This window comes from Sorghum bicolor, chromosome 3 (assembly GCF_000003195.3).
Source record: "Sorghum bicolor cultivar BTx623 chromosome 3, Sorghum_bicolor_NCBIv3, whole genome shotgun sequence".
NCBI lineage: Eukaryota > Viridiplantae > Streptophyta > Magnoliopsida > Poales > Poaceae > Sorghum > Sorghum bicolor.
The window spans coordinates 12,039,339-12,109,537 of record NC_012872.2 but is presented as its reverse complement, the minus strand read 5'-3'; the positions used below and the strand labels follow the sequence as shown (position 1 = coordinate 12,109,537).

The following is a 70,199-nucleotide window of genomic DNA, read 5'->3' as shown; positions in this document are numbered from 1 at the left end:
CGCTGCAGTTATGTTGGCTGTCTTGTTGCAGTGCTTGGTGCCCTCAGGAAGACTTGGAACCTTGTAGGATGTCGTTAAACCATCCTTTTAAGCGTTGCTGGTTCTCTATGAGTTGTGCTGTCGTGCTTATTGTTTGCCCTGGTGGCTGTTTTCTGCTTGATTGTATGCAAGTGTGATATGTTTCAGTACTGGTTAAAGCTTGGGATTGAAAAATTGGAGTGAATGGCTTCAATTCGGCACTCCGGACTACTTGGGAGTTGAGGACCTGCTGGTTTGGCCTGCGCTAGCCTCAGTCTGGAATCTGTATGCAGGAGGAAGCCGCAAGCCAGTAGGTTAGTTTGAACGAGTGGAGGATTTCTGCTTTATTGCAATGCATGCCTAGTGTGGTATATGTTTCAGTTTTTGATCTTGCTTGAGGTTGCACACGTTGGCTACTTGGTCAAGGCTGTATTTATTTGGCACTCTGGGCTATTTGGGACTTGCTGATCAAATGATATGCAGTAGGTTGAGCGTTGGCAAGGGATGAAGCCGCGAGCTGTACCAGGCCGCACCTCTAATGGTTATACTGCTGGTTAGTATTTTATACGAGTTCTTTTTTGTAAAGTGTTTATACGGGTTGACCCTTTTTTTTTGTAAAGTATTTATTTGCTAACTTTATAAAAAAAAGTAACGACATCTATGATATAAATGGACATTTTATAAAAAAAGATTTTATGAAAAAAATTAATGATACTAATTTTATACTATAAATGAATTTTTTTAGAAATTTAATCAAAGTTTTAAAAGTTTGACTTATGATAATTCTAGTAACTGATTTTTTTCCTGGACTGAGTAGAAGGAACTAGGTTTGTAGTTGTAGGACAGGTAAGCAGCAATCTGTAAAATCGCGCGTTCTGAGCGCGGAGCGGGCACTGTAGCATTTTCGTTTGTTTGTGACAAATATTATTCAATCATGGACTAACTAGAATCAAAAGATTTGTCTCGTGATTTACAGCTAAACTGTGTAATTAACTTTTGTTTTCGTCTATATTTAATGTTTCATGCATGTGCCTCAAGATTCGATGTGACGGGGAATTTTAAAAACTTTTTGGTTTTCAGGATGAAGTAAACAAGGCCTAGTATCCACAAGAACCTACTGTATATCCAAACCACGTTGGATACATCTTGAAACGGGTAGAGGACAAGAATCTGTAATGCAAATCATCATCGTAGTAGAAGCATGGACAAGAACCTGTACTCGATATCGTGGCTCTTGCATCTTCTTCTGTATAAAAAGGTGCAAAAGAACCTATAATCAACATCGCCTTCTCCCTAATAATCACCGTCGCGTTTTTGCCAGCTTTCTTGCCATGCAAGATCGTCGTCGCTGCTTCCTCGAGATGCAATTGACATTCGATCGCGTACGCCCCTTGAGGACGAAGGGCTTAGGTCCGTTTATAAAGGACAAAGCATTGTTTAATTAAGGAAAGAACAAAGTCGCCTCCTGTCCATGCACGTGCACGTCAGCTTTTGCTCAGCTCTTTCCATAAATGTGTACAGTACTAAAGATGTACGCGTTCCATGTTTATGGAAAAAAAGAACAATCTTTTTCCTTGTCTAATAAATTCGATCCACTTTCAATTTGGTCTGACCGGATAGTAAACAAGGCGCACCTTTTTTTTTTAGGAATCGGTGGGGGAATTCCACCACCTATTTTTTTTTGGTATTAATATTGATGGTAAAAGATTACAGATGCACAAGCGGTGCATAAAAGAGCTTGCAGAGCTCAAAAAGAAAAGAAGGAAACATTAATGTATATTTCTCTAACCACATTTTTAGGCAACCTGAAAGGTTGGCTTCGGTCTTGATACAAATCAGGCCAATTTCATCCTTTTGAACAAAACTTTACCATCTGGCTAGATTGCATGGCAACAACCAACAAGCCACACTTTCGGAAAGCTAGCTCTCGAACAGGTTAGTAAGTTAACTCACGTGCATTCTGACCAGCCATAACACTTGCATTGTGTATGTAAACTCCTTTGTCTTAGAATACAAGGTACCGTAGAAATTTTAGAAATGTCGTAAAACCAAATGGCGCATGTAAGCCTTCTTGATTACCATATTTGGATTAGTAAATGAAATTAATAATAGATACCATGTGAATGTTGTCTCTTTAAACTAAGTTAGACGATTACTTTCCAAATTTGGTACAACTTTAATTAAGGCCTTGTTTAGTTGTGAAAAATTTTGGATTCCGACACTGTAGCACTTTTGTTTGTTTGTGGCAAATATTGTCCAATCATGGACATTGGCGGACGCACGAGGGGGGCTGGGGTGGCTGCAGCCCCCCTCGTGGACTCAAATTTTTTAAACAGGTTTTCTTTTTTATCAAAAGACTTCATGTATTTGGTATTTTTCTATACTTATTTTATGAATCTTTTCCTTTAAACACTTTGAATCTATATAGAATTATCAATTTTAGCTATATCTATTAGGCCTTGTTTAGTTCCCAAAATATTTTGCAAAATTTCTCAGATTTCTCATCACATCGAATCTTGCGGCACATGCATGAAGCACTAAATATAGATAAAAGAAATAACTAATTACACGGTCTACCTGTAATTTGCGAGACGAATCTCTTGAGCCTAGTTAGTCCATGATCGGACAATATTTGTCGAATACAAACGAAAATGCTACTATTCCTATTTTGCAAAAAAAATAGAACTAAACAAGACCTTAGTGTACTGAGCGAGTAAAAAAAATAGCTTATATTATTTAGCCCCCTTCTTGGTCCATTTCTAGATCCGCCACTGATCATGGACTAATTAGGATCAAAAGATTCGTCTCGTGATTTACAGACAAACTGTTCAATTAGTTTTTGTTTTCGTCTACATTTAGTATTTCATGCATGTGACGTAAGATTCAATGTGACGAGGAATCTTGAAAACTTTTTAGTTTTCGAGGTGAACTAAACAAGGCCTAAGTCTCTAAATATCATCATACTCTATTCTAGATTCCTTCTATTCTATTCTGATTTCTCACTAGCCAAAGATGAAGAATGAGGTAGAAGTTGCTGAAGTGTGCAAAGATATGGAGAGCAATTTCAATTAAAAATTAATTCTTCAAATGATGATTTAAAAAGTAGGTTTAAAAAAGATTCTTGGAGATGCTCTAAGCATAGTTGTTAAAAACATAGTGTGCTGTTTATGTTTCTAGCTTGGGATTTTGTCTCTTCATCAGTGCCATCGTCATGCAACTCTGTTTATGTTTCTCGCTTGGGATTTTTGAGGCAAACATTTTCTGGTCTTTGCCATTTTGGGCATAAAAAATGGGAAGATGGGGCAGGCCATAGTTTTTGGGCCTCCTTTCTTGTTACACATGCCAACCCAAACAAACAAATGGGCCGAGGTCTCAAGTTTCATGGGCTCTACCCGCTCAACAACGGGCCGAGGCTCCGTCCTTTTTCTATAGCGAGCATACCAGCAAAAGAGCGGCGTTGACTTCACCTGCTGCAGCCTACACGCGCAGTCAAATCTGGGCACGACACGGTTTTCAAATTGTGCCTGGTCACTACTCACTAGCTTGGTTCAAAATACAATCAAGTTGACCAACAGAAGCATCCGAGAAGGAGGAAATATACGGAGCTAGGATTCAATTACCAGGTCATTCAGTAAAGGGGTAAACTCCTTTTCTCCCTTTGCACAGGCAAATTGACTCCAGAATGGAAAAATTAATGGCGAAGCTCGGCTTTGACAAGCTTTGTACAGCTATGGTTCTTTCAACTACTCCCTCTGTTCAAAATTATAATTCATTTAACTTTTTCTACCCCGAGTTTGACCACTTATCTTATTCATAAAGTTTGTCCAAGCATAGTCAAATTTAAGTCAATGAAGAACTTTTGTTAATAAAGTAAGCTACAATAAAAAAAGTGATATTTTGCATAATTTTTTGAATAAGACGAGTGATCAAACTTGAGGTCTAAAAAGTCAAACAAATTATAATTTAAAACGAATTTAGTATTTGCTTATCTCCCCTTCAAATAAACCATGATATGTAGCAATGCATGTATATAATTCAAACTAATTAACCAATGTTATCTCTAGTCTCTAGTGGTACATAAAAGTAGTCACCACATTCACTTCAAGTTAGATGTATTTACCTTAAATGTTCACAAAGGCTAAGGCCCTACTCTGAACCTAAGATCCTCTTGTATGATGTATTCGTGTACCTAATCGTATTTTTTGAGCTCTTTGCTGCAAACAAATCTGTGAAAGTTAAGTGCATATTTCCTTTGGTAATGTACACCTAACCTAAACCTCCGGTGACCCACGACTTTCTTCAGTTTGACACATGCCACATACGTCATGCTCGGCCGTTTCCATGTGCTCGATTGCTGAAGCTGGAGGAACAGACAGACACACCACACATTAAAAATCAATCATCTTAACAAAAAACAAATGCTGAAGTACAATGACATCTGTCAACCAATCCTAAGCTTTCTGTATATTTGGCAAAACAAAAGACATGATAAACCACAACCAAGATATAAGAAAGATATCTAAGTTTCACAACATTAATGTATGAAACATAAATTACATAAAAACGATGCTATTTAAATCATTAATGAGAAACATTTGCAAAATGATCAAGTTTTTACCTGCAGGCTGGTCTGCCTCTGTTCTGGCTCAGAGAGGAATTAATACATCCAGGTTTTCTGTCATTTGCCATCCCTTTGGATATACAAGATGTTTATCTTCTAGATGAAGATTAACATTCATAATTTTTGAACAACCAGTTGGTATGCCCTCCATATAAGTTTCATCTTCTACAAGCTGTTCTACAAATGTTGTTGCCTGTATGTATCATTGTTTATCAATCAGATAGAGCACAGACATTACTAATGTGAATGTAGGTATAAATAGAATTTAATTTCACAATAAAATATACGGCGATGACATAGGAAGAATGTTTTTTGCTGCATTAATCTCAGTAGCTATGCGCATAATTGCTTTGTGCAGGGTAAAATCTTCCACAATATACAGCAGAGAGGGACTACATGCTGAAGAAAAAAAAAGCTTTGTATAGTTTCCTAGGATAATTACTTTTTGCGTTGATTGAAAAGGTATAAATATCTCTTGGTTCCATCTCCCTTTAACCGAGTACAATGACACAATGCAGACATTGCACCATGTGGATTCACTCTAAAAACTTGCCAGGTATAAGGTGGAGACGCATCAAGTGGTCAATCAAGTGTGCACAAATGAGATTAATCACTGAAGCTATTGAGAAGTAAGAGAGCCCAGAAGTCTCTGTATATTGAATTGAATCAATATACAGGTAATTGACAGGGTTAGAACAAATTTAGTATGATTCACACAAAATTTGGATGGACATGGCTTTGAGCACAGTAAATCTTATACAATCGTGCACATCCAAGGAAGGCCAAGCAATTCTGACTTTATGAGTTAGTAACTGCAAATATCAGGGAATGCAAAAATAGGAGCAATTCAATCAGGGCCTTGCCGAACGCGTAATCAAAGCAGGCAAAAACAAAATGCTCATCCCAATCTACTGCACTTGTCACCGAAAAATTGACCAGGCTATTTTATGAGCAACGCGTATACTCCTATTCTCAGAAATGGAACTTTTCGACGGGGACATGAGCAGGAGCCTTACCTGAAACCCATCTCTGACCGTGTCCAGCAGCCGGATGTAATTCCACGCCTGATGAGCCCTCTTGTCGGCATCCCAGAGCATACTGCTATTGAAAGCAAAGCCCGAAGTATTCACATGAAACCTTCGTTGCCTCTTGTCCCTCTCGTTCGTGTGCCATCCTACCACCTGGCTGCTGTCACAAACTGGCCCTTCCAGAAGTGTCTTGCTCTTGCCCACGCCCAGCATTGCGACTGGCCAGGTGCCAAAACTCCTAGGTAACGTAGAAAGATCACAATGAGTTTCAAATTCCAATACAGAATTGCTGTATAGCAACTCAATCGACTCTAATTTGAAATAAGATCGCGAATGCGTGTACGTAAGAGCGAGGGGGAAAAGGAAAACTAAGAGAAGCCTGATGTGCGTTACCTTATGCCGCGAAGCTGATGGAAGAGGTCAAGGGAATACACGTTGTCCTCGTCGGCGAAGTAGACGAGGCCGTGGATGCGGTGGTGCTCGATGTGGTCGAGCGCCGCGTTCCTCTGGCGCCGCTGCAGGCCGCGCTCCGCCGGGTGCTCATGGGTCGCCCCTCTCCGGCGAGCATCATCGGGCGCGTCGCCGCGGTGGGAGGAAGGGAGGTGGCGGTACATGAGGCCGCAGCCGCGGAGCAGGGCGGCGGTCTCGCGCGTGGCGGCGCCGCGGTCGACGACGAGCCAGAGCAGCGGCTGGGGCACGAGGCGGAGCGTGTGCGCGAGGCGGTGCAGGTAGTACGCCTGCAGCGGGCGCGCGCGGGTCGGCGTGACGACGATCAGGGTCGTCGTCGTCGGCGGCGGAGTCGGGGCCGCCTGGGTCGGCGCGGCAGGAGGAGGAGTAGGAGGAGGGTCCGGGACCGGGAGCGGGAGGTGGTGGAGGTCGAGGTGGAGGTGGCGGTGCGCGAAGGGGAAGAGGCCCGCGACGAAGCCGAGTAGGAAGCAGAGGATGAAGCACGGCGACGAGAAGGGCCGCCGCGGCGAGAAGGGCGGCAGAGCCGCCATGGTCCTGTTGCTGTGCTGCGGCGTCGCGCGCGTGCGGTGGTGTCCCTCCGGTGTGCCGCTGTGCTTGGGGCAGGAGGCAGGTGGGGAGTGGGGACTAGCTGGCAGGAGGTGGCATGGTTTTTGGCTTTTGGTGGGGGAAAGCCGGGGATGACGACGGAGCGCAGAGCAGAGGTGGACGGACACGGACTTGGTCGCGGGCTTTTTGTTTGCGCGGGCGGTGGCGGTGGCGTGGAGCCGTGGCGTAGTGACGTGGACTTGAGGGTGGACTGGACGGGGTCCGCGGCGCGTGGGCATCCTCTGCTCTTTGCTCGTCATCACTCGGTCCAGGCCTGTTTGTTTCCAAAAATTTCTCAAATTTTTTAAAGATTTTTCGTCATATAGAATTTTTAGACGTATATATATAGAGTATGAAATATAAATTAAAAAAATTAATTATATAGTTCGTGTATAATTTATACGATGAATTTTTTAAATCTAGCTAATCTATAATTAGATAATAATTATCAAATACAAATAAAAATATAACAATAATCAAATCTAAAAATTTTCAGCAGCTAAACAATGCCCCGGTTGTAGCGGTAGGCGGGCTTTGGTCAGGGCCACGGCCTGCCTACATACGCCACGAGAGTTCCCCTGTTTAATTTCAAAAATTTTAAAATTTTCTGTCATATTGAATCTTTAGATATATATATAAAATATTAAATATAAATAAAAAATAACTAATTATATAATTATCTATAATTTATGAGATGAATCTTTTCAACTTATAATTGGATAATAATTACCAAAACAAACAAAAAAATACTACAATAGCTAAATCTAATTTTTTTTTACAAACTAAACCAGACCTAAGAAAAAGACGAAAGTTCCATATCAAAACGATGATCAGCTAGAAATATGGTTTGCTAATCGCTAGATCCAAAGTCCCCATGTCCCCGTGTGGCGGCATAGGAATGTTAACAAAAACAAAAAAGATGAAGTTTTTCTATTTTTGCATAGCAGACCTCTCTTTGAGTTAGAGAAATGTTGATATTTAGCCCTCACACGCAAGACTCTCAACATTGTCCAATTCACAGGCTTTTCAATACTTATCATATCGTCGATGGCCACTTGCTGCCGGCAGCTGGTCGCCTCCGGCGACCCTTGCCTGGGCCGACCGTCCCTGCTCGCCCTCGCCAAGTTGAGGGCAGAGGGGCGTGCGAGTGCGTAATGTGTGTTCAGGTTTAGAGGTGGAGATATTTCGGTCTTTTTCCGTGTGTCGAGGAGTGAAAAGAGATAATTAAAAATAGAAAAGAGACGAGAAATCTCTCAAATCGAAAAATTTGTATGTCCAAAGTCAAATATTAAAAGGTCTGTGAATTGGATGTCAATATAGAGAGGCTCGTGAATGGAGGGTTAAATATTGAAATTTCTCGTTCCGGAAGAATTGAACGCAGCCTTAATGAAAGATTTTGTTATACATGAAGAGTATATACATTGGGCTGTCTCGGCAGCTTGCAGGAGCCAACTGCCCAACTTGAACTTCTTGGACTATGTTTTCGTCCGCATACGCACGTGCCTGTTCGCTTAAGTTTATCAACCAAATATGTCAGTCATTCAGTATTATTTTTCTCTCACAATAAATCAGCCAACAGTACTTTCTGTCATGACTTATCAGCCAAACAAACAAAATATGGTCAATTGGCTTAAACTTAAACATAATAGGCTCCATGTACAATAACACAATTACCATGAACGCGCCCTACCATTGAGCTAATAGCCCGTGCGGTCCTCCTTTCGAAATGGGTCGTTCCGGCATTCTATAAATTTACTCAAAAATAGTTAGGTTGAGATTCAATCTCCAATAACCGAGCAAAGCTAAGGGATTTGATTATATGATTCTAGTCAGTAGAGCATAAGTTTCTATGGCTTTTATGTTTATGATCTTATTATCTAGAGCTAGGGATGTAGGTTTTTATATTTTTTTTAAATCACTGACAAGACAAATATAGTAATAGAGAAGAGAAAAGTACTGAAGAACAAAATAAATCACTACAACAAAGACCCAAACGACGGGTTTATGCCCTCATAGAAAAGAGGCAAACAACCTAAGTCAAAAGAAAATGTTCTCTAAGACACTTGACTCCTGCACTACTCTATAGCTTAGCCTCTTCCTTAATCTTTGCAATTAGCACCATATGAGATTAGCGTTGATGCATGAAAATCGGTTGATGCATGAAAATCGGTGCGCTCTGCTTTCTCCATAACTCCCACATGATAAGAAGTGTCAACAATCTTACTGCTTTACTTGAAAACCTGTTGACATCCCCATCGAGTGCCACCACTACAATACCAAGCCCATGTACCCATCTGAGTTGAGAAATTTTCCATTGGTCCATGAATGTATTTGTTGGGTACCATAACTCAGGGTACCCAAAGCAGAGAGCCTAGAACCTAATTTTCCTTCTTCAAAACAAAATAATATAAGATAGAAAGGCCAAACAGTCACCCATCATTTCGCCCGAGACCTGATCTCCGAGCCTCGGAAAGTCAGACAACTTGGCCTACTAATTCCATCTCGCCCGAGACCCAATCAAGCCTCGAACGATACCATACTAATTCTGTCTCGCCCGAGACCCAACCAGGCCTCGGACGAGACCAGACAATCTTCGCCTCGCCTGAGCCCCAGGCTCGGGCACCTTGTTCCCGATGGAGCACTCAAGACTCCTTCGTGACGTCATCTACTTTAGGGCCGCAGTATGATAGATGGGACGCAAGTCATATCCCCACGCCCACACCCACTCCATCGCATGACGGATACTATGCGTATGGCCGAGCCCAGAGATAAGAACAAATGTCAATCCTGGTTCCTATAGCCATGAATCCGTCAGAACTCCAGAGTATGAACCACAAAGGAGAGGCCTTGGGGGTCAACACAGGACGATGAACAAAGGTTGATAGGGCTGCTATAGGTATGGACATCCCGTCCATAGTGTCGGTATGGCTCGACACGAACGCTGCAGGAGCAAGCGCGCCCATACAACAACCACGACCGACTACAACACAGGGAATGGAGAGCCACACCGTCATTGAAAACGCCATACTTCATCCCCTCCTCGAGCCAAAGCCATAGTACTAGGACACATACACATGTATCAAATGTCTCTCCTTGTGAACTATAAAAGGAGGAGGTAGGGTCCCATACACGGAGAGAGATCACCACAAATGACTAAGACCACAACACTCAAGCACACATCACATAGAGCCGAGACCTAGGATCCATTTCCTCTCTCGCATCCCGCTTGTAACCCCTACTACGAGCACCCCAATGCAGGATAATTCAAGTCTCCTCGTCACACTGGACGTAGGGCATTCTCGGTCTGAACCAGTATAAATCTCCTGTGTTCTTCATGCATCACCATTCGGATTAGGACATGCAGATACAAATTCACTTGTTAGTGTTGGGACCGCGAGTCCAAACACCGACAATATTGCATCCCATTTCCATTTTGATTATCTGCAATGGGCAAAAAGGTGGATGATCCATGAGCTGCCCAAAGTCGATTTTGTATCACTAACCATTCAAAGAATTTGCAAGTTGTAGGTGCATAAGTTTTCTAAATTACTTTGTTGAAGTTTGTTTTTATGGCATATATGGACTGTGCTAAGTATGCCAAGCAAGCTATGCATTCTCGAGATCCAATGAGCTTCTATGTAATTTGGTCATGGGTTGTCTAATTTTGATTCCACACTCTGGGCTCTTTGCCAAAGTTGAATAAATTGAGTGAAGTGGTACATGCTATTAAATTCTAAGAGATTAATGTCTCACACCTAATTATTTTTGCATAAAGCTTGTTGCACGGTTCTGTTTTTCATTTTACCAATTTTATTAAAATTAGGGTGCCAAGTCCTTTGGCGATTCACTATTTATCTGTGTCTAAGAGCACTCTCAATACAGAAACCATCATAATTTCTACATTAATTGTAGTGCTACCTAGGCATTTTGCTGACGTGGCAAGGTAGTTATTGAAGAGAGCAAAATCATAGAAAGTGGGTCTAAGTTAGAAACCATGTGAAAGCCCAAGTTTGGTTTTGGTAATTAATGACACCAAGTTGCTAATGCTTTGTGTTCAAGTGATTTGAGTTAGGCATAGAAACACATTTGAAGAAGGAGCAACGTGACAAGAGTGGTGGACACATTGTCATAAAGAGAGAAGGCATGAAGTGGAGATCATGGTGATGGACAAGGAGTAAAGTGATCAAGGCAAAGGTATAAACATAGGATTTTGCTTTTGCCGGTCTAAGATGAGTAGGGAAGTGATTGACCGGATTTAGGATAGATAGCCGTACTATAAAGAGGGGAAATCTTTAATTGCAAAGGTTATCTAGTGCCACTAAGTGTGAGTCTCATTTGCATATAACTAGCGCTTAGTGACGTGGTGCGAATACTTGAGAAAGCCCTAAAAATTATTTGTGAAAATGCTAACTTAAGTGCTCAATTGTTTTTGGTACTTTGTGGGAAAGTTAGCACCTTAAAAAGGGATTTTGAGTTGGAAAACCGAGCTAGTAGTCTTGCCCAAACAGCAAGGGGTCGATCAGAATTATTCACTGCCCTACCTGGATATTCTAGTGTTTGTGCTTGCAACAGAGAGGGGTCGATCGGAATTATTTCCTACCCGCACTGGAAATTTTCCGGTACTTTAGTTCACCCACGCCAACGGTCAAAAGCGTGTGCGCCTGGAATTATTTCCTACCTGCACTGGAATTTCTCGCGAGTTTGGGCTGCTGCAACGGTCGGATGAGTGGCTGGCAGAGGATAAGGTCGGGTCTCACCCCTTCCTTTCTTCCTCCTCATTCCATTCCCCATTCTTGCTCTCTTGAAGAACTCCAAGAAAAGAAAAGCTCTCCCCTCCTCCTCTCTCACTCCCAACGATTTGTGCTCCATTCAAGTGAGAGATTGAGCTCTAGTAATAGATCTGAGAGCTTCAAGAGCATCTCTTCCCTCTCCTCTCCATCCCCATAGCTTGGTGCTCTTTGGTGAGAGGATTTGGGAAACCCTAGTGTTGTGCATTTGTGATTTCATTCTTGTGGCACTAGGTGGTGATTGCAAGTGTGGATTTCTTGTTACTCTTGGGTGTTTCCCGACACCCTAGACGGCTTGGTGCAAGGGAGGTGTTGAGCTCGTGATTGGAGATTGTTTCGAGCCTCACCAAGTGATTTGTGAGGGGTTCTTGAGCCTTCCTCGCGGGAGATCGCAATTGGCTACTCTAGTGGATTGCTCGTGGCTTGGAGGATCCCCATCTTGTGAGTGGTTGTGCGGCACCCGCTGAGGGTTTGGCTTTGGATTGCCAATTAGCTCGTGATCCATCAAGTGGGTGTATCGCCACAACGAGGACTAGCTTGCCGGGAAGCAAGTGAACCTCGGTAAAAATCTTGTGTCATCTCTTGCCGAGGACTCTCTTGTGATTGTGAGTGATTGGTTGGATATATCTCTACTCTACAACGTTGGTATAACAATCACTCTCCACTCCTTTACTTGTTTTTCTTGCTAAGTTGTTTAGCTTGTTTAGTTTAGTCTTCTTGTTTAGGAGTGTAGCAAGTTTGTAGTTGTGCTTTCTTGTTGTAACTTGTGTTTAGCTTTCTTGCTAGACTTGTGTAAGTGGCTTGCATAGCTTAGTTGTGTTAGTGCTAGAATAGCTTCGCCTTTTGTTTTACTAACCAACTTGTCTAGTTGAAGTTTGTAGAAATTTTAAATAGGCTATTCACCCCCCCTCTAGCCATTTGGACCTTTCACCATGTCTACACGAGATCCAAGACATGAAGTGGTATGATTGGTTGAGAACAGATAGAGAATGAATGTGATTAGATAAAAAATTATTCTATAGAAACTATCCATTGAGACCATGGTTTCTATATATAGTATCTATAAAAATTAATAGGTATAGAAACTACATGTAGTTTCTAGTATTGGGACTTCCCTAAGGCCATCCTTAGTGGGGGTTTCATGACATAGATTCCAACACATCCATATTTTGAAAATAGTGTAGAAGAGTTTCATTCTCATGAAACTCTCTCTAGTCCCATAAAATTCTTATCACATCTCTCTTCATTAATACGGTACCATATCAACATATTTAATGTCTATGAAACTATGATGAAACATCATTGCGACTGACCTAATACCAAAAGGATGCTTTTGATTCATTTGTGGTTGTATTTAAAAGGCGGCGATTTGACTTTGTATATGTTACCTTATAACATAGACTAAGACTTGTCGTCAGAAGTCCATTCTAACCATAGCCACTTAGGCCAGTCTCAATGCATAGTCTCATGGTACAGTTAACAAGACTATAAACTAGGCAACGAGCCACATGAGTTTTATGGGGATGAAACTCCTCTCTCATCTGATGAAACTCTTTCATTTAATGACCCTACTAAGTCAGCAATTTTGCTTATGTGGCACCCTATTAATGTGCATGATACTCTCATGAAACATGCATTGAGACTAGCCTTAGGCCAGTCTTTCAATGCATAGTTTTATGGCGCAGTTACCAAGACTATAAACTAGGTAACCGAGTCACATGAGTTTTATGGGGATGAAACTCCTCTCTTATCTGATGAAACTTCTGAAAGATCCTAATATGGCTAGAGGGGGGTGAATAGCCTATTTAAAAAATCTACAAACTCACTAGAGCAAGAGGTTAGTAAATAACAAAGCGAACCTTTTTGCTCTAGCTCTAAAGGGGTGTTTGCAAGCCACCGATCCAACAATTCTAGTTGATATGATCACTAGGCACACAAGAGCTATGTTACTACAAGCTACACTAGTGAACTAGGCTACACAAGGCAAGACTAGCAACTAAACTAGTTACACTACTTTCCGACAAGTAAATGAGAGGAAGAGATATTTATACCGCCGTGTAGGGGATGAACCAAACACAATAATACGAAGTCCAATCACTGGTAGAAATCCAAAGAACAATGACAATGGAGACACACGATTTTCTCCCGAGGTTCACGTGCTTGCCGGCACGCTACGTCTCCGTTGTGTCGACCAACATTTGGTGGTTCGGTGGCTAAGAGGTGTAGCACGAATCTCGTCCTCACTAGGACACCACAAGAACCTACCCACAAGTGAGGTAGCTCATTGACACGAGCAATCCACTAATGTTGCCTTTGGCTCTCCGTCGAGGTAGGCACAAACCCCTACAATCACTGGGAGATGGCCACGAACAATCACCAACTCGTGCCAAAGCTCCTCCGTCGCTCCAAGCCGTCTAGGTGGCGGCAACCACCAAGAGTAACAAGAAAACCGCAGCTAGAATGATCCCCAAGTGCCACTAGATGCAATCACTCAAGCAAATGCACTTGGATCACTCCCAATCACACAAAGATGAATAATCTATGAAGGAGATGAGTGTGAGGTATTTGCTTAGGCTCACAAGGATGTCAAGTATGTTAGAATACCAAGAGAGTGAACCCTAAGCCGGCCAACACGTAATTATAAGCCCCTCAAACAAATAGAGTCGTTGGCTCTTTCACTGGACTGAACTAGGGGTCACCGGACGCACCGTAGGGAACCACCAGACGCTCAAGCCCTGCGTCCGGTGCCCTGAAAACTACCACGTGTTGCCCTTTCCACTTTCGCGCGTCGATTTCTAACGGTCACCTGCAGAGCACCGGACGCGGTCAAGTTGGCACCGGACGCATCCGGTAAACACCGGTCTCATGCGCAGAGAGGTCTGCGAACGCGCGAGGTCACCGGACCCACACACTGGACGCGCTCCTGAGCGTCCGGTCCCTTACCCAGAGAGCACTGCAAAATGCACGAACACCGGACGCGCACCACTGGACGCACCCTGAGAGTCCGGTGCTCTCAGTCAGAGACTCCCGCAGAAGTCAGGCAGCACCGGACGCGCCAACAGGGATTGGCCTGCGTCGGGTGCTTAGCATCCGGTGCCTAACCCTAACAACCTTGAAGCAGAGAGCACACCGGACGCACAGGCACTGCGTCCGGTGCCTCTGGGCCAGCGTCCGCCACGACTTCTCCAAATTTCCCACCGGCGTAGTAGAAAATATGCACTTCATTTTCTCAAAAAGCGCCGACTCCTCAATGTGTAAACCAACATGTGCCAACACCTCAATGTGTAAACCAACATGTGCACGTGTGTTAGCATTTTCACAATCTTTTTCTTCGAAGGAGTTAAGTTAGCTCACTAGGTTCTAAATACATGCTCATGAACAATGACACATAGTGGCACTTGATAACCGCTTGGCCAAAGAATTCCTCTCTTTATAGTCCGGCTATTTATCCTAAATGTGATCACACCCTCTATGATGTCTTGATCACTAAAAACCAAAACCCTAAGCAATACCTTTGTCTTGATCTCCATAGGATTTTGTTTTTCTCTTTCTTTTTTTCTAAGTTGAGCACTTGATCACCTTGTGGTCATCACCATCATCACCATGATCATTACTTGCTCCATCACTTGGCATGTACCAACCTCATTAAGTCTACACACACTTAGTATAGAGGTTAGTACTAGAGTTTCATCAATTATCCAAAACCAAACTAGGGCTTTCAACTTCTTCATTTAATGACCTTGCCAAGTCAGCAATTTTGCTTATATGACACCTTATTTAATGTGCATAACACTCTCATGAAACATGCATTGAGACTAGCCTTAGTTTTGAGTGCTCTAAAAAGACGATGAAAGTTAGAATTCCTAGCCCACCAAGCTTCGTGGGCCTATGAGCTCGCTTCCGTGTGACTTTGCATTTTGCCCTTTGATGCGTGTGCCTTCCATAAATGGTTTGAGCGAAGTGAACAAAAATTGACTGCAAAAAAAAAGACCGATTTGTTTTGGCCAGCTCGGGTGAGCAACTTCTTTGCTAATGTGCAAGGTTGGAACTTGCCTTGTCAATGAGCGATCCATAGTCAATTTTCCTTAGCGGAGCTAAGGTGAGTGCCAAAGCCAAGGTATCTAAAGGCGAAGGTTTCTCTAGTTGTGAGGAAGCCTGTCAATAGCTGTTGTAAGGTCATATTTGTTTGGTTTCACGAGTTAAAGTTTACCGTGGGTCACATCAAATGTTTGGATATATGCATGGAGTACTAAATATAGAGTATTTATGAAACTAAAAACACAACTAGAGCGTAATTTGTGAGACGAATCTTTTGAGTCTAATTAGTCCATAATTGGATACTAATTATCAAATAAAACAAAAATCAAATATTTAAATACATGCATAGAGTACTAAATATAGAGTTTACGAACTAGAGCATAATTTGTGAGACAAATCTTTTGAGTCTAATTAGTCTATAATTGGACACTAATTGTCAAATAAAACAAAAATACTATAGTAACAACTCAAACCAAATACCTATACATCTAATGGCTACAACCACGCTCTTCTCAAGTGACCGGAACAGTAACTAGGCTAAATCGATGTGAAATTCCTCTAAAGGTCGGGTCCTGTATCGGAGAGAGGAACACTGCAGCATCATCGATACGGCCTATAGTGTATAACGAGCCATTGGCTGGGTTAACTATCCAATATTAAAACATAAAAAAATAGTGAAACAACTCTGTTGAGTCGACTCCTTTTTTTTCGTTTGGGTTCCACCCATTCATAAGGCAACTCACAATGCAAGACTCTATCACAGAGTCCAAGACAATTAATTATATATTATTTATGGTATTTTGCTGATATGACAGTATATTTATTGCAAAAGAGGTAGAAAAAATAAGACTCCAAGTCTTATTTAGACTCTAAGTATAGATGTACATTTGGTCCGTTAAATTTGGCCCGGTCCGTGGCACGGCCCGGTCCGGTGCTTGCGGGCCACGGGCGGCATGGCCCATTGCCGGACCGGGCCATGGGCCGCACCCTCGACCCCCAGCATGGTGGTGGCCCAGCCCGGTCGGCCCGTGGCCCGACGTGGCCTGACACGGCCCGCTCATTTTGTTCTATATGTTGTGATTTTGTGCTGTTTCTATTTGATATAACTTGTGAATTGAGATATGTTTTGCTTGAAACAATGAAATTGTATGCTGCTTCTTTCATATGTTGTGATTTGTGAAAAAAATTGACCTTTGTTTAAAAAACTGGTAAATTGAGACATGATATGCTTGTCGGGCTGTGGGCCGGCCCGGCCCGACCGAGCTGAACAGGCAGCACGGCCCGGTAAAATGGCCCACGGACCGGACCATGGGCCGCACCCTCGGCCCACAGCACGGTGGTGGCCCGGCCCGGTTGTCCCGTGGCCCGCCCCGTGCCGTGCCGGCCCGACCCGTTGTACATCTATAACTCTAAGTCCACATTATTCGAGGTAATAAATAACTTTATACTCTATGATAGAGTCTGCATTGCGAGTGTCCTAAGCCACACGAGCTGAGGCACTGGGGCCTGGGCGGCCATGGCTGCATTAAGGATGGGGTGACTCTCCAATGAATATCCGCAGTTCTTTTCTAGTGTACTAATAAAAACAATGAGAAAAATAATTGTCTGCTGCACGACACTGGGCTGACAGCGAGAGCGCGTCAGGCTCCCTGCCTCCTCGGCGGCGCGCACCTTACCGAGCGCGTGGGCCGAGGAGAGAAGCATGAGCCTGCAGCCTGATCAAGAGGACGTCGCTGCGCAGCAGGAGACATGCGGGAGCACCTGGAACACAGCGCCATCGTCGCCTCCCGGACGACGCCGACTGCTGCAGCGTCCCCGTGATGGCGCGCTCCAGCAGCAAGAGACTCTATTCTTATGTTAGGCTTCGGAGGATCGATTTCGCACAACATGAATGAGAGATTGTGTGGCGCGTTTCAAAGAGAATAAATAAAGACGACATTTTTGTAGAATCGTGAATTTAGATGGTAGCATAAGACTCACAACCAAACGAAACAGGACAATAATGTTTGCACTCAGAAATCACGAGACAAATAGTGACATTCTGTAAAACTTGTCGATCTCTCATGGTTTCTCCAGACATTATTTACTATCATCTCCAAAAAAATTATTGTATTGGGGACTGCCAGTACCCGTTACACAAGTTGCTCCTGGTACACCATTTTCTACTTTTGGAAGTAATTCCCTAAAACACAAAAGGCCTTGTTGCTTTGTGCTGGTATATGAGTTTATCTGTATTATTACTACTTTGTAAGTTGATAGATATGGTCTTCCTGATGTATTAAGTTTGAGAACTGTCTTCCTTTTATCTTGTAGAAGAGAGAACATCAGTATGAAAGTCTGGATTCGGGGATATTGCAGTTGCAGATCAGTTGTGACAACTGGCCCTCCAGTTTCACCAAAACTAGACTAGATGGTGAGCCTCAGAGCACATGTTTGAGTCGACTCTCTTTGGTCAGCTCCGGTTGAGACCTTTAAACATGAAGTACCCAATACTGGCAACAGTCAGGCAAATAAGTGGGCATGAATTTGCTTGGCGTGTTAAGACCAAATGCTCATGAAGCAGGTTGGTCAGATTGTCGAGCTGATGTATGACCTGGCGCTGACCTCTTGATATGTTCATAACCTGCGTAGGAAACAAAGCACCAAACTTGAAATGTCAAATCAAGATATCTGTACAAAAGAATATGTTACATTAAGATAGGCACAAACAAACACTCATGCTTTTATGGTGAGGTTTACAATAAATACTAATCAAAACAGCAACATATTGAATAACCAAACAACTTGCATAAAAAATTATGCAATGTCAAGAGTACATATTCGTTCAGTCTAGGCTTTGCACAATACATATCTATGGGTAGCAATGCCGTTGCGCAAAATCTGGGCACGCCAGCGCTTTCCCCAATCCACATCCAAAAGGTGTTTCTCCAATCCACACCCTCTCCATACCCAATAAAATTTTAATTACCCATACCCAATAGATAAAGGATAATAGTGGGTATGGGTAGTGGCATCACGTACTCACTGGAAGCGCATGTGTGATTTGTGTGTTCATGTTGCTCGTCCAGGTCTTGGGGAAGAAGACACATGTTCAAGAAGATCAAGGATTGGACTCCATACTCACAGATCGAACTTTTCCTAAACCAAACTGGACTCCCATACTCACAGATCAAACTTCTCCCAAACCATATCGACACCTTCTCCCCAGATTAGACTCCCATACTCTCGGATTGAGCTCCTATTGGACCAAGCTATCTTAGCGCTTGATGTTTTGGGGGAAGAAAGCAAAGACGAATCGTGCGGAGCCGTTGGGGCACGTTGTGTCCAGCCGGCGAGGAGATGAATCGCGCGGAGCCACCAGTGGGAGGCCTTGGCCGGTCACAGTCCAGGTAGAGGCCTCACCCAGGCACCATTGGTGGTGGAGGCCTCCTGCGCTCCGTAGACTGGAGATTGCCCATGAGTATGAACAAGTAACCACGTTAATACCCAACCTGTACCCTATTCACGAACGGGTACATACATCCCCTACACACTTCAAATGGGTACACCCGTACCCTGTCCATTTGTCATGGGTGTGGATATGGCCTCCTGCGCTCCGTAGACTGGAGATTGCCCATGAGTATGAACAAGTAACCACGTTAATACCCAACCTGTACCCTATTCACGAACGGGTACATACATCCCCTACACACTTCAAATGGGTACACCCGTACCCTGTCCATTTGTCATGGGTGTGGATATGGGTAACGGGTATAGGTACCCAACAAGATCGGGGAAGAAAAAAAAAATATGCTCATTGGAAGCTTAAGAGTCCTGTCATTAAGAACCTTGCCACATGAATATTAATGCCACATTTTTTAGCTAGGGCAGTGGGGTAGGAATTAGGAAATACCACATGCACCAGCTAAATCCCAAACTTTCAACTCATCTCTAACCTGGACCCACGGTCAAGAATAAACTTGCTGATACTCCATCAAAAACACACTGGTTGCGGAGGTTCCAAATAGACCAAGCTCCCAAAATTATCATTGAATTGAGGCCTTGTTTAGTTCGTGAAAACAAAAGTTTTTGGGTACTGTAGTACATTTGTAACTATAACAATTAGTGTCCAATCATAGACTGATTAGGCTTAAAAGATTTGTCTCGCAAAATACATGCAAACTGAGCAATTAGTTATTTTTTATCTATATTTAAGGCTTCATACATGTGTCCAAACATTCGAAGGGATGGGGTGAAAAGCTTTTGGTGAGAACTAAACAAGGCCTGAGGTCCTGTCTGACCTCCCCATCAACCTTGGAACTTGCATCAGACCACCGATCATCAAAGGATAGGACCATAGGCTGCAGAGAACGGCTCTACAACCTAACCCTTTGGAGCAACAAGAACCAGAATTATCGGGCAAACACGCAACCAACCAGCAAATGGTTGATCGTTTCAGGCTCCTAGTCACAGAGGGGGCAGCGGGTTGCGTGTGGCAAACCTCTCTTTTCAAGTCTATAAGCTGCCCAACATTTGTTGTGAGCCACCACCCACCAGCCACATAAAAAAAATGACATTTGCCTGGTGCCCATGATCTCCAAATTCTCTCCCAGGGACCAAAAAGGACAGCGCCTTGAAACAACTCAATACATGCAGATTTCGCTGAGTATAGATCAGAGCTGGAAAAACACCAAGAATGCAGGTCCTCCACTTCTGGTATAACAGCCCAAAGCTCCAAGAATTCAGCAATGAGACCCACAGAAAGAGCCCACAAAATTATCTACTAGTTGCCATAGTTTCACTGATTTTGTTAGTATGTGCATGAATACTAATATTACATCAAACTATATTACTAAACCATCCAAAATCATTGTTCTCACACTATGTGTATTTGGAAACCCAAATATGATTTCACATTCATAGATGTATAGTTACATAGTTTTTGGCCATTGGTGGGTATTGCTACATTACCTGTACTGGAAATGGAAAACTTCCTTTTTATTTATTTCGGACTAGATAAATTCAAATAGGATTTAATTTGTGACCCACTTGTCCACTTAACTTGAGGACACTAATGAAAGCCCTGACCCTTTGCTATTTTTATCAAATTGTTAGGATGTATTTGAGGTCTAAAAAATTCACAATGATATAAAAATTGTTTGATAAACTAATGTTTAAACAAGCTACAAAAAAGGCAGGGAGGAGGCAGAGAGATACCTCTTCTATCATTGGGGAATCCTTTGAAAGTTGGTTTGACGATGAAGAATGAGGTATCAAAGTACCATTGCCTAACTGAGAGACAAAGAGATTTGTAGGTGTGGAACCACTACAAGCATCATTTGGAAGAGCTAAGTTCTGCTGACTGGGCAAATGTTTCTTCACTGAAAATTTTGAATTGAGTTCTTCAACTCGAGAGGTAAATTCATCCATCCTTTCATTCAATGTTGATATCTGTTCAGAAAGCTGGATGATACCACCCTATAAAATAGAAGTGGAAACAAGAACATTTGCATGTCAGCGATCACATATGTTTTCATTTAGGCTTTCAACTGTCATGCTAGTTATAACTCTTTACAAAAGTCACCTGGTCAATAGCAGGAGGTTCAAGGGCTTGCCCTCCACCAAACCTCCTCTCTGTCAGTTGACTCAATTTCACAACACGTTTGTCTCTATGCGTTGAATATGATTGAGATAGGCCACTGGACAACATGACAAGAAAAAAGTAAGCTAAATTTATTCAGATTCCAAAGTTCCAAGTATTCAACTTTCCAGGAGCAACTGTTCAAACACAAAACAAGGATGTTAGCATGAAACCTTTTCATAAGTTTGTTTCTCCGATCAGCAGAAACACGGGAAAAGGCTTCCTTTGGACTTGAGACCAGCTCATCATCAATGCTGAGCTTTGTCTTCAAATCTTCTGGTAATGCCTGCATAGCAGTGAGATCCAATGAATGAACTAAGCGAAACAACGAGAAGACATGTGAAAATACAATGTAAGCAATAATAACTAACAAAATATACATACCATAACATCATTAATCAATTTCTCCAGCTGAATTTGTTCAATATATGTGCGCGGTATATAAGAACCATCCAAACCTAACTGATCCGCTACAAATTTAACATAAAGCCGATCTCTTCCTTGCACCTAAAGAAAGAAGCAAGTTCATAACATTTGCATGTCTTAAATAGTCACTGAGATAAGAAAAAAAGTAATAATGAAATAAATAGTGCTCAAGAAATTGAAATAACAATGACATTGACAGAAACTACATCAACCAAACAACAAAAATTATACTCACTTGTATATAGTGTCGGTTGAGTTGTTCCAGCCAATCAATTTTAACAGTTGCCTTGCCATCAGAAAAAACACGACTGCTTCTCTTCAGTATAGCTGCTATAGTATATCCCAATGCCATCAAACCACCAAGAAGACGTACACCAACTTCAAAAGTGATCCTTGGTGATATGATAAATGAATTGTCGGTCACCCATTCCTTTGAGCATAAAGTAACATAAGAGAGCGAACACTAGGGCTGCCAGCAAGAGTTTGCTTATTGCACGTAGCAACGGTCAATATAGAAAACAAATACATGTAAACCTAAGCCAACAGCAGAAGACTGACAAATTTGTTAAACTAAGCAGACTAAGTAAATATAAAAGAGAAGTAAAATTTAGAATCTCACTATAATGAAAATTGAACTGAACTAGTATTCTTTCAAGTTCTAGCAAAGATTCCAGGGGAAGTATGTGTATGGAATAAAATTACATGGCAGCTAAGGAGAGGACTTAATCCAAACAATAGTAGTATCATAAACATGATCAACCAACAATATCACTCAAAAGTCAATTCGTAGCCACTAAACATAAAACTGAAATTCCATTGGTAAGATAAGAAAAAACATAAACCAATATACCTCAAACATTAGATTATATTTTCCTTCCCTATTCCGCATTCTCAAATAAGATTGGCATGCTTCTGGGTCTTCACCAGGTGGAAGTAGATATATATCATAAGTTTCTTCGTTGCTTTCCATATGATCATCACCAAGTACGGACTTGATTTTCTCAGGTAATAGAGATCTTGGTGACTGCAAGTGCAAGTATGTATGAGTATGACCAACAGGCAGTGCCGCAGTGCACAATTCAACAATTTTCTTGGTTAATCATAAAAAAAAGTTTGTCCTTGAAACTATGTCATTGGTGCACAATTCTAGAATTTTCTTGAGATGCCTACCTTTAGAATGTACATAGGATTTTGGAACCCTGAGAATGGGTTGAACTTGTTGACGATTTTAATATGTGCAGTCTCCAAATCTGGTTCGATGAAAGCCTTGTACATTGGATAAACCTGAAAATGCCATCTTTCAATAAACCACACCAATTACAGTAAGAGGTAATTCACATGCTAACATGAACCACAAGACTGCTCATAAAATCTATAGTTGAAGTTGAAAAACTCAACCCACTGTTTCAGAGATCTGATGAATTATTTCTTCAGGCTCCTGGCCAGCTCGTTGTATATCCCTTAAAACCCTCTTCACTAGGTCAAAATGAACACCACCAGTGACAGAAACACGCAAGTCCATCACAGGCCGTAACTTCTCACTCAGTGCATAAATACCTTCAATGATAACAATTCGGGAGCTAGGGACATCAACTGTTCTGTTTGCACATAAGAAATTATGATATTAAAATGAAAGATGAAAATACAGACCTTAGCTTCTATAATATTGAAAGATGGCAGTGATTATTTACCTATAACCAATCCGGCAGCTCGACTTGAAATCATATATTGGAACTTGAACTGATCGTCCTTCCTTCAGACCATGAATATTTTCCAGCAGTGTGTCATAGTCTGTTAGACGTGGATCTGAGCAGGTTTTAAGAGGTTAAAATATCAATTTCTCTGGTTGGAAACATTATCACCTTAGAGAATGTAGCTTGTAATAAACGAGCACTCTGATACTAACATTACTTCATAAATCTTATAGTATAAGATAATAACCATGCCATTGTCAATGCCTCAATGCAGTGGTATGCAGTTTCCAAATGAGCAAATGTGCAAGAGACACAGCTCAACATATATGTAACATACTATCCCTTATTGTTTTTTTCAGAAATTTTGTTGATGCAAAGGAAGTGGCACATACATATTAAATAAACTATAAGACAATATGCAAAATGTTTGATGATTAGAACTACCATCAAAATTGCCATCAACTATGCGAGTTGCGTCATTATAGTTGTCCATTGATATAACAGCAACATCGGGCATGAAATTGACCACCTTCTCAGTAAACACCGTCTTCCCAGCACCAGAGGGGCCAGCAACACCAACAAATATTATCCCGCCATTGTGCTGCGCCAAAAGCTGGCAGGCACGGATCACAACAAAGAAGCCTTTCTCAAAAGACAATGGATCACGGAAGCGGACAATCTCATAGCGATTTGAGTCCTTCCTTTTCACCAACTGGACCTTGTCTCGCAGAAGATTATGAAGCCTCCTTGGTGAGTCAGCCATGGAATCATGTTGATCCATTGTAGTCTGCACAACAGATGGAAAGAGAAAATTAAAGATATGAAAGAGCCACGGAAATTTAGGGATTCCCTAAGACGCTCAAAACATAGATTGATTGGCTTTTAAGGTCGGTGTCACCTAGCTGCGGAATCCAATGATATTATACTTCCTACTTCTGAGTCCCTTGTCACTATTTCTTTCACTGTTTTCCTTTCCCCAACTTCTGTACCATATTTTCATGTAACTCTGTACCTTCTTTACTTTTAGCGTAAACTCTATAATACAGGGAGAAAGGTCAGCTATTCGCTCCAATGAAGAACAGGGGCAGACCCAGTAAAGGACATGGGTGTGCACTTGTACATACTCCTACTGTCCTACAGCCAGCAACAGTTGCCATGACATAATCAATAACTGGCCACATATGAAAGCACTGTCACACAAATACAGACTAGTAACAAACTCACAGTAGGAGCATACATGTTTTGGATGCCAAATAGAAGGCCTAAACATGAACTAACCATGGTCTAACAAAAACTAATAGAGGAAATCGCAGTGCGGCTCTCCTTTTTTTTTTTTTCTGGTCAAGCTACAGCAAAAATTCAACAGGAGGGCATGTCATACGGTAAGCATGCAGAACTGCACAAATGTAGTGGCATTTTCATACAGATACCAGGGCCATTAAATACATATATCATAAAACCCTATCGTCCTGTTTAGGTGAGTAAAATTGCGCCAGTAAAAAAAAATCAATGTGCAGTAAAGTTGCGCCAGTAAAAATATTCAATGTGCAGTAAAATTGCGCCAGCGAAAACAGAAACCCCGTAGGTGTTCGACGCGCAAATGGATTAGAATCCATGAGGCGGTTTCGGTTATGGATTGGGACCCTAGATCGGTACAATGCTCAACGGTCCAAATCCCAAAGAAGCCGAGTATGACCATGACCGATCCTTAGCGAGATGGAGATAATAAAAGGGAAAATACCCTCCGTGACGACGCACCGAGGAGGAGGCAGCGCTGGCTCCCGCAACAGGCCGCGTTCCCCGGCTGCGGCCAGTGCAGCAGGATTCCGCGGTGGCGACAGCAGCGGCCCGAGGATTCGGCGGAGGGAGCAGGTAGCCGAGACTCAGAGGACCGACCGGGCGAGAGACGCCGGTGGTGGCTCGCGGCGGCCGAGCAAAAGAGGAGAGCCGCGGCGGCCGCGCGAGGAGGGGAGGCGCGGCGGGAGGCGGTGGTGTCGAGGTTTGCAACGTCCCGAAAAGGGGAAAACAAATAGAAAAGTAGCCAACTGATTTCACCTCATCAGGATTAACTGCTTGGGCCGCTTTGGGCCTACTAAGCGGCTATATACGACCCGGTGAGAGCCCGCAGAAATCCAACCAGAAAGGTAATCTATGCAAAGAGGCCCTAATTAGAATGGCCAACGGTGCGGCCCATACACATCTTTTCGTGAGAGGAGTAAAAAGGCCATTTTGAGCTCCTCAACTACTGTGTGAGCCACATTTACCTTATTTAACTAACAAGTGATATCCTTGTATGCGGTATGTATTGAAACAAGAATTACAAGCCCCAACCACAACAAAAAGAAGAGCACTTGATTGGTTTTCATCTTTTATGGGTGAAAATGGATTTCATGATGATATTGGTCTATACCAAGTTTCAAATGGACTTCACAATTGTTATTGGAGATACATAATTGGAATCTAGCTTTTGATTTTGTCTTTTGTAGTTTAGACTTTGTTTTGTATTTGTATTATACTCCATCCATGTTTCTAAAGGAAGTCATTTTGAGGTTGTAAGCCAAACATTTTAAACTTTAACTATACATAAATTATTTTCGATTGAGTTTAAAAATATGAAAGTGATGTAAGTAGATTCATCTTGAAATATAGTTTTATAAAAGTATATGACTATATTTTATAGCAAAAGGTTGTAGTTAAAGTTATTTTTAGAGACCATGTCGATATCCAAAATGACTTCCTTTAGGGATATAGATGGAGTACACACTTTGCATTTGCATCATGTATTATAATGCATTATGAGCTTCATGTGTATTTTGTTGAGAATAAGATTATGCTCTTTGTGATCGATACCTTGTGTGGTACATGATGCTGGTGTGGCTAGCTTAGGCTCATTTTGCTCACACACTACACTTCTGATGAGCTAAGTCTATTTTCAATGTGAACCGGATCAATAACCGCTAAATCTGAAAAACTAGTTCTCCACTAAGTCAAAAATCCTAGATTGTGTCGGATGTGTGAGATCCCTACGCTATCTTGTTTATGTTAGGATGCTATGTTTCAATCTTGAAGTCTTTACACTTCCACTTGATATATTCTAATAAATTGTTGGTAAAATTTTGACTCCAAGATAATTGAAACATGTAGATCGAGAGGGTCTGCACTACCACACATCACTGCATCTTCTCATTGTACTTGAGTACCATACTGTATGACTAAAACCAACACTTTGAGCTCCTAATTGTCTTTTGACATAGGCTCCAACTGGTTGAAAAGTTAGGCAAGATAATGCTCACAACCTCTCACAATCACATGCCTCATATCTTACTTGTGAAAAATGAATTAAATGAAAATGTGATGAAACACAAGTTTCCAGTTTATTTGTTGGCATGTTGGTTAGACACTAGCTTGAGGTAGTTCACCTTATATAGGTTTGAGAGCACTTGTTGATTTCCTACTTATATACACTAAGTGTTAATTCTATGGTGAATGATTTCTCAGTTATATCATATGATCAGTTTGAGCCTCTGCTAGCACTTGGATTTATTGCTTTACTCATATGACAATGCCACTTAGAGCATCTTTTCATTTTGAATGATCTACTCCTAAAGCTCTTGCATTTCTACATCCCATTGATCTTCATAGCATATTTTGAGGGGGGCTACAGTTTCTTGATAGCTTGATGTGCATGTATCAACAAGGAGAGAGTTGTTTCACGTAGATCTTAGTTGAGAGTGCATACATTTGTGAGATGTTCATCAGTTTAGGGAAGTTTGTGCTCTTGAGGATGTTTTGCTAGTTGTGTTGAGCCTTTGCCTTTTTAGAGGGACTAGCTTTGGTTTTATCAGCTTTGAGGTCTTTTGAGTTGCTCTGAGTTTGGTGAGTTCTGGTTTTCTACCTAGCTAGTGGTGTTGAGCCCGTTCTACCTCTTCTTGAGGACTAGCTGCATTTTGCTTGGTTGCATTGAGTCACTGTTCATGTCTTTAGAGACCAAGCTTTGTTCATTTTAAATGACTTTGTTTGGGCTTTTCATTGCTTTTGGTCATTTGAGTGGGTTTTTACCTTTTTGTTTTGCTTTGGATCCATCTATGTATGTTGATGTTGACAATGCACTCATCAAGAGGGAGATTACGAACATAAGGATGGTATATGTTGAGTTTGTGATGAGTGATTGTCAGGCGATAATCAACTTTGGTTGAGTTTAGAACATGGCATGAGTATGTGTGTGCAACATGTCTCTTGGTGATATTGGTGTGTAGGTTTGGAGCACAGATCGAGACAGTCGACAAGCATGGTGTAGGTCAAGTAAAGATGGCCGTGCTGATAGACTGAGAGCGGTGAAGGACAGAGGTAAGACTTGGTCCGAGGGACCGAGCTGTGAAAAGATGGTTATTACAATGTACGAGCATGTTTATTAGTGAATCAAAAAAATATTTGTTTTTGTTGTAACTAGTGGACATACACATGTTATATATCTCTTCTATTTGAGGTACATGATAAAATCTAGGAGATATTTGTTTGCGTAATTTTTTGAATAAGATGAGATTTGTTTGCGTAATTTTTTGAATAAGATGAGTAGTCAAACTACGTCTTATAATTTGGAACAGATTGAGTACATAATAAACCTTGGTCCTCCCTTGTCGCTAGTATCAATGCGTGCATGAACTCCCCTCCCTCAGCAAGTGTAGTACTGCTCGCAATGTATCTTACCTAGGGAGGCAACTCCATTACAAACGAGCCGAGCGACACAAAAGGAAAACGCTAGGTGGCACAAAAGGAGAACACCATGCGACTCTATTTCATAAACTTTGCCTTTTGGATTAAACGTTACTTTAATATAAATATTTAATTTTATAGTATTGTTATCTTATCGTGTCCTTGTGTTTTTAGTATAAAAGTTTAATTATCTCGTAGCAACACACGTGCACAAACCTACTAAACCGTACAAGGTGATCTTTAGCGTGTGTTTGGTTTTGGGTTGTAGTGGGTTGGGTTGGATCTAACTCTCTTTTTAGAGGGTTAGGTCCATCCTAAGTTTTGTTTGGTTGAAGTGTTGGGTTGGGAGGGGTTGGAAAGCTGACACATAGGGCCCGCATGTCATTCTCTAACTCTTTCTTCTTTGCTCCCTCTTTGGTTACCGCTGTTGCTCTGCTCGCATGCTGAGGCTGGGGCTTCGTGAACGCCGAGGATAGGGCTGGTGCTGGGGTCCACACGGATGCTCGGACAGATGCCGTTTGCGGTCGTGAAGAGAAGCATTGGCGTGAGCTCTGGGATGGACATGGCATGGTCGCAAAAAGGAGGGTCTATGTAGACATCGGATGGGGTCGGGGCGGATGCCGGTGCTAGGGCCGGCGCGAATGCCAAGATCTAGGAGGTGAGCGTTGAGGGCAAGGGCGGGGAGTAGATGCCCATCAAATTGGGTTCGCTCCAATTCCTTCGATTTGGGCAGACAAGTCCAACTCGCATCTGGTGGGAATATACTACATGTGGGTTCGACCTAGACCCAATGAACTTCAAACAACACTGAAAATGGGTCTAACCCGCTATACAAACGCATGCTTAGAGCATCTTTAAGAGCCTTTCTAAATTTCACTCTCTAAATCTTCATTTAGAGAGTCACTTGCATAAAAACCGTTTTCTATGTCTTTTCATTCTCCAACAGTCTTTCTAAATCTCATGCGTACTCTAGAGAGTCATTCTCGTTTTCTATTTTTAGCTAGCGAGAAATTCGGAATAGAAAATGACCATATTTGGATAGCCATTTAGAAAAGTTGTTGGAGAGTAGTTTCTTTACTAAAACCTCTATTCTCAGTATTTAAAATAAATTTAGAGAGTATCTTGGAGTTCCTAGGAGCCTAGCATGACCCGCTATCAAAATTCAAGGATTCTGATATGAGGTGGGTAAAAAAATTAGGTGAGAATTATTATGGATAGATTAATTGGTGACTGGTGCCTAGTAGTGTCAGTAATAATAATGAACTACTATTACTGGTTTCATTTTCACGTAGTTGAGCAATAATACAAGTGCACCTCTTCATTGGCCAGGTGGGTGGTATCCCTGTCTTCATGTCAGTGAGACTAAATAAACTGAAACGACACAGCACAAATGCAAGAAGACCAGAAGGCAACAGCCATAATAACGCGGCAGCGTCTGTCTATATAAAAGAAGAGGAGGGTTTTCTGGCTTAGCCTGGCCAAGAAGAGGAGGGGGTTTTGCAGAGGAGGAGCAAGAAGTGGGTTTTCTGGCCTTCCGCTGCTGTCCTCGAGCTCCATTTTGGTATGTAATACCTTCGCCTTCCTGCTCTTGTTCTTCTTCGTTTCTCGATCTCACGCCTCGCCTTCCGTTACTACCTCCTGCTGCTCGGGTTGCTTATATCTCTTATTTTTCTTGTTGGAGAAGGCCTGGCCTGATGCTTGCATCTTATGACACATGCTGCGTTCTATTGTTGGATAAATATCATCCCGTGAGTTGGTGATTTTGGGATTGTGGCTTTTCATATCCTCTGTGGAATCTTGGCTTAAATTTGTGGTGATGATCTTGGGTTTGTAGTTTGTTCCCAAGAGTATCGAACAGAAATGATTGGAAATGTGTTGTCGTTCCTCCATCCTGTTTTTCTTTTTTTTTTAAAAAAATCTTATTGTATTTTAACTGTGTTTAGTAAACAATTGCATACTGCTAATCTGTTTTCCCATATTTGGAAGCAGTAATCAAGTTTCTCATTCAGTCTAATGTGTGGGAAAAAATTAGATGGAATTGGTGCAATGCAGAAGCTGTCCCTTGAGATGAGTGGCGGTCACTTCTATAGTTACAACATTTTGCTGTGTTTTCATTGCAGACAAATCTGGCCTAGGATGGAATCCAGCGGTACCAAGGATGGCCTCAACAAGGCGCCAATTCTTCAGAGACTCCCAATGTCGAGGCCTCATGGGTCTGGCACAAAAGGGAACCAAATACGGCTTCGTACAAACCACTTCAAAGTCTCAGTTCACAGGACTGATGTCATCTTCTACCACTACAATGTGCGTGTGGTTCTGATATCCTACCTTCTGATCTTTTTGGACCCTAAATCCTCTCTTAATTTCACACATTGTTCCACTTTCAGGTGAGTGTGAAGTATGAAGATGATAAACCAGTTGAATCGAAAGGGGTAAGTAGAACAGTGATCGAAAAGTTGCAGGAAATCTATCTGGCAAATGTGGACTTTGTTTACGACGGTGAAAACAACCTATACACAATGTGTGCCCTTCAGAATGTCGAGGATGCGTTCATGGTAGTAGTGGAGGATGGTTCATCTACAAAGTAATTATTCCACCTTAACTAACCTTTTCTCATGTTGTTTATGATCTTGAGCTAATCTGTCATTGGTTCAACAACTTATCTTGGTTTCAGGAGTGCTAGGAGTAGGACCCCTGGAGGAAATGGAAGTCCAGAAGGAAGTGACACAAAAAGAATGAAGCGGCCCATGACTTGTAAGACGTACAAAGTGGAATTGAAATCAGTGGGAGAATTTTGTAAAGAAAAAAAATCAGTGGGAGAAATCCCATTGAGTGCCATTGACAAAGTCCTGAGAGGTCAAGAATCTGATGATTGTCAGGAAGCCCTTCGGGTTCTTGACATCATACTTAGGCAAAAGTCAGCGAAACAGTAAGTGATACCTTTTTGATAAGACTGGTTCTTTAAAACGATTTTGTTAACAACTGATGCAAAGGTTTGTTAAATGTCAATCTTTTTGTTTCTACCAATAGCAAGAGCTAAATATTTTTGTTACATATAAACTCCTTGCTTCACTGAATCTTTGCTCTTTTTGTCTGCACTTCCCAGGGGTTGCCTTCTAGTTAGGCAATCCTTCTTCCATAGCCCTTCCGAGCCCATTAAGTTGGGTGGTGGTGTTGTGCGATGTCCAGGATATCATTCCAGCTTTCGACCCACTCAATCTGGACTTTCACTCAACATCGGTATGTTTTCCACAGGCTGAATGATATTACTTGTAATCAGATCATTCCTAAACAGTCTACGACAAAGTGATAGCACATTACATTCAACTTTTTTCAACTGGTACAGATGTGTCTACGACTATGATTGTGGAACCTGGGCCTGTCATTAATTTTATACTGTCCAACCAGTATATCAAGGACCCTAGCAGAATTGACTGGGGCAAAGTAAGTCATGGCCTTGATGCAACTCATGTTTTCCCCCAATAATGTGGTAGCCCAAGATTGACTACTCGACCAGATTACTCCAATGCTCAGTTGACTTGTTTTTTTAGGCAAAGCATGCATTGAGGAATTTGAGGATCAAAACCACTCACACTAACTCTGAATTCAAGATTTCCAGCCTGAGTGAGAAGTCTTGCTATGAACAGAAGTGAGACAATTAAATTCTTGGATTTGATGTTATTCAGCAAGGCCAGCTGGAGGTTGTTTAACATCTAATTCTTGATTCAGGTTCCTGTTGAAGCAAAGAAACGGCAATGGACCCGATGTCGTGGAAATAACGGTCTATGATTACTACTTGAAGCATTGGGATATAAGACTGCAGGATTCTGCTATTTTTCCCTGCTTGGTTGTTGGGAAGCCCAAGCGTCCGACATATCTACCGATAGAGGTCTGTCGATTTTGTTTCATTAAAAAAATTGTGCCAATGCAGTCCAGGTAAATCATTCTTGTTTTGTTTGCGCATAACACTAGAATCTGTCTACAATTATCAGCTTTGCCATCTAGTGTCACTGCAAAGGTACACAAAGGCTCTGACTGTACTACAGCGGTCCTCGCTGGTCCAAAGTTCGCGGAAGAACCCTAGAGAAAGGAAGTCAGATTTGTCTAGTGTAAGTTCATTTTTTTATAACGAACTGGTAGTTAGCTCTGCCTTTCAATTAAGATAGGGTAAAGAGGTTCATGGTGTAAGTTCATCCATGGACATTATTTTGCTCACTGCCATAGCCTAGTTCGATTAACATTTTGACTAATAACATCATTACCAGGCACTGCAACGCATTAACTATAATTCGGATGACATACTGAAGAAGTGTGGCATTTCAATAGCTCCAGAGTTTGCTCAAGTTGACGGTAGAATCCTTCAAGCGCCAAAGGTTGGCCAGAACTTCCCTAGTTCCCCTTTCTTTTTTCCAGGCTCTTCGGTGTGCTGATGATGTTGCACACTTGGTTACGGTTGTCATGTGTAGCTAAAAGCTGGGGATGGTCAAGATCTTATTGCACGTGATGGGAGGTGGAACTTCATGAACAGGGTAAGGGTCTCTTCTGACTTTAGTCCTTAGTTCCTTACAATATCGCATTAATCTTTTTTGCTGTTGTGCTAACAACAATGCCCATATTGTGCCATTCAGAAGCTCTTTGAGGCCAAGGGAGTGCACACATGGGCTGCAGTTAATTTTACGACAAGGTGGAAGCTTCAGGATCTTGTTCGGAGGCTCATTCACTGTGGTGACAACAAGGGCATTGTAGGTCTATGTTTCTAACTGATATTGTACAACTCTTAAATTCTCCTGTTGTATTTAGCCAGGTTGATTTGCAGAACATTTCACCTCCTCAATCTATATTTGAGGAGAGGCTTCAAGGGAATGAATCTGCGGCTAGTAGAGTCGATGCTATGTTAGAGCAGATTAGAAAGAAGATAGAAAAGCCCCCAACTTTCCTGCTGTGTGTTCTACCAGATAAGAACAGTGACATTTATGGTTTGTTATACTATCTTGCTTATATTTTTTTTTTGAGGGTCAACGGGGGGGCGGCGTTCCCCACCTGTAAAAACTTTATTTTAGCCCAAAACGACTCGCAATTACAGTAAGCAAATTACAATACCGAACTGCAGAGCAGTTGAAGCCGAGTGAAACCCGGCGATGGAAAAGAAAGAAATAGAGACTACCAACTAAGAGGGAGAGGCCCTAGCCGAATCAAGAAAGGAGCACCATTGGCTAATTACAGCCCGCCTTCTGCTTGGAAGTCTGAGTTGCCAAAGTTGCGCTGCAGCTTTGCAATCGCTGAGCGTACGATGTACTGAGAGTGCCTCACTGCTGAATATTTTTGCATTTCTGGCTTTCCAGATGTGCCAGCAGATTAGAGCAATGAAGGAGGGGAATTCAGGAACTGGGGCCGACGTGCTGGAGACAGTGTGCAGCTGTCTCATATCCATGGAGATTATGGACTGCAGGCCTAAGCAGCGCCAAACCTCCTTGCTGATTGTGCAACCGTGAATAATATGCTCCGGAGTTTCGTCACCGTAGTTGCAGATTTCGCAAGTTGCAGAATCTACAATGTGCTTCTTTACCAGTAGGGAGCGAGACTTAATCCTCCGTTGTGTCAGAAGCCACATGAACAACTGAACCCTTGGAGGAACAAAGGTCTTCCAGATGAAGGCTGCTCTTGGTTCGTTGCCCTGTCCTCTGGCCTTGATCAACCTGTAAAGCTGGCCACTGTCTAGAGAGTTGTCAGGTCGTAAGAACGGTGAGCATCTTTTGTCAGGTTCGTCACGTAGGTCAGTGTTGTGCAGAATGTCCTCTACCCCTTGCAGTTCTAGTTGTGCCGCTTCAGAGAGCCTGTGTACCAATGAGGCCTGGATACCAGAGGTTTTTACTTCAAGCAAAGTGGCTGTTTTGTTGGTGCAGTGAGACAACAGAGAAGGGAACCGATCGGCCAGGGGTTCATCACCAATCCAGACATCGTGCCAGAAGGAGCAGGTTTTGCCATTCCCAAAGGAGACGGACGTGATCGCTTGGTAAAGTGGCAAGATGGACCTCAGAGTGTGCCAATGATCCCCATGAAGGTCACCTTGCAAGGAGGTGACAGAAGCTCTACCTTGAACCCACTGTGCCCAAGCAGACGACTGAGGGCAGTGAAGGCGATGGATCAGCTTGACTAGAAGGCAAACATTATGGGTTCCCAGATCACGAATTCCCAGTCCCCCAAAGTCTCTAGGGCGGCACAGACTTTCCCAGGCAACGAGGCAGGTGCCCGGTGAGGTGTGTCCGCTTTTGTCTGCAGACCATAAGAAGGCTCTTCTCTTGCTGTCCATAGCTTGAACCGTCGCTTGAGGTAACTGTAGGGAGCTCATCAGATATACGAGAAGGGAGTCCAAGACCGAGTTGACCAAAACCACTCTGCCCATGGGGTTTAAAAGATCGGCCTGCCAAGAGCTGAGGAACCTGTCTGCTTTGTGAATGTAAATCTGGAAGCTGGAAACCGGTAGCTTGGTTGCAGATAGAGGTAGCCCCAGGTACTGCTGGGGGAAGGAACCCTGGCTGCATCCAAGAGATTGAACGCACTGGCCAACCACATGATCTGGGACATGAATAGGTACCAGAGTGCTCTTGTCAAAGTTTATTTGTAGCCCGCTGAACGTTGCAAACTGATCTAAAATGTTCTTTAGAAGTGATGCCGCCTCGGGGTCGGCCCTGAAGATCACCAAAGTGTCGTCAGCATATTGCAGGACCGCGCATGGCAGCTCGTCATCGGTTGGATGCCTAATCTGTACTGCAGCTCTGATCATGCGTTGGAGAGTTTCAGCAACCAGAATGAAAAGATAGGGGGATAGCGGGTCTCCTTGCCTCAGACCCCGCTTACAGTTTATCCATGGCCCTGGAGAACCGTTTACTAGCACAGCTGACTTGGAAGTAGACAGCAGACTCATCATCCACTGAATCCAAGTGTGGTTGAAGCCTCTCGCGTGCAGAACGCTGTGCAGGCCATCCCAATTGACAGTGTCAAAAGCTTTGGCAAAGTCGAGCTTCAAGACGATTGTAGCCTTTTTACGTTTGTGGCAGGTTTGGACCAGCTCCAGAGCATACACGAAATTCTCAGAAATAGATCTTCCTTTGACGAACCCAGACTGGTGCAGATCGATGAGCTTCGGGATTTCTGCCTGAAGCCTGGCTGTTAAGGCCTTGGAGATGATCTTAAGAGCACAATTTTGAAGACAGATTGGCCTGAAGGCATGGACGTCGACGGCATCTGGTTTCTTTGGCAGGAGTACCATGTGTGACCTATTTATTCTTTCCAGGTCGGCGACGCCTGCATGGAAAGCCTCAGCGAATTGCAATATGGTGCATCTGATGGACGGCCAGGCAACCCTGAAGAACAAGGGGCCGAATCCATCCGGTCCAGGCGCGCTGATGCAGTTCATGGCCATGACTGCCTGCTTCAGTTCTTGTTCAGAGAACTCTCTAGTTAGGTTGGTTGCCGGGGTCGGAGAGTCAGTGTAAATCCGTTCCAGATCAAACGAAGCTGAGTGGCTGGGGACGCCGATAATTGATCTGAAGAAGGCAGTTAGAGCTTCTGTCTTTCCGGAGTGGCTGACAATCTCTCGGCCATCCACCTTCACCATCCGGATGAACTTTTTTCTCATCCTGATAGATGCTCTAGCGTGGTGAAAGGCCGTGTTGCAGTCCATTTCTTTTACACTCCTTTCTTTGCTTCGCTGCCTCCAGTAACTGGCCCTGATCTTGATTTGTTCTTGCAGTTTGTCCCTGGCCTTGTTTCTGACCTGAAACTCTTGAACAGAGAGAGAGCGGTTTTCTTCGAAGTAGTCAAACAACTGAATAATGAATTGGCAGTTTTGGTTTAGTTGTGGGGGCGCCCTGAAACGCCGCTTCCAAACCTTTGCCGCAGCCCGTGCTGCCTTGACGCACGCCACCAGTTTACCCGCTGCATCACTGCAAGGCGGCGAGTGATGCCAACCTTGAAGGACAGAGGAAAGGAAGCTGTTGTTTTTTATGAGGAAGTTATCAAGCTTGAAATAGTTTCCTCTCGGGATGTTGGAAGAAAGGGTAAGCAGTAAGGGAGTGTGGTCAGAGGTTGGCCTCGGCAGTGAGGAGAGCGAAGTTAACGGGAAAGCTAGGTCAAGCGCCACATTAGTGAAAGCCCGGTCTAGTTTAGCAAGGATTGGGAAAGTCTGCTTATTTGTCCAGGTGTAGCGCCGGTCAGAAAGCGGGATTTCAGTGACAAGAATTTGCAGAATTGTGGAGTTAAAAGCATCAGCCAGGGTAGCGTTGAACTGCCCATTGCTCTTGTCAGCGGCGCAGCGAACAAGGTTGAAGTCCCCAAACAGGATCCATGGACCATTAACCTGGTGGCGAAGGTCCTCTAGGGATTGAAGGAAAGTAGTGGAGAAGGCGTGGTCTGCCGGACCGTAGACATTTGTAATAGAGAGATCATAATCAGATGCGTTGCAAGCGAAGGTCGTAGTGAGGCAATAAGAACTAGAGTGCTGCGACGTTAGGGAGAAGAGGGCCGGGTCCCAAGCGGTGAGTAGGCCACCCCTAGTCCCATGAGCTAGGGAGAAGACGAACGAGGAGGAGAAAGGGGGCGGCAAGAACGTTTGAGCTTTGAAGAGATCTATCAGCGCCAGTTTTGTTTCCTGGATACAAATAAAGGAAGGTTTCGCGTCAGAAAACACAGTGCGCACCACCTTGCATTTGTCCGAGTCCCCTAGACCTCTTACATTCCACGACACAATGTGGAAACAACGGTTACACGAGTTGAAGTTCACGGAGCTCATAGGTTACAACCGTTGGAACACCAAGTGCATGGCCGAAGCCTAGCAGCTTTCCGAGAGCTACCAAGAGGAAGAAAAAACATGAAACAAAAGGTACAAGCACCAACGAGACGAACCCCCCAGCGGCCATTGGGTCGACGGTGCAAGCCGCCACCGGTTAAGTGAGAGGTAACGGCGATCATTCGGAGAGACCATTCACCTCAGCGTTGCTCTGCAGCCCAGCGGCTGCCGCAAGCAAGCGCAGGTCCCTAGCCCCGATGGGCAGCTTGTTTCTGGCCAGAATGTTGCGTTTGGAGACTAGTCTCTTAAGCGAGAGGGAGCAGGTTGAAAGCGAATTGATCAGCGCCTTGCGCTGCATTGCCTGGGTGGTCATGTCGACGAAGCCTGCTGGCGCCTTGGCGGCGAGGCGAGAGCTGGTGCGCCGAGCCGGGGCAGCCTTAGTAGCAGGGCGAGATCCTTTCGAGCGAAGGCGACGACGCTGGTAGGTGATCAGGGGCTTGACGCGCTCGCCGCTAGAGCCCCTTTGCGACGACAGGCATTCCAGCGACGCCGGGGCAGGCGGAGTGCCCCCAGCGTAGCTGACTTGAGGCTCGGTCTGGGCGCGCGCGTTCCTGCGCACGGCAGCCGAGCACGTGTGCAGCGCCCAAGCGAGAGCCAAGGCGAACACGAGACGTTGAATCGTCCAGGCTGCATCCTGGACCACACCGGACAGTGCCGAGGAGTCCAGCCCGAGAGGGTCGAAGGACCGTTGCAGATTGCTGCTGCCGTTCCCGTGGTTGGCGTTCGGGGGGAACGCCAGGTTGTAGAAGTGCGGAGACTGGCGAGACTGCTGCGTAGTGCTCATGGGTCCCGGGGGGCCAAGCGAAGGTCCAGCGCTTGGAGGCGCCGGGGGCCCGAAGAAGGGTGAGAGGTTACCCCGGCTGTCGAGCTGGAACTCCCTGGGCCAGACGCGGATGGGGACGATCTTTGCCACAGCGCCGAATCTCCCGACACCCGACCTGCTAGCGATACGCAGCTCTAGGGGCAGCTCGAGGCGATCGTTCAGCTCGAGAAGTAGGCGGAGAGGGCCAAAGTTCTCCCCAGAGAGGCATTCTGGGTCGATCTCGGCCACCTCCGCGAACCCACGAAAGCAATCTTTGATCTTTTCCGCGTACCAGTGCTCAGTCGGGAAGCCAAGGACGAAGACGAAGGCGAGCCAGACTGGAACGCGAAAGAAGCGGTTTGAAGTTTCCTCCGGCCTCTGCAGGTGAAGCAGGGATCCCTCGAAGTGGATCGGAGCAAGGCGATGGAGGCATTCACGAGCTGCCAGGGACTCACAGCGCAGCAACATGGCCCCCGTGGAGGACGGGAGCAGGTCCACCGGCTGAAGAGGCGCTACCGAGCGCAGCGCGCTCCGGATGAAGGAGCTGACGTCGAGCATGTGCACCGGGGGCTCGATGAAGGCGAAGAGGAGGCGCTCATTCAGCTCGGCACGGCCAGGGGAGACCCAGGCCTCAGCATGGCTAGGGCGCCCCGCTTGCCAGGACGAGCCGGAGGAGTCGGACCCGGAGTCCAGCTCCCCACTGGCGTACTCCTCACCAGATGAGGTGTCGAGCGTCGGGACAGCATCAACCCCGATGCTGGCCGAGGCACTTCGGCCGATGGCGTCGAAGGCGAAGTCTCCTCCGGCTAACGCCTGACTAGCGGCAGCAGCGTCAAGGGCCAGTGCACCGCGTCCGGAGGCCTCCAGAACCGGCACAGGGGCACACATCGGCGATAGGCGCGGCGAGTCCACGATCAACTTGTCGACGCACAAGGACTCCAGCGGCGTCGGCTCTCGAGGGCCCGAGGAAGAGGAAGGCACCATGTTACTTGGGAGGTAGGCCGCAGTACCGAGGAGAGCGACGTCAAGCGGAGGGCCTTCGAAGTCGGAAGGAGGAACTTCAGCGTGGACTTGTGAAGGCGGGGAGTCACGTTGCACAGGTTCAGCGGGGCGCGCACGGGCCGCACGAGAGGCTGCCGGTGTGCGGAGCCTACGCGCTGCGGCACGAAGAATTCCTCCGAGCTTCATCTTGCAGCGGTTGCTACGGTGGCCAGACGCCCAGCAGCGACGACAGCGCACAGGGTCGCGGCTCGGCAACCAGGTGGTCGGAAGCCAAACAGCGGAAACAGCCCTTGGCGGGGTTCAGAGGTTTTCGAGTTAGGACAGGAGAGGTTTTAGGAGCAGTGGGGGTTAGGGCGACCTCCAGGTACGAGCGGTGGCGATGCGCATTGAAGTCCGACCGGCCTGCTTCAGAGGGCGTGACAAGACGTCGCGCCGCTCCCCCTGTACCCGGCGGACGCTGCAGAGGCGTGGGCGGGGCACGCAAGAGATACAGTTCCCAGCCGGATTTCAGCGAGGGGAGAGTCAACTGTAATGAAGGCGTTTGGTGAGGCCGTACGACCCGCAGTAACTACCGCACCTTCCGTTTGAACTCCAGGGAGAAGCGTTGGCGCTGGCGAGGGGAGGCGGGACACCGCGAGCATGGCCGAAGCCAAAGAAGGGTGGAAAAGCAGCCGGACATCGGCGAAGCACAGCGCGCCGGAGACCACTAGAGCGTTCGCAAACCTTTTACTCGACACCGTCACCGCGAACACAGCATCGTGGACACGCTCGACGTTTAGACGACTCGGACGCGGCGCAAGGCAGTGGCACAGAGAGTTTCTGACGAAAAACACGTTGAAACGAGGATGCCGAGAGGGCGGCGTGACCCAGACCGTGGCCGGAGAAGGCGACGGGGAGAGGAGATTGGGGACGATGCAGTCGTGGAGTTCAGAGAGCAGGCGGTTTTGAAGCTCAAACCTGGAGGGTGGAGGAGGAACGACGATGCAGCGGCGACGGGCGAACTGGTCAGCGTCGTCGCGGTCGCCCGAGGCCGACGGCGCAGGCGGAAGACGACCTTCAGAAGCCGCCTGGGAGAGGGGTGGAGGAGAGGACAGTGGTGGTGGTGGGGTGGCCGGGGGAGAGGTCAGCGGCGGGGCCGGGGGTGGCGAGTCGCCACCCGCGACGCCGATGCCCGAGAGCGGCGCTTTCATCCCCCCAGTTCCTCCTATTTGCGAATCTTCATCTTGCTTATATTTGAGTGTACTAGCTTTTCAGTGTCTTCCTTGCATTGCAGGATTAGATTATTATGCCCTATGTAAACCCAAACTGTTGCCAATCTTACCAGGGCCATGGAAGCGAAAATGCCTTGTGGAATATGGTATTGTGACGCAATGTTTGGCGCCTAAAAAACTCGATGATCAGTACCTCACAAATGTGCTGCTGAAGATAAATGCCAAGGTTTGCGGAGCATTCCCATATATAAAAACCTCATTCATCATCTTTTTGCATTTTTTTGTTACTGCCAATTTGAATGTATTTTATTGCTGTCTTATTTTCCTATCAGCTTGGTGGGTTGAATTCACTTTTGGAAATTGAAAGAAACCAGGCCATTCCTATTGTGTCGAGGGTTCCTACCATTATCTTTGGTATGGATGTTTCGCATGGTGCACCACGGTCGAATGTACCATCCATTGCTGCGGTATGTAATGGATTTTTGCCTTTCTTTTTTTTTGCACTGTTTCTATTTTCTAGATGCAGCACAGTATGAAACCCAGTGTCATCTTATAACCAATGATTTATTGACATGGAACCTTGTACTTCTGTACCGATAAGGTTGTTAGTTCCTTGGGTTGGCCTTGCATCTCCAGATACAGAGCTTCCGTGTGCACTCTATCACCCAGGGTGGAGATTATTGATTCCCTGTTCAAGCCTCAGGGAAACGAAGACCGTGGCCTCATAAGGTGATTTTTGTTAAAAATAAAAGTTATTTTGGGTATGTCTACCATGACTATAATATTTCCTAATGAGTTGCTCCTTGGGACTTGCACTTGCTTCAGTGAGTTATTATTTGATTTCTACCTTAGCTCTGGTAAGCAAAGACCAGAACAAGTCATCATTTTCAGGTTTGTAACCCATCTGAAAGCGGTCTTGAATTTTGCAGTCTTAGCAGTAGAAGTGTCTTCCATGAAGACAGTGTCATGCTTTTTCGTGATTTTATTTGTGGAATGAGTCTATTATCGTTTTATTTCAGGGATGGAGTTAGTGAGGGCGAGTTTAAGCATGTTCTGAACATTGAGCTGGCACAGATCATTGAGGTAGAAACATTCCCTCCTGTGATTTGTTCATCTTCAATGTCGACATCATCTGTTAATACGTAAATATTTTTCCTCTGATGTAGGCATGCAAATTTCTGAATAACAGTGGAGATACCTGGCTCCCCAAGTTCACAGTGATTGTTGCGCAGAAGAACCATCACACAAGGTTTTTCAGAGATGGCAATAATGATACGGCTAATGTCCCTGCTGGTAACCTAGATGTTTTACTTGATTTGGCTTGGTATCCTCAAAAATTATGTCCTCATCCTGAAGTCCCCGTGCAGGTACTGTTGTGGACACGGGAATCTGCCACCCCAGATACTATGATTTCTACATGTGTGCTCACGCCGGCAGGATTGTGAGTGTGGTCTCTAATCTCTATGCACGTCTGGCTTATGATTTGCTTCATGCTAGCCACTTCATCGTTTGGTGCAATTAGTGATGGTTTAAATGGGTGTCCCCAAGAACCTAAGCCCCAACCCAGCGACTCCCCTCCTAATCCAGCCAATGTGCTTGTGTTATTTCCAGGGGACAACAAGGCCAGCGCATTACCAAGTGCTGCACGATGAGATCGGCTTCTCTCCCGATGCTCTGCAGGAGCTCATCCACTGCCTCTCCTATGTGTATGCTCACTGACACTGCATGTACTCGATCGGCAGATTGAGAAAAAAAGAAGATATTGCATTCCTATTTTCCTATGATGTGATCTGACTTGCAATTTGCAAATGGTGTGAACATTTCCAGGTACCAGAGGAGCACCTCAGCCATATCAGTCGGTATGCCGAAGCTACTTGCTTGCCGTCGTGATTTGCAGTTTCAGGTTCATCGCTTTACTGATCAGAGCCAATGTTTTGCTCGTGCTGCAGTTGCTCCGGTGTACTACGCGCACCTCGCGGCTGCGCAGGTGCGGCAGTTCGTCAGGTTCGATGACGCGTCAGAGACGGCGTCGTCGGCCAGTGGCGGCCAGGCGTCGTCAGCCAGTGGCGGCCAAGCGCAGCCGGTTCCGGAGCTGCCTCGGCTGCATAAGAATGTCAAGTCTTCCATGTTCTTCTGCTGAGTTCAGCAGCGCAGTGGGGCCGATGTTGATGATTCGGGGTGCTTATTGGACTGGGAGTCTCGGACACATTCTGGTCGAAATAATGTGCTTTTTGCCTTTGGACCTAGCTGCTACTACTATTATGTCTACCCCATCTATTTATTTTATTAGAGACCTTTTACTGGTTGAAATAGTTTCCAATCGTCTCTCATTGCCTCCGTAAAAAACTTTTTTTCTCGATTTAATTCATGGAAGAGTAATAACGTCACTGTACAAGGTTTTCTCAAACCCCAACCCCTATCATCGGTGGCGATGGTTCCTGGTAACACGCACTAGTGGCAGCGCCGCCCCTAGGATTTTGAGAGCCCTCTAGCGAGCTTGTCGCGATGACCTCTCTAGTCTATAATATATTTGTAAAGCGAAACCAAATATAATAATATATTTAGAATTAAATATGTCTGATAATTATCAATAGCGAGAAACAATGTGGATTAAAAAGCAATATATTTGTACTTCTAAAACTAATATGATTACATTGAAAAAGAACAGAACTCCATCATATTCATTGCTTCTTATATAAATATACTTCTTCGGGCATTTCTTCATACAAAATCATCAAGAGCGGTATTAAGATCAATAGTGTCCAAGATATCCCTCTTGATGGTTCACATAGCCAAGCCATTTAACCTTTCTTTGTGACATAGTTGATTTCAAATAGTTCTTCAACAACTTCAATTTTGAGAAACTTCCTTTCGGCTGAAGCTACAGTCACAAGTACAGGCAACCGAAAGTAACCGCTTTCTATCAACCACCTCACCATTGCTTAACTTTCTAGAGTAGTAAGTACATGAAAAACGTCTATTGCGAGCATCTGCAGGGAACTCAAGATTCAATTCTCTAATGGGCCTTTTTTCAATCAAAATATCTCTACCCTTATTATCAAGATTCTACCAAGTTCTAGGATCAAAGACATCATGAATAGAAGGTTGCGCATCATCAACTGAATTTTCAGGTTCAGAGGAAGGCTATAAATTTTCATTCATCCAAGCATCAATTTGTTCACTAATATTATCATTATCAGAGCAAGGTTGTAAATTTTCAGGTTTAGAGGAAGGTTGTAAATTTTCAGTTATAGGCTCTTCTTGATTCTCAGGTGCATCTATAGGGTTCTCATCAGGCTCAGGCACAACGCTACTTGAAACTAAAAAAACTTATCTAAAGCACCTTATTGTGACTGTCGAAACTGTTCTTCTTGTCTTTTCCGCTTTCTTTTCGCAGCCCTTGACTCATGTTTCTTAGGTAACATTCTCAAATTCTAACATTTGACCTAAATTAAAATAAAAATATGACTACATGAGGAACTGAGTGCAAAGTAATAGACAAAAATTGAACAAGGAAAAAAACCTAGGGCATATAAAATTTGACATAATCATATGAACTGAAAATATGAAACTGAATCAAATCAATATTCAATAAAAACCTGATTGGCGCTGATTGCTTGAAGTCCCTCGATGACTACACGTCTGCGGCCAAAGCGATGGCTACGTGGTGTGTGCCTGCGTCTGCGCGCAGCGCGTCAATCAGGAATTCGGCGACACTGCGAGTCCGCGTCTCTGGCTCTCCTCGCAAGGCAGCTTTGTGGCCACTCGTTACCTAAAGCCCAATACATATACAGAGTATATACTAATATACTACATATCCTGTTGGGCCCCCAAGCCGCAAGGACTCATGGCTAGCGCACCTGCTGCCCCCCCCCCCCCCCATAGGGCTGACGCTGATTGGTGGACGCCGACGGGTGGAATCCTAAGAAGATTTTAAAAAAACTTAAGAAGAAGATTTTTATCTAACTAACTATAGTACTTAAATCATACACCCTAAATATGTTACTCAAAATATTATTTTTACAATTATGAATTTACCTTTTTACCCTTCATTAAAAAAAGAAACACGAAAAAAGAATCACCCCTCCTCTATTTAGGGTCATAATCCCCATAATTTCAGAGACGATGGGAGGCGATGTGACATCTATGGCCCACCAACCATAGACACACCTATCGTCTCCCATCGTCTCTCATCGCTTTTCATGTTCTAGATCCACTGATCATAGATACACCAATCACTTCTCATCGTATCTTCAACCATTGTAAAAATATTCTATTATGTTATTATGTTATTCCAGATTTACAGTGTTAAAATGACGACGCTCACTAAGAGGATATACAATTACAAATGTACCGTTGGATTTGTTGACGTGTAAAGAGACTAGATTTTAAACTAAAAGCCCATGCCTAATAATCCTTGGATAAATAGTAAATTAAATAATAAATTAAGAAAGAAAATAATTTGATTTTAACACCAATTGGAAAAGCAAAACTGTGTAAAGTAAATGGAAAATCCAAATAAAAAACTATGAAAGTTGGCAATTTGATCTCCATATGAATAAGAAAAAACATCTAAATAAAGCGAACATATAAATTATAATTAGTATAAATAGCAAACTCAATTGAGAATTAGCAAAAAGATAGTTTGTTTCCCATATGTTTAAAAGAATACCTAAACAAAAAAATAGTGTACTATTATAAAGAAGAAAGTTGTAAAGTCTCAAACCCTAAAAACTACCACATGAATCACTGAAAAAATTGCGTTAAAAAAATCATTGAGATGATATGATTATAAAATATAGGGAAAATAAAAATCACGTGCTATTGGAGAATTTCATACTCTTATTTTTGTTACACTAATCTTACTGAGCTATTACGCATAAACGATGTTATTGAAGTTACAATATAGCTAATGTCCTCCATCTTGTAATATAAGGGGTCTTAGGAAATCTCATTTGGATAAGTGGAGAAGTGAAAAAACTAGAAAGGATCGAGATGTCACCTGTATGCATGAATAATAATTCGTGAAAACTCAAATCAAACCTCCTAGCTAATTTGTAAGATATCTCAAGGAGCCAAGTATAGCTAGACCCACAACTTGGGTGCCACAAAAATCAAGCACAAGGTTGTCGACGAAAGCTAGTCGGCAGTCTACCTTGGGGTATACCCACGGTAGTAGTTTATCGGTAGACGGTGCGCAAACTACGAACTCGATGGTGACGCAAGACACGGACAAGCTTTTTATCCAGGTTCGGCCGCCGAGTTGGCGTAATACCTACGTCCTGCGTCTGGTTGTATTGGATTGTGTTGGGAGAATATGATGTGTCCTAGGGGGGTCCCTCGCCCCTCCTTATATAGTCTGGAGGGCAGGGTTACAGATCTGGAAACTAATCCTAGTCGGTTACAATTGCCATGGATAATTCGATATCAATTCCTATTCTAACCGACCAGAAATCCTGCTTGATCTCCACATCTTGTTTCCTTGCGCGGAACTCCAGGTTGTCGGATCAAGCTTTGAACTCGTCTCGTAATGGGCCAAGCCTCCTGGCCCAAGTCCAGTTGTAAGGGTATAGGGGTTTATACCCCCACAGCTAGTCCCCGAGCACCATGTATTATGATGTAACACGCCGTCCTGAGCTTCTTCGATCAGTGAGGCTTGACGTCTTCAGGAAAGTTGCCCGAACAGTTGCAACGGTATTTTGATCAACTCAAAAGACAGTTGATCAACATTGACATCGAAGAAGCAGGTTGTTCGAAGAATGCATGGTGCTCTAAATTAAAAAAGATTTCTTTCCTGGTGAAGTGTGCCCACTTTACTTTTTTGAAAGGTATAAACATCAAAAAAGCAAGCAAATTCACCGCAAGGTGAAGTGTGTCCACTTAGTCCCCGAGCCTGGTAGTAGGTGACGCAGGCACGTGGTGCCAGGGTCAAAACAAAAGTCCTCAAAGAAATTCTGTAACTGAGATGCATCGCCAGATGCATCGTACCGATGTAGTCCCCGAGCTTGCTGGAAGGCGAAGTATGAGCCTTGTAGCAAGGTCTAAAAAGTTGAATTTACCAGTCTGACTGCAATTGAATAGATTAATCGACCAGTCACCAAGCACCAAGTGCTTTTTAGAATTCTGTGTTGCTGTACTGTACGACCAGTCCCCGAGCATTGAGTGCTCGGTGGTCGGTGCAGTTCTTTAAAGCTTCTAGCTGATAGACTGGGCGACCAGTCCCCGAGCGTCGAGTGCTCGGTGGTCGGTGCAGTCCTTTAAAGCTTCCAGCTGATAGACTGGACGACCAGTCCCCGAGCGTCGAGTGCTCGGTGGTCGGCGCAGTCCTTGAGGTTCCGAGCTGATAGACTGGGCGACCAGTCCCCGAGCGTCGAATGCCCGGTGGTCGGTGCAGTCCCCGGATTGTTGACTCTCTGGCGTATGTGTCTTCTTGTTTTTTGAAAAGATCTTTCCAGTTAAAGTTGACGTGACGAGGCCTCCTGACGGGGTGTCAGACGGATGCATGAAAAGTTGCGCCTGGCAACTGTGCAGCCGCCCTTTGCATGGTTTGAGAAAAGGAAACCATCAATTGGTACGAAAAATCCGCCGCATTAATTGTCTATAATCATTGTAAACCGAAACGCCGCATCCGCCGCATGGCCCGCCCACTTCCCGAGAATACGGGAAGTGGGAGAGGTGGAGTTGCGGGCTATAAGAGCCTGATAGTTCCGCCTGTACTGCTTACCCTGCCATTGCCTTCAAACCTTCCGCTCTCATCTCCCCCAATCGCCTGCATCTTCCTAACTCAAGCCCACATTCGCACCTCTAATGGCGAAGAGCGACTCCAGGAAGAGGGCCGAACTGATGGCCAAGGAGTGGAAGAAGTCTCGCAGCACCACGAAATCTCTTGGTGACCTCGTCGATATGGGGCTTCTGCATGGCCCGGAGCTCGGCGGCTGGAGGGCACCGGAGGGGGAGAGCTACCCCGACCCTCGCGCCGGTGAGATCGTCGTATTTGAAGATTTCATTAAGAGGGGCTTTGGTGTTCCTGTTCATCCTTTTCTTCAAGGTCTTCTTTTGTACTATGAGATCGGGATTTGCAATCTGCACCCGAACTCAATTCTCCTCATTTCCACTTTTATCCACCTGTGCGAAGCCTATGTTGGCATAGAGCCGCACTTCGATCTTTTTCGGTATCTTTTCTGCTTGAGGAAGAAGGGAGCAGTTGGAGGCTCCAAGGTTGCAGGTGGAGTATACCTCAACCTTCATGATGGAATGAAGAATCGCTACCTGCACTGCCCATGGAACACTTCCTTGACCGAATGGTACAGGAAGTGGTTCTACATCAGGGAGGAACCGGGCAGCTCCACATTCTACGACGTGGGATACATTCCTGAGAAGAGGATGAGCTGGACCGACCGCCCGGAGTTCGACGGTCCAGTGGCGGATCTCATGAAGCTGATCGACTGGTCGCGCCTGGACGGGCTTAGCGTGGTCGGCAACTTCATTTGTCGTCGGGTGATGCCCTGCCAGAAGAGGGTGCACTCGGCGTACGAGTATGCCGGAAGCGTGGACCCGACCAGGATGCGGCCAGAGATCTTGGAGAAAGCGGAGGTACAACAGCTGTTGAACGAGCTGTTTAACTTCGCGGACGGAGGCTTCATCCGTGGCAGTGATCGGGTGCAAGCCTTCAAGTTAGGACGACCAGCACCAAAGGTATGTAGCAGATTATTTTGTTTTAGCATTCGTATATCGTCGGCAGCTGACTCATCTCTGTTGCTTTTGCAGATCGGCGATGTCGACCGGTGCACAGTGTATGTATCACTGGCACCGGGGATGGAAAATCCTGCGGGAGAAGACCCGCCAGAGGAGGACGCTGCTCGGTGTACTCATTACACCAGCAGTGAAGAGGACCAAGCCCGCCCCGTCCCGACCTCCGAGGAGAGGGTAGCGGGGAAGAGGCCATTGCCGGCAGATCCTTTGCCGACACCGGAGCTGCCGGCAGATCTACCGGCGGAGAGCAGCCAAGCACCGAAGCGTCGTCGGCTCGTGCGGATCGTTGACGATGACGACGACGACGAGGAGGCTGCGCCGTCATTGGTCCGACGGCCCCGGGGCCGCCCAGATAATGCGCCGGCCGCTACTGATCGGGTGGCCAGCGACGCCCCTGCACCGCAAGTTGTCGAGATGGGGGCGCAGGTGCCGACCGGCCGGGCGAGGAGGAGGTTCACCGCCACCCACGTCGATCAGACCTGTAAGTGTTCGACTTACGTATTTTGGACTCCTCTTTGATTTTTTTTTTGAAATTACACTTTTGTTCCTGTAGTGCGGCGTCGGATGTCGACCCCGGCCAGGCTGCCAGCCAGGGGACGGGCGAGCCAGTCCATGCTGCTGAGGATACGGCCCCCCAGACCACAGAGCAGCCAACAGCTGCAGTCGCGCCTGGGAGCACCGAGGGGCTCCCGACCGCGGCACCGACTACGACAGGCAGCCCGACCAGGGCTGGAGAGGCTCCCCCAACTGGCTCCTCAGAGGAGGGAAGATCTCCGACCGCTCCTCCTGCCGGGGGGAGTGAAGTCCCCACGCCGCCCCGAGCAGGAGCCTCTTCGGCTGCGGGCTCCCCAGGTCTGGTCCGAGGACCAGTAATACCTGGGACCACCACTGGGGGTGACGCAGCACAGGAGGAGGAAACCCGGGCGGCCTCCGATGATGAGGTGGAAGAGATTGAGGGTCGTCCCCGTGATGGCCGCCAACACGTGTATGTGTGGCGCCAACGCGGGGATCACTTTATCGGGCATGAGGAGCTCGCCGAGACCGAAGAGGCCGCCAGGGTGGAGCGCGCGGCCAAACGCCTCGTTGACGAAGTCAAGGTAAGCGACTTTTTTGTACTGCTGTACATTCTATGCCTTGTCTTGCATGGTCGTTATATGCTCGCTTTGTAGGGCGCAATGAAAACGGCAAAGTACCGGAAACGGTGCTTTGACCAGATAGAAGGCGTCATGGCCGAGAACAAGGCCCTTGCCGCGGAGGTAGACCGGCTGCGTTCGGAGGTCGGGGAGAAGGTGGCCGAGTTGAGTGTCCAGGAGGAGCGTCGTCTCGACCTCACTCGTCGCTTGGCCGACCAGTACCGGCAGCGAGAAGGTTAGTCACACGCTCCGAGCAGCTTTGCGTACTTGTGTAGTTTGCTTTACTGACCAGTTTATGGTTCACACAGACTTGGAGGAGGAGGTGGCGCGCCTCCGACAAGAGAAGGAGCAGCTCAGCCAACAGCTCGCCGGTGCGCTGGAGTCCGGGCGGCGAGCAGGAGAGGAATTGGGCCGAAAGGACCGGGAATTATCTGGTAATGGGTGCCGCCTTGTTAGCTGCTGCTTGTCGCCCCTTTGTTTGTTTAGTATGCCGAAAATAACGCCTTGTTTCGTTTGCAGTGCTCAAGGTGAACGCCAAGAAGCACCTGGATGATCTGATCAAGGACCGGGACTCCTGGAAGGTCAACTATTGCAGGATCTGGAAAGGAGTGTCCCCGGTCCTAGACCTGATCAGTCCCGAGCTCCCGGAGAGCCAGCCCCGCGCGCCGCAGTTGACCCCGGTCGAGAAGGCGCAACGGGCGTGGGACTGGCTCCAGCAGTTTGTGAAGGACGCTGGGGAGTTTGCCGGCGCGCACGTCCTCAGCATGGTGCGCGCCCACTACCCCCTGGTCGACTTGAGCAGGCTGGAGAAGGGGTACCCGAAGGAAGTCGGCCCTCAGGAAGCGGACGAACTTCGGGGTAGTCTGCTGGACTTGTCGTCGACGGTGATCGGCGACATCAATCTGTGCGGAACGGCCACTCCTCCAGACCAGTCGAGTTCAGATAGGTCGGCCTGGGAGTTGTCGGGCGCGTCCGTTGCGGGAGATGGGCGGTCGACGCCTGCGGTCTCGACCAGCCAGGCGCCGGTGGCCCCGACCCCTTCGTCCGGGCAGCAGGGCCAGGCGGGTGATCAGCCCGAGCAGCTAGGCCAATAAAGTAGTCTGTAGGAATAGACTAGTGTCTGCCCGTCAGGGTATTTATTGTAAACTTTGTGTGTAAAGTTTGTAATAAAGTTTGCTTTTTGTCATGACTGTTGTTTTGAGCGCTGTAAGAATATCTGAGTGACGTGTCACCGTATTCGTCTCGGTAGTCGCTAGGAGCATCCATTGCAGGAGTTTTGCCGAGTGCTGTGTGCGACAAGGTATAGGCAAAAAATAGAGAATTTCATTATCAAAAATTATAAGATACTTACAAAGGAAAGTTATCAAAACTTTATGGATAGAAACGTCGCAGTTTGTCGATGTGCCAAGAGTTAGGCACTCGTGTTCCGTCTGGGTATGCCAATCTGTAGGACGTGGGTCGTGTGACCTCGGTCACCACGAAAGGTCCTTCCCAGGGAGTGGATAGCTTGTGCATTCCCTCCTGGCTTGTTTTCCATCGAAGTACCAGATCGCCGACCACAAAGGAACGGTCTTTGACGTTCCTGTTGTAGTATCGCCTGACTGCCGCGAGATATTTTGCTGTTCGGAGACAAGAATCTAAACGCTTTTCCTCCATGCAATTGATTTCGAGTTCTCTGGCGTTGTCGGCGGTCGCCTGGTCGAAGTGTTCGATTCTAGGAGATCCGAAGTGTATGTCGGACGGCAGGACCGCCTCTGCACCGTACACCATGAAGTAGGGGGACACCCCTGTGTTTCGACTGGTCTGAGTTCAGAGGCCCCAGACCACTGCCGGCAATTCTTTCATCCATCGACCGGGTGCTCTGTCGTTTTCGGTGTACAACCTTTTCTTTAGGGCGTCAACGATCATTCCGTTAGCACGTTCAACTTGACCGTTGGCACGTGGATGTGCCACTGACACGTATTTTATGACTATGCCTCTGTCATCGCAGAAGTCCCAAAAAGTGGTGCCAGTAAACTGAGTGCCCAGATCGGTGATTATGCTGTTCGGGATGCCGAATTTGTGTATGATTTGATTGAGGAACTCCACAGCCTTCTCGGAGGTTGCCTTGACCATGGGCATGTATTCAATCCACTTGGAGAATTTGTCGATTAACACGAAGACAAACTTGAAATTGCCCGGGGTTGGTTTAAATGGTCCGATCATGTCAAGCCCCCAGCAAGCAAAGGGCCAAGACGACGGGATGGTTTGAATTTCATGGGCAGGTACGTGGGTCCTCTTAGCGAAAAACTGACATCCTTCGCAATGTCGAACCAGTTTTTCTGCGTCGCCGACCGCGGTTGGCCAATAAAAACCTGCTCGGAAAGCCTTTCCGACCAACGTTCTAGATGCGGCGTGATTGCCGCAGGATCCAGCATGTATGTCCTCTAAGAGCTTGATACCATCATCTTGGGGTATGCACTTGAGCAGTACTTCGGAGCTTGCGTTTTTCCGCATGAGTTTTCCGTCGACCAGGATGTAGTTCTTTGATCGTCGGATGAGGCGCTCGTTCTCTGTTTTGTCCTGAAAACCTGTCCCGTCTGATATGTATTTGATGAACGGGGTACGCCAGTCACGCCCACCGGTTGTCGGAGTAGCGTCGTCTATGAGCATTGCCTCGGTGGGTTGCTTGTCGACCAGGGAGGAGCCTACGCTCGGCTCATGGATGTCCTGGACGAAAATACCCCGCGGGATTTGGGCCCGAGATGAGCCTAACTTTGACAACGCATCTGCTGCTTGGTTCTTATCCCGGACCACGTGGATGTATTCTATGCCATAGAAGTTGGTTTCCCATTTGCGAATTTCTTTGCAGTAGAGATCCATCTTCTCGTGGGTTGCGTCCCACTCCTTGTTGAGCTGGTTGATGACCAAAGCGGAGTCGCCATAGACATAGAGGCGCTTGACCCCCAGTTCAACGGCTAGTCTTATGCCATGCAAGCATGCTTCGTATTCGGCGACGTTGTTTGACGCTGGAAAAAGGATCCGAAGGACGTAACGCAGTTTGTCCTTGTTGGGTGATACGAACAGTATCCCAGCGCCGGCACCGTTGATGTTCAGGACCCATCAAAGAACATTGACCAGTGGTCTGAGACATCGGGAACGGGAGGCTCATTGAGATCCGTCCATTCAGCAATGAAATCGACCAGGGCCTGAGACTTGACCGTAGTTCGGCTCTGGAACTCCAGCGAAAATGGGCACAATTCCATCGCCCATTTCACGATTCTGCCATTGGCGTCTTTATTGCGCAGGATGTCCCCGAGAGGGAAACTGGTTGTCACCAGGACTCGATGGTCGTCGAAGTAGTGCTTCAGCTTTCTTGATGTTATCAGAATGGCGTATATGAGCTTCTGTATTTGTGGATACCTGGCCTTGGACTCGTTTAGGACTTCACTTATGAAGTAAACGGGTCTCTGGACCTTGTAGGCGTGACCTGGTTCATCTCGCTCGACCACTATTGCCGTGGAAACAACCCTGTCGGTTGCAGCAATGTAAAGAAGTAGGTCTTCATTGGGTTGAGGCGCTGTGAGGACAGGTGGTGAAGTGAGGAAGGTCTTAAGCTGAGTGAACGCAGCGTCGGCTTCCTCTGTCCAAGAAAATTTTTCTGACGCTTTCAATAGTTTGAAGAAAGGGAGGCCTTTTTCTCCCAGCCTTGAGATGAAACGACTGAGGGCGGCCATGCATCCGGTTAGCTTCTGAATGTCCTTGACGTTCTTCGGTGGTCGCATGTCGAGTACGGCTTTGACTTTTGAAGGGTTTGGTCGTATGCCGTCGCGACTGACGACGTTGCCGAGCAGTAGACCGGAAGGAATGCCGAAAATGCATTTCTTGGGGTTGAGCTTCCACTTGTACCTATTGAGTGCCTTGAAGGTTCGGTCTAAGTTGTCGATTAGGGTGCTCGCGTCCCTTGTTTTTACGACCACTTCGTCCACATAGGCCTCGACGAGGTCATCGCGAATCTCGTCATGGAGGCATTGCTGGATGGCCCTTTGATAAGTGGCCCCGGCGTTTTTGAGTCCGAAAGACATGGTCGTGTAGCAGTATGCGCCGAAGGGTGTGATGAAGGATGTTTTGATCTGATCTTCTTCCTTTAGCGAGATCTGGTGATAACCAGAGTAGCAGTCTAGAAAGGAGAGGAGTTCGCATCCGGCCGTTGAGTCGACCACCTCGTCGATGCGAGGGAGACCAAAAGGATCTTTAGGACAGTGTTTGTTAAGATCAGTGTAATCAACGCACATTCTCCATTCATTATTCTTTTTGCGTACAAGAACCGGATTGGCGAGCCAATCGGGGTGATACACTTCTTTTATGAATCCGGCTGCTAGAAGCCGTGTTATTTCTGCCCTAATAGCCTCCTTTTTGTCACGAGCGAACCGTCGCAGTTTTTGCTTGATTGGTCTTGCGGTCTTCGAGACATTTAAGGAGTGCTCGATCAGGTTTCGTGGGACACCGGGCATGTCTGCGGGTTTCCATGCGAAAACGCTCACGTTGTCCCTTAGAAACCTGACGAGCGCGTCTTCCTATTTTGGATCCAGGTTGGCCCCGATGAGGGCTGTCTTCTCGCGGTTGCCTTCGACCAGCTGCACTTCTTTGTACTCCTTGGATTTTGAGTTCTTCCTGGCTGTCGCCTGTTCGGGTAATCGGAGCTGGTCGGGAGGTAGCTGTGCGGCTTGGTTTGCTGTTTCCGCCATGCGGATTGAGAGGTCGATTGCCTCGGTGATCTTGAAGCTTTCTTCTTCGCAGGTGTACGCAGTGTAGACGTTGCCTCTGACGGTTAGGACGCCCTTCTCCGTGGGCATCTTAAGGACCAGGTATGAGTAGTGCGGGACTGCCATGAACTTTGTCAGCGATGGGCGGCCCAGTATGGCGTGATAGGTCCCGTCGAAATCCGCGACTACGAAGTTGATGAACTCCGTCCGGAAGTGGTCGGGTGTGCCGAATTAGACAGGCAATGTTATCTGTCCGAGGGGCACTGAACTTTGACCTGGCAAAACCCCCCAGAATTGGGCGTCGTAAGGTTTTAGTTGTGCCGGTGATATCTTGAGGGCGGGCAGGCTGTTGCGGAAGAGGATGTCGATGGAGCTTCCCCCGTCCACGAGCACGCGCTCGAATCTGATGCTGTTGATGCAGGGGTCAAGAATCAGTGGGAAACGACCCGGCTCTGGGATAGCGGCCCACTGGTCCTTCCTGCTGAACGAGATCTCCCTGTGGGACCACGTGGGAAATTTCGGATCTGCGATCAGCCCGTCCGTGCTGTCTATGTTGAGGCAGGCTCTCTTTAACAGCTTTCTTTCTCGCTTGGACTCAGTGGAGACCTTGCCCCCGAAAATGGAGTGGACCACGTCAGTGGGGCTGACGTATTGGTGTCGGGGGTCCCTATCTTGGTCCTCATCCTCATCTTCGTGGTCGTGCCCGTCGCGCTTGTTATTTTTTTGGCGGAGTCCTCTTGGGCGGCCCGCCGTGTATAGATACTTTTGAGGACGCGGCACTCTTCCATGGTATGATTGGACTTTGGGTGTAGCTGGCATGGTCCCTTCAACGTTTTGTTGTAGTCTTCTTGGTAGTCCCGTCGTCCATTGGGACGTTTGACCGTATTTACTTCGTGGTCGTAGTCGCGAGGGCGCTTTCCTCTGAAGTCGTCGCGGCTGTCGCGCCGCCGATCCCAACCCTCTCGGTGATCGCGGTTGTCGGAGCGGCGGTGATTTCTGTTGTCGTAGCGACCACGACCGTCATCTCGCCGGGGAGGCTGGTCGGGGCCTCTCGCATCGTCTCGGATTAGTTTTTCTGCGTCATCGGCATCGGCGTAATTTTTGGCCGTGGCGAGGAGCTCTGCTACCGTTGATGGGCGCTTACGCAACAGCTTGTTCCTCAGCGCTTCGTGGAAACGCAAGCCCTTGATGAAGGCTGAGATGGCCTCGTCATGAGAAATCTTCGGGATTTTGAGGCGCATATCCGAGAATCGTCGGATGTAATCGCGCAGAGGTTCATTCTTCCTGTCCCTTATCCTTTCAAGGTCATACTTGTTTCCAGGCTGCTCGCATGTGGCGATGAAGTTGTCGATGAAAGCCTGGCGTAGCTCTTCCCAAGAGTCGAAGGAGTCCTCGGGCAAGCCGAGAAGCCACTGATGACCAGCCTGGTCGAGGACTACGGGGAAGTAGTTAGCCATGACGTGCTCATCTCCTGCCGCTGATCGGACGGCGATTTCATAGAGGGTGATCCAGTTCTCTGGATTTTCCTTGCCGTCGTATTTTTTAAGTTTTTCGAGCTTGAAATTGCGGGGCCACACGACCTGGCGGAGGTGTGAGGAGAACTGTCTTAGGACCGGAGGACCGTGGGTTGCATCGTACTCGATGCGGCGCAGGTTTTCGTGGACTGCTCTCTCTGCGGCGCGCCTGTTGATGCGGCCCCGGGCATCTTTGGAAGGGATGTTGTGGCGGAGATCCCTGTGTTGATCTTCTTCTTGGCCGCGTACGCGGTTCTGCTTGCGGCGGCCATCGGCGTCCCGACCACCATCGTCGCGCCGCGAGTCCCCTCGACGGTTGTCGGGGGAGCGGCTGCAGTGACGCCTGCTGGGTGAGACCTGGCTGCGATTAGTCTGGTCGGAGGCGGCTTCCGTATAAGAGACGTCCTGGACTCTCTTGAGCAGAGTGGCTGTCTGTCCCATTGCGGCGATCAGGTGTGCTCGGATGCTGGTCCGGACTCCCTGGCATTCGGGGGTGTCAGGAAGCCGATCCAGGTTAGCCATGGCGACAGCCACGTTGGCGCTTGGCGTTTTGTAGACTGGCTGGTCCCCGACCATGTCAAAGGCATCGTTGAGGTTATTTGGTGGCATCTGTTGTTGCTCGTCCGCACGTCGTCGGGCGCGATCGGCGTTACGCTGTTCGCGGAGTTGCCTCTGGTCATCTGTTTCTCCGTCAACGGCCGGTTCGTCGGCGCTGACATTGAACACAATATCCCCTCGCCGGGGGGGGGGAATATCGGGAATCGGTCGAAACCCGGAGGGTGTGAAGGAAAATCCAGGTCGTAGCCCTCGTCTTCGGTGTTTATAACCTCGGTGGGGACGGAGCCGGTGCTGGAAACCTGGCCGTCCCGTAGCTCTCGGATTGTCACCATGTTGACATGGTGACGATTGTTCCTTGTCGGCGACCAACCCGCCTTGCTGAAAACGGATTGGACATGCTGTGAGTAAACAGAGGCCGAGTTGTTCAGGCCGCAAGGATAGTCTTCCTTCTTGAGCTCGACGGATCGTCCTGAGGGGGTTGAGGTTATCGTTAGGGACGTTCCCAGCCGTTCGTGTGTGGCGACACGAGTTGGCCGGCGGGATTTCGAAAAATCCGCTCGAGCAGCTTGGTCGGGCCGGCGCAGAACTCCATCTATTAGTTGGGAGACTTCGAGTAGCTTGGAGTCAGCGCGATCGAGCGCTTGGAGAAGGTCCGAGCAGTCGATCTCCTTTCCCTTGTAGAGTGGGAACGGTGGTCGGGCGCTTGGTGCCGTCATGCGTGTTGTCGGAGACGGCGTGATCTCAGATTGGATCTGGATCTCTTTCGGAACCGTGGTCGCGAAGCCGCCGCTGCACGTCGTCCACGTGATCTGGCCGACGGTGAACGTGAGGCCTTCGGGCACGGTCGCGGAAGCTGGGATCGTGACCATCTTGTTCGCCGGAAAAGTTGCACGCACACCCCCTACCTGGCGCGCCACTGTCGACGAAAGCTAGTCGGCAGTCTACCTTGGGGTATACCCACGGTAGTAGTTTATCGGTAGACGGTGCGCAAACTACGAACTCGATGGTGACGCAAGACACGGACAAGCTTTTTATCCAGGTTCGGCCGCCGAGTTAGCGTAATACCTACGTCCTGCGTGTGGTTGTATTGGATTGTGTTGGGAGAATATGATGTGTCCTAGGGGGGTCCCTTGCCCCTCCTTACATAGTCTGGAGGGCAGGGTTACAGATCTGGAAACTAATCCTAGTCGGTTACAATTGCCATGGATAATTCGATATCAATTCCTATTCTAACCGACCAGAAATCCTGCTTGATCTCCACATCTTGTTTCCTTGCGCGGAACTCCAGGTTGTCGGATCAAGCTTTGAACTCGTCTCGTAATGGGCCAAGCCTCCTGGCCCAAGTCCAGTCGTAAGGGTATAGGGGTTTATACCCCCACAAAGGTGCACTCCAACTAGCTAGGAGCATTTCCCCTAGAGTTGCTTTACGCGATCTCCCGCGGGGATGAGGACAAGAGCCCCTTACAATTGCTTGATCGGAGGTGGAAACAATCACCAATAGCCCCTCAATGATCCCACGAGCTCTAAGCCAACTAGGTGACGATAATCACCAACAGTAACAAGAACACTAAAAGTCACAACAATCGCCACACTCAACTAGTTCCACGAGATATAAATCAATGTTGCAAATGCACTAGGGGATCTCCAATCTCACTTGAGTGTGAACCAATGTGATGCAAAGTGACTAGAGTGTGTTACTCAACTCTCAAAGGGTGGACACAAGTTCTTGGAGTGCCAAGAGAGTCACCATGACCGACTACACCATCTATTCAAAGCCCTACATGAAAATCCAACCGCAAGATGAAAAGTCACAACAAGCAGCTTCTGCGCACAAGATGATGCATGTTTTCTAGCAGCTAGTTTCCAATGGCCCAGAAACCAGCCATTGGACTATTCCAACTCCTGTGATAGCTCCATTGAGCAACTGGACAAATCTAGTGAACATGGCTAGCCAAAGCTCAAACCATGCTGTCAGGGTTATGTAAACGGGATACCCAAAACTCGATCTAACCGTGGCCCGCCTCTACCTCTCGTCCCTGAGCCGTACGAGGCCCACCTCGACCACTTCAGCCTCTCGACCACGCACCACGCAGTGCCTAGCTTTAGCCGCTAAGGAAAGGTTAAGAGGTGGGAATACACATTTAGTACGTTCGCCCAAATGGGACGTGCACGCGTATACTCCACCGACTATAGAAGAACAACAGTCCATCTAGCCATCCGGCCCTAGGGTAGAGCGTCGCCTTGGTCAGCGTCTTGTAGATAGACAAGACAACACCAAGGCTCGGCAATGTCACCCCGCGTAGCTCTGCACCGCCTAAATCCCATCTAGCCTGATGGATGGGCATACAGTCACAACCACTACGGCGTGGGAATCACAACCGGGACCCAACTCTCCCTTTATGATTGGATCTAATGCCCCTGACCTGTCTATAAGAGGCTGCAATGGAGGGGCCGCAACCCTTAGAGCAGGCAGCCCATGAAGGGATAATCACTCTCCCCATACAGTGACATCATGACTTCTCCCCGAATAAACAAATGATAAGATGGAGGCACCGATGATGGTGAGCAATCCATACCGGTAGGGGAGTTGACGAACAACACTCCCATTGCACTACCATGGCTAAAATATTACCACCACTGTAAGCCATGCCTTGGCATAAGGAGCAAGCTCACGATGACCATACTATACCCAAATATGCTGACAAGAGCAGTAGGTTTGCTAACTAAGCAAACTAGCTTCTCCCTTCCTCAAGATCCTGGCCACTCAGGCTAGGAGAACCCTATGTCTCCGCATGTAACCTAGCCGTAGTAGCTATATAAGGGGAGCTAGGCCTTCTTCCAAATGATCAATTTCCCCTTCCTAGAATTCTTCCTACCAGTAGGACCTTACCTTGCATACCCCCCCTATTGTAAGCCATTTGGAGAACTTTGGCATTGAGGAACACATACTCACAGGTCTCTGACATTGCACGTAGGGCTTCGCCCCGAACCAGTATAAATCTTTTGTGTCTTGAGTGCTAGCTATCGAATCCCTTGAGCAGCATAACACTAAATTTACTGGTTAGTTCTAAAAACACTGTCACATGTCCACTGGAGTTAAGTACCGATGACTAGTCTAGTGCAGCACCTGATGACTCCAATGCGTATTAGCGCTCAATACCTTGATTGCAACCCTATCTGGTGTAAAGGTGTGGTGCGAGCTCTGGTGGCCCCACCAAATAGCTCCGGTTGAATTTCTCCACACTTAGACACGGCCACACTGAAAGGTCCTAATATGGCTAGAGGGGGGTGAATAGCCTATTTAAAAAATCTACAAACTCACTAGAGCAAGAGGTTAGTAAATAACAAAGCGAAGCTTTTTGCTCTAGCTCTAATGGGGTGTTTGCAAGCCACCTATCCAACAATTTTAGTTGATATAGTCACTAGGCACACAAGAGCTATGTCAATACTTACACTAGAAAGCTACCTAAAGTTTCTATACAAGTAAGTAAGCTACTCTAGTTTGTGAGAATGTAAAAGAGATGGTTTGAACTTTATACCGCCACGTAGAGGGGATGAACCAATCAATAATATGAAGTCCAATCACCGGGAGAGATCCAATGAACAATCACAATGGAGACACACAATTTTTCTCCCGAGGTTCACGTGCTTGCCGGCACGCTACGTCCCCGTTGTGTCGACCAACACTTGGTGGTTCGGTGGCTAAGAGGTGTAGCACGAACCTCGTCCTCACTAGGACACCACAAGAACCGACCCACAAGTGAAGTAACTCAATGACACGAGCAATCCACTAGAGTTACCTTTCGGCTCTCTGCCGGGGAAGGTACAAGACCCCTCACAATCAACGGGAGATGGCCACGAACAATCACCTACTCGTGCCAATCCTCCTCCGCTGCTCCAAGCCGTCTAGGTGGCGGCAACCACCAAGAGTAACAAGAAAACCGCAGCCAAATCGATCCCCAAGTGCCACTAGATGCAATCACTCAAGCAAATGCACTTGGAATCACTCCCAATCTCACAAAGATGTTTAATCTATGAAGGAGATGAGTGGGAGGAGTTTGCTTAGGCTCACAAGGATGTCTAGTAGTCAAGAATGCCAAGAGTGTGAGCCCTAAGTCGGCCAACAACTATTTATAGACCCCTCAAACAAATAGAGCCGTTGGCTCTCTTACTGGGTCTAACTCGGGGTCACCGGACGCTCTTAAAGGGGCACCGGACGCTCAGACTCAGCGTCAGGTGCTCCAACGTCAGCCACGTGTCGCCTTTTGAACTTCTCGTGTCAGAGTCTAACGGTCACCTGCAGTGCACCGGACGCTGAGCAAGTGCACACCGGACTCATGCGCAGAGAGGGTCGCAAAACGCCCGCACACCGGACGCTAACCATCGGACGCTCCCTGAGCGTCCGGTGCTTCCATCAAACACTCCGACCGAAGTCAGATAGCACCGGACGCATGAACAGGAGCTCCCCAGCGTCCGGTGTTCACTGTCCGGTGCTTAACCCTAGCACCACAGCACACCGGACGCTCAGCCACAGCGTCCGGTGCCTCAAAGGCCAGCGTCCGGTGAGTCCCGTGACTTCTCCAAATTTTCCACCGGCGTAATAGAAAATATGCACTTCATTTTCTCAAAACCCATCCTCTCTCTACCCTTCAAACTCCACCTCCTTCTCAAAGTATGCCAACACCACAAAGTGTGTACCAACAAGTGTGCATGTGTGTTAGCGTTTTCACAATCATTTTCTTTGAAGGAGTTAAGTTAGCTCACTAGGTTCTAAATGCATGCACATGAACAAAGACACCTAGTGGCACTTGATAACCGCTTAGCCAAAGAATTTCCCTCTTTATAGTACGGCTATCTATCCTAAATGTGATCACACCCTCTATGGTGTCTTGATCACCAAAACCAAAACCCTAAGCAATACCTTTGCCTTGATCTCCATAGGGTTTTGTTTTTCTCTTTCTTCTTTTCCAAGTTGAGCACTTGATCATCTTGTGGTCATCACCATGATCATCTCTTGCTCCAACACATGGCATGTACCAACCTCATTAAGTCTACACACACTTAGCATAGAGGTTAGTACTAGGGTTTCATCAATTATCCAAAACAAACTAGGGCTTTCACACACTAGATCCCACTAATGTCACCACTCTAGTGCACACCAAAGTCAAGGTACCTGGCTAATTTTTCTCCCAAGTCAACACACTGATTGAGAGCTCCGATGGGCACTCTAGTGCCACACTAGACAACTCGAGTGAGTGCTAAAGAGCCCAACCAACAACCCTTCTCTCTCACTTTAATTTACAAGCTCCCAAATATTTTTGCCAAACAACTAAGCACTTGAGTTAGCAATTTTTAAAGTGCTTTCAAAAACATTTTTGCTTGATACTCACATTCACTATGTTTAATTTAAAATCATGTAAATCAACACCTAGTGGCACTAGATGACTATGTCTGCTCTTAGAGTTTCCCTCTTAGTGATATGTGCATCTATCCTAAACACGATCACACACATTATTGCATCTCAACTAGTGAAAACAAAACCCTATCATATACTTCTGGTCCTTTGCCTTTAGGCTTGGTTCCACCTCTTCGTCTTCTCCAAGTGTGAGCTTGCTCCAATTAGATTGTTCACCCTTCATCATCTCCAAGGCTGCTCATCATCTAGTTGTCTTAATTACCAAAACCAAACATAGGGTTTTCAACTAACCAAAGCTGTTTGGTGTTGCATGGGAGAGTGAACCAGAGAGTCTCTCCAAAGAGCATTTTCTTGGGCAAGTTTGGAGCTTAATGCGCACTAGAACCCTCTGGTGGTACAACGGAGATGTCACTGGATATCCTATACAAGTGCAACAACTAGTTTGAGTTAGCTATTGAACCACTCCAATGTGGGAACTCTAGTGCTCACCAAAGCCATCTGATGCACATGATTTCGATGTGGAAAGTTGCTAGTGGTTAGTTTCTTGAGTTGGATTATAAATAGGTAGTGTGCTCAGGCATGTATGCTCTCTTGGCACTCCCTACCAACTTGCACAACCTTTGGTGCTCAAGAAAGCTCTCCACTCACATTTGCTTAGTTAAAATTGCATTTTGCTGAGATTAGAGTTGATCTAGTTCATTTTCATTGGGAGTTCACATCTACTAGCTCTAATTATTGTGTTGGCTGCAAGATTCTTGTTACTCTTGGTGATTATCATCAGCTAGATGTCTTAGAGTAGTGTTGATCCCTTGAAGCATGTAATTGGAGGTTGTAAGGTGCTAAGGACTTTGTTTTTGAGGGTTTTTTGTGCTCATCCTTGCTGGCAAGGAAAAGAGCAACTCTTGTGTATTTCAAGGCTTTGTGGTGTACCTTGTGATCAATCTTGAGAGATCATTGAGCTAGTGATGGAGCAGTGATCCTTGGACACACCCCATTGAGGACATAGGCTATATTTTTGTGTCTCCTCTTTTGTGTTTTAATCTCTCTAAGCATGTGCTTTACTTTAGGCCTTGTTTAGTTCCCAAAAAAATTTGCAAATTTTTTCAGATTCCCAATCACATCAAATTTTGCGTTACATGCATGGAGCATTAAATATAAATAAGAAGAATAACTAATTACACAGTTTGCTTATAATTTGCGAGACAAATCTTTTAAGCCTAATTAATCCATAGTTGGATAATATTTGTCAAATATAAACGAAAGTGCTACAATGTTCATTTTGCCAAAAATTTTGAAACTAAACAAGGCCTTAGTGCATTTACAATTCCTAGTGTAGAGCTTGTAGTTCTTGTTGCTAAGGTGTTTGTGTAGCTTAGTTTACCTTTCGAGTGACATAGCTTTAGTTGATCTTTCCTTGATCACTAGATTGTATAGTTGTTCATCATAGGCTAAACAATAGCGAGAGGTAGTGCCTATTAGGTCCTTCTTTATTACTAATCAATTTTGCCTAGTGTTGTTGTTTTTAGAAAATTTTAATTAGGCAATTCACCCTAGTTTATCCATCTAGAGATCCTTCAGAGGACAGAGAGAGTTCACGTGAAGAAGAGGTGTCTCTAGCCAAGTAGTATCCCTATTCAACGGCCAAAAACCCATATGGTAGGACACGAGAAACCGGTGATGAAACCTAAAATAAGAATGTATTTATGGTTTATAAAGGAAGTAAGAATTTATTTTTTTCTTTATTTCATTGAGGCTGTTGTAGCAAGAACCCTCATCCTCGCCAATATAAACAACCTCTTCCTTTGTTGAAGCAATCACAACAAGAAACTATCCAAGCCTTGGATCCAAAATGGATCACTTGAACCCTGCTCTGCCACCAACACGGGCTTTGGTTCCATTCCAAGAGGGAAACAAGCATGTCTTCATTGTAGAGGAGGCTTATGATGAGCATGTGGAGGATCATGGCACCAGTAATGGCCATGATGGTAGCTCTAATCAGGGGAATCGCATCATGAGGAGGGGTCACTGGTGTCCTTCTGAGGATGACAAACTAAAAGATTTGGTTGCACGATATGGCCCCAAGAATTGGCGCCGCATCGCTGAGAAGCTTGAAGGAAGATCAGGTATGATTTCTCAAATGCTGCAAAGATATTTAGCTTCTCCCAAAAGTTTGAGTATTGCTAGAAAGTAATTATGATCTTTACTCCAATGAAATAGGAAAGAGTTGCAGGCTACGGTGGATCAACCAACTAGACCCACAACTTAACCGAGATGCATTCTCCAAGGAGGAAGAGGAGCAACTCCTAGCGGCGCGCCATGCATATGGAACCAAGTGGTCCCTTATCGCTCGCCTCTTTCCTGGCCGCACTGATAACGCTATCAAAAACCACTGGCATGTCATGATGGCACGTAAGTCCCGTGCAATCCAAGACATTAAGATCTCATCCTCATCTTGCCCCTCATCATCGACACAAGGGTCGCCACACTTCATGCCAATCATCAATATCTACCACAACTATGACAACAATATGCACCCAGAACTCAATGTCCCAGTTGAGGCGGCAGCAAGCCACATTTACCATGCCAATGAATTCAACAATTCCTCATCCACCAACACAACACACCTCTCCATAGGAGGTACTATCCCTTGCATCTACTAGAGTAGGCTTTGTTGTTTCTTGCTCTCCCTCATGGTTTCACATGGTGTGCCTCCAACAAACGATTGACATGTGATTTTTGTTCTATTTTCCTACACAGGAGGCTCTGACATGGCCCCTCATGGCAGGACACCCACTGCAACCACCGACAAGGGTGCTGACAAGTTCAGCCCACCATTCTTTGATTTCCTTGGTGTTGGCAATGCATGATTAGAGTCCCAGAAGGCAAAGACAATCAACTGGTGGGGAGGTGCAACCCTAAGATATCAAATCGCTAGTCATCAAGACAAACCAAAGTTTATAGTTAATTAGCGATAAGAAAGTTTTCTTAAAATAAAAACAATGAAATGGGAAATGGCCTCTTGTAACTTTTATCTAAATTTCATGTTAAGATAGTCTAATCATGCATGGTTCTCAAATGTGAGCTATTGTGTATGTACTAAAAGACTTGGAATCTTACATCCATGTAGTGCTACATGTAACTCGTGTTCATGAAACACATGAACTTTGCTAAATTTTACTTAAAATGGTTAACTCGTTGTTGGTAGCCAAATTTTTAACACTAGATAATCTAAAAGCCTGGACTATCTAATTTCCAAAGCCATAGCACTAGATTTTGGATAATGCCTAAATGATGTAGAGTCCAACACTATGTAGCTCTCATTGTGACAATGGAAAGGAACATGTAGATCACCAAATTTGTAGTGCAGATGTGAAAGTTATAGTAAACAAAAAAATTAGATGGTTTGGTTTTATTGAAGTAGTTAGTTTGAGGTTGGTTTAAAGATTGTTCTAATATATTTGAACTTGATATCGCACAGGTTATATGTATATGAAAAAGCATAGACAATTGATACACAACCAATAAAACCAAATCAATTTATGTCTTTACTCTTTAGCCTCAAGCTCAAATTTCTCTTTGAACATATGTTTCTATTTATCTCTTGATCCAATGACTATAGGCATGCTATAGGCTTCATAGGTAGCCTTGGGTAACCTAATGATGCACACACCCTGAAGAGGTCCAACCCAAGCAAGAGGTTCAACAATATTTTGTTAGTTGGCTTGTGAACTGCTTCTAATGATATCCAATTTCAAGGATAAGCACCGTTGTACTTCCACAGGGATACCTAAAGATAGGACTAAAATAAAGGATTCATATTGCAATAACTTTTAACTTGTGGAGTTTCAACATAAGAGAACTTTTGCCTTCTCCATTACAATGTCACCCTATTTATATAGAGGAGATCTTTGTCTAATCTACACAACTACATTTGAAATGTTTAGGGACAACAACATCTTTTTATATAACTATACAATATTGTAAGGTCACAATGTATGCTTGTCAAGGTCTGATTACACCTTGAGTCTTCACTTCTAAACTCCCTTCATGCCTTTTTGATTTGAGCCTTCATCCCATACTCTGTATTTGGGCCTTATCTTTTAGGCTTTGTCCAAGCTTTGGTCCAAGCTCAAGACTTAAATCTGAGTGCTTCAATCCTAATTCTCTTTCAATCTCATCTTTTGGGGCTCTTGATAAGTCCTCATTTGGGACTTGGCCTCATGATTTTGTTTGGAGACCTTTACAAAGGTTGTCTTTTGCACCTACAAAAAACAACACAAGAGAAACAATGAGAATCTTTGGGTGTGTTTGGCACCATGAATCATTCCCTATTCTTACAAGAAAAGTAGAATCTGAGTCAAACAACACACTGACAAAACATTTTTTTTCTCAAAATGAGTTCAAAATGATTCACACATTGTTGCTACGTATGTGAATCTGTGAAAACATGGTTTCATAGTGATTCTGGTTCTTCCTTCTCATGTCATATTTTCTCTGCTCAAGTTGTTCTTCGCCCACTGAAAAGATCAAGATCCCAAGAGGGGGGTGAATTGGGCTTCTCTAAAAATTTAAGCAACCTATAAGCTCCAATTCAACCCCTTGTGCCTAGTGTGATCTAGAGAGCTACTAGATAAAGAGTTTTGCAACCTAGTTCCAATCCTATTCTAGCATGGCAATTCTAGGAATGTAAAAGCTCAAAGTAATTGCACAAAGTAAATGCTAGAAAGTAAAGGAGGAGAGCAAGAAAGGGCTCGGCGATGTTTTGCCGAGGTATCAGAGAGTCGCCACTCTCCACTAGTCCTCGTTGGAGCACCCGCGCAAGGGTCCTGCTCCCCTTGGTCCATGCAAGGACCAAGTGCTCTCTACGAGCTGATTCTTCGACACTCCGTCATGGTGAATCGCCCACAACCACTCACAAGCTTGACACGAGCCACGCACAAGAACTCCGAGCGGTCTTCGTGCTTCTAATCACCACCGAACCATCTAGGTGATGGCGATCACCAAGAGTAACAAGCAAAGAACTCTCACTTGACCTAAACAAGGCACTAGAGAGTGGTGGATGCACACTTGACTCTTGGAACTCAACTAGAGAAGGATTCTCACAAGAAATCTCTCAAAACTCAATCCTCTCTAGGCTCTTGCTTCTCTCTTGCACCACAAGGTGATTCTCAACTGATCAAATGGGCAAGAGACCTCCCATGGGCGAGGTGGAGAAGTATAAATACTCCCCATCAAGTCGAAGAGCCAGCCAACCGTTATACACTGAAAACGGGAGCACCAAACGTTGTTGATGTTGCACCGGACACACTGCACCGAGCGTCCAGTGACACTCAACGGCTAATTGTACTCTCATATGATAGAGCACCGGACGCTCCCATAGAGTGTCCGGTGGCACCGTCTGGTGTGAGGGTGAAACTTACACCCTCTCTGAGTTTAGGACCGGACGCTACCCGGTGAGTCCGGTGCTAGCGTCTGGTGCCCTGGTCTTCTTTAGACCTCCCTGGGTATAGGACCGGACGCTACCTGGTGAGTCCGGTGCTAGCGTCCGGTGTCCTAGTCTTCTTTAGACCTCCCTAGGTATAGGACCGGACACTACCCGGTGAGTCCGGTGCTAGCATCTGATGCCTAACCCTAGGCACCCAGTCACTCTGACTCAAGTCAATCTCACCGGACGCACTCACATAGCGTCCGGTGCTACGTCCGGTGCCTGCTTAGGCACCCAAACTTCGTCGAAACATGATCTTTCCAAAATGAAGTTTGTTCCTCATGATCTAAGGACTATCTCTGAGCTGCCTATTGCTAGGTTTACCAAGTGTGCACCACACCTAAACCTAAAGCCTTGCCTAGGTCAAGCTACTAACTCAATGCCCCTCTTAATAGTACGGTCAAAGGAAAACAAAGTCCTAAACTACTCTAAGTGCCCTTCTTCACCATATGGCACTTAGACCTAGTCTATTCTTGACGATGTCCAACCATCCTTTGAAAACCTAAATGATTTCCACTATTAAGTAGGCATGAACGTCCTTGTCCATCGAGTACCTATTACCATGACCTAACACTAATGACTTTGCCTCTACAAAACACACGTTAGTGATAGTAATCAACATTGTCATTAATCACCAAAACTCATTAGGGGCCTAGATGCTCTTCAATCTCCCCCTTTTTGGTGATTGATGACAATGACCTTGAGTATGAAATAAGTGAGGTTTTCAAATGACTTGGTTTCTATAAGCATGAGACAATAAGAACACAAAAGGGATTAGGCATGCTTATATCAACCAAGTCTATCATCCTGCATCCAAATATGTGAGATGTGTACAACAGGATATAACAACGTATGGCTCATAATAAATCGGAGTAAAAACACGGAAGCAAAGTAATATGAGCCAAACACATGACATAAATATATCACAAAGAAGCACATGTCATGTCTCACAACCATAAAAGTATCTCACAAAGCAAAGTACCTCACACAAATGCATAAAAGGTAAATATGATGCATGAAGATGAAGTAGCACACAAAATAATCAAGACCCACTCTCTGGCTCCCCCTAACTCTATTATACTCTAAACTCTCTCCCCCTATGGCATCAAGCGCCAAAAACCTAAGACGAAAGAGGTGGAGGTGGAGCAGAGGAGTCGCGTGGCACGACCTTAAACTGAGCTGCATCATCTGAGCCATCTGCCGTCGACTCGAAGGAGGTGGAGTGACCCTTTGAAACTGCACAAGCTGGAGAAGCTGTCTGGGTCTACTCTGTGGGCTTTGTGGCTATCGCAGTCTATGCTGGAGGCTCAAGTCCTACTGAGGAGAATGACACTGACTCTGTAGCTATCACTGACGTCTCAGGAACTATAGACGACGGTGCTAGCTGCTCAGACGATGCTACGGACAAGGACAAGCGCTCGGTAGTGGTGACCGGCAAAGTGAAAGCTGCAGGAGCCTGTAGTGGAGGTGGGGTCGGCTGCCCGGTTAGAGCACTATAGGAGAACGAGATGTCCTGTCTGGCTGAAGAGTCCAACACAATCTGAAAGGCACTAGTTGACTGTGGTGTGAACCCTGAGCGCAGAGGTGTAAACTAAGACACCTGCTCAAAACTAGAAGAGATAGCATCCTAAGAGACTTGGTGCTGAGGCGTCGAGAAAGGCTGGCTCTGAGCAGGTAGCTAGAGCAGAGAATGAGACTAACTCTGAAACCCGCTGGGCTGTAGCACTGGAGTCTGTGGCGTGACAGAAGAAGTGCCTAGAACCTGCACCTATGGAAGCTGGATCCCTATTGCAGCCATGAGAGCGGTCATCATAGCTGTGTGCTGGGCCGGGAAAGCTAGCTGCTGCTCTTGGAAGGTCAGAAGCTGTCTCTGAAGCTCATCCTGCCTGGCCTGCATGGCTGCATTGATGGCAGCCTAGTCTCTGTCCCTCCTAGCCTGCTCCTCAGCTGCCCTCCGCGGATCTGCCCTCATCCCCTCAAGTATAGCAAGTAGTGCGAGGTCTGTGGCACTGGAAGAGCCTCCTGCCTCGTGGTCGTGCTGCCTCAGAGGAAGATCTGGTATAGGGAGATGATAGTCATCATCTGAGCTGTCAGTAGCAAACTCGATCTCCTCCTTGGCCTCAGTGTCTGCAAATGCCCCAATGGCTATGTCCTGCTCCTCCACTGTCTCTACGACTCCCCCTGAACTGCGGGTAGCCCTAGGTGAAGGTGGTGGCGCCTGGCCACGTGGTGCTGGAGGAGGTGCTAGAGCTCAAAGGTCATGGTGTGCTCTCAACATCTGGCGGGGGTCATAGTGTGGAAACACTATGTCGGTATCTATCAACTCCCTTTGGATATGAGCTGGAAGAGGGTCTGCCCTAGCATGAAGAATGAGCATGGTGTTCCAGTGTGCGTAGGGTAGCTGACGTCGACCCCTGAAACCCTCAGCAACTGTGTCCTCAATATCTGACACAATCAGATCCCATAAGTCAAATGGCCTCTGAGCAATCAGGTGGGCTATCAACCACTACTGAATCCTGGTGAAACCATCCCAGTAGCCTGGCCTGGGGAGAAGAGTCTTCCTCATCACAAAGTAGAGGATCCGAGCTGGGTGTGTAAGATCGCCCACTGTCCTGCTGGAGCCCTCACCAAATGGCTGACGGAAGCATTGAGAGACGAAGTCAACAGGAGGAAGGGCACCACCATGTGGTCGTTGAGGGGGCTCAAAGTTGCCATAGCAAAGCTCATGGATCTTGGTGTCGTATGCTCTCAACCCCCAAGTCTCTCTGGCCCTCTGAGCTGTCACCCTGTAGTCTGTGCTTGCCAGGGCATAGTGAATATAGCTATGGTCTAGAGCAATCCACACTGAGGCAAAGAACTCCCTGACCCACTCCTCGACGTAGGTGCCTGGAAAAGCAAGAAGACGTGGGAGACCTAGTAGGTATGTGAAGTACTGTCTGATATCTGCATCTACCACGTTCCCTAGCACCTCAAGGTCTAGCACCCTGTGCTCCCTGAACTGAGTCTCAGCATGGACAAATGCCATATACATATCCTCCTGAACAACTGTGTAGAATCTGGCGTGTGCCCTCTCATCCCGGGCTGCTGGAAACCAGGTGGGGAAAGGAGCAAACCTCAACTCCTGGATCTCACGAGTAGGTGCACGTATGTAGTCCTTGTGGATCCAGACTCGAGCTAGGCGAGTAGCTGGAGTGCCCCGAGCAGGAGTGGAGCGAGCAGTCAAGGAGGACTGATGCTGCATACCAGTCCTGAAGGTAGCCTGTGTACGAGTACGAGTCGACCTCCGAAGGGGCTGCTCCTCCTGCTGAACCTCTGTCTAGCCCTCTGCCTGGGCCTCTGCCTCTGTCTCAGCCTCTGTCTCTGCCTGACCCTCTGCCTCAGTCTCCTCCTATCCTGGCTCAGTGACATTTATCCTGACACGACGACCCCAAGCATGATGGTGCTAGGAGGGGTCCTGTGTCGCTGCTCAACCTAAAGTACAGCACGCCTCGGATCCAATCCTCAAAGCACCTGAGCGACCACCCCTCTCTGCTGCCTCTGCAGCTGCTGCCACTGCCTCTGCTACCTCAGCCTCTCTATCACTGGCCTTCCTCTTCTTGTCATAACCTTCTTCCTCTTGCCCTTCTCTGCAGCTGTCAGACGACGGGGCCTGTCATCTCCCCCATCGCCACCTGGAGTGCCACCACTGCCAGCTGTCGGACCACTGACGTTCTTGCAACGTGCCATTACAATAAC

General features: G+C 46.1%; 4 protein-coding genes across 5 annotated transcripts in view; 2 read left to right on the top strand and 2 right to left on the bottom strand.

Annotated features, from left to right (window-relative positions):
• Positions 1–111, top strand: part of LOC110433853 (protein argonaute 4A-like) — a 7,896-nt gene extending 7,785 nt beyond the window's left edge. The window contains exon 24 of the mRNA XM_021456716.1: positions 1–111. This exon is cut by the window's left edge and continues 379 nt beyond it. The gene's annotated coding sequence lies outside the window, so the exon portion shown is untranslated.
• LOC8054659 (probable glucuronosyltransferase Os10g0205300) lies at positions 4,014–6,824 on the bottom strand. Its single transcript, XM_002455407.2, has 4 exons — positions 6,061–6,824; positions 5,656–5,905; positions 4,637–4,832; positions 4,014–4,378 (listed from the first exon to the last, which is right to left on the bottom strand). The coding sequence occupies exons 1-3, from the start codon at positions 6,663–6,665 to the stop codon at positions 4,665–4,667; spliced, it is 1,023 nt and encodes a 340-aa protein (XP_002455452.1). The 5' UTR covers positions 6,666–6,824; the 3' UTR covers positions 4,014–4,378; positions 4,637–4,664.
• On the bottom strand, positions 17,551–25,302 carry LOC8074531 (uridine-cytidine kinase C). Of its 2 annotated transcripts, none has more exons than XM_002455406.2 (12): positions 25,027–25,302; positions 23,730–24,072; positions 23,283–23,397; positions 22,994–23,189; positions 22,762–22,875; positions 22,442–22,615; positions 21,827–22,021; positions 21,550–21,672; positions 21,339–21,451; positions 21,109–21,223; positions 20,742–21,002; positions 17,551–18,168 (listed from the first exon to the last, which is right to left on the bottom strand). In XM_002455406.2, exons 2-12 carry the CDS (start codon positions 24,064–24,066, stop codon positions 17,998–18,000), a joined length of 1,914 nt encoding a protein of 637 aa, XP_002455451.1. In that variant the 5' UTR covers positions 24,067–24,072; positions 25,027–25,302; the 3' UTR covers positions 17,551–17,997. The 2 variants fall into 2 exon arrangements, with proteins under 2 accessions (XP_002455451.1, XP_021310874.1); XM_021455199.1 differs by having other exon boundaries at positions 25,044–25,302.
• Positions 29,479–42,171, top strand: LOC8074530 (protein argonaute 4A). The gene is made up of 23 exons (XM_021457869.1): positions 29,479–29,559; positions 30,119–30,302; positions 30,386–30,582; positions 30,688–30,927; positions 31,105–31,238; positions 31,345–31,442; positions 31,550–31,647; positions 31,728–31,887; positions 31,991–32,107; positions 32,264–32,371; positions 32,465–32,527; positions 32,627–32,740; positions 32,815–32,974; positions 39,975–40,087; positions 40,194–40,328; positions 40,463–40,590; positions 40,687–40,752; positions 40,881–40,944; positions 41,028–41,154; positions 41,229–41,302; positions 41,473–41,567; positions 41,689–41,720; positions 41,811–42,171. The coding sequence occupies exons 2-23, from the start codon at positions 30,135–30,137 to the stop codon at positions 41,999–42,001; spliced, it is 2,682 nt and encodes an 893-aa protein (XP_021313544.1). The 5' UTR covers positions 29,479–29,559; positions 30,119–30,134; the 3' UTR covers positions 42,002–42,171.

Bases quoted from the DNA above. Each gene is read 5' to 3' on its own strand.
- LOC8054659 (XM_002455407.2), bottom strand. From the start codon at position 6,665: ATGGCGGCTCTGCCGCCCTTCTCGCCGCGGCGGCCCTTCTCGTCGCCG. The intron at 5,906-6,060 runs GTAACGCACATC...TACGTTACCTAG, and splicing joins CATCAGCTTCGCGGCATAAG to GAGTTTTGGCACCTGGCCAG. The intron at 4,833-5,655 runs GTAAGGCTCCTG...TGATACATACAG, and splicing joins CGGTCAGAGATGGGTTTCAG to GCAACAACATTTGTAGAACA.
- LOC8074531 (XM_002455406.2), bottom strand. From the start codon at position 24,066: ATGGATCAACATGATTCCATGGCTGACTCACCAAGGAGGCTTCATAAT. The intron at 21,673-21,826 runs GTGAGTATAATT...TTCTTTCTTTAG, and splicing joins TCAACCGACACTATATACAA to GTGCAAGGAAGAGATCGGCT. The intron at 18,169-20,741 runs GTATCTCTCTGC...TTTCCTACGCAG, and splicing joins ATTCCCCAATGATAGAAGAG to GTTATGAACATATCAAGAGG.
- LOC8074530 (XM_021457869.1), top strand. From the start codon at position 30,135: ATGGAATCCAGCGGTACCAAGGATGGCCTCAACAAGGCGCCAATTCTT. The intron at 41,155-41,228 runs GTAACCTAGATG...GTCCCCGTGCAG, and splicing joins TACGGCTAATGTCCCTGCTG to GTACTGTTGTGGACACGGGA. The intron at 41,303-41,472 runs GTGAGTGTGGTC...TGTTATTTCCAG, and splicing joins GTGCTCACGCCGGCAGGATT to GGGACAACAAGGCCAGCGCA.